Below are 72089 nucleotides of genomic sequence, written 5' to 3' on the forward strand. Positions count from 1 at the left end.
CGTGACCTTTGTTGGATAAGATAAATTAGTTATCTTATCTTATCTTTATCTTTAGGGTTGAGGTCAGCGTATCTTCAGCGGAACCGCCCTTATCTCTATAGGCTTTAGGCCGTCTTAGGATTTGGGTTGTGTTCCTCCATTTGGGCCCTTTATTGGGCTCTCTTTGTCGATTTGGCCGAGCTCTCTGAGAAGAGGTCGGATAGTCTGACCTGAAGAGGTCGGTCGCTTTATCTTCAATCATCCCAGGTCGGATAGCTCAACCCAGGGTATGAACAATACTTACACCGGATTCAATACAAGGAGAGAAAAAATAATCAAAGAGATTCTCAATGCCAAAATAATAAAACCCCCTGCCCGAGCATGAAGTTACTATGATCAACGATTTGTTGACAAAAGCAAGCACTGTGTCTTCCACCAGAAGTATGGACACACAACGGACGAATGCATAATTGCCAAGGACTTATTAGAGAGATTAGCCTGACAAGGTCTCCTGGAAAACTATGTCGAAGGACGAAGAAATAAGGAAAGCACTCGGGACTGGGAAGAGCGCCAACAAACCTCGGAAGAAAAAGATGACAACAGATGGTCCAACCTTAATCCACCAAAAGGAGTAATAAACTGCATATCCAGAGGATTTGCTGGGGGGAGGTGAGACAAACGTGGCACGAAAACGAAGTTACAGGGCAATGCTGGCAATTGAAGAAACAGTACCAAAAAGACAGGAGGATACAGTAGATCCCAAAATAACTTTCAGTCAAGCCGACCTATCTTCGTTAAGCCCAAATCTCGACGACCCAATAGTGATTTCCATCCAAACAAGAGAGTTGTTGGTAAGAAACATCGTCCTGGACCCAGGTAGTAGTGCTGATGTCCTATTTTATTCTACTTTCCAGAAAATGAAACTATCTGAAAAAGCTATGCAACCCTCATCCGGAGAACTGGTTGGTTTCTCCGGGGAAAGGGTCCCAATAAAAGGATACATATGGCTAAAAACGACAATGGAAAACACCACATTATCAAGGACCATGGATGTCCAATACCTTATAGTCGATTTCCCCAGTCCTTACAATATTATACTTGGAAGACCCGCTCTGAACACGTTCAGAGTAGTGGTATCTACTTTACATCTACGTGTTAAGTTTCAGGTACAGGATGGCAGGATAGCAACAATACACTCAGATTGCCAACAAGCTCGGCAGTGTTACAATGCAAGCCTAAAAAGGGCCAACACAAGGAGAAAACCTCAACAAGAAGTGAAGGCTATCCATAGCACAAATGAAGTACTGTCACTAGTAGAACTTGATCCTCGGGAAGATTCCCAAGAAAGACCTCAGCCAGCAGATGAACTCCAAAGAATTCCTCTGACCTCTAAAGTGGAACAGTTCACATATATTGGCCGAGCTCTGGAAGGAGAGGAGCAATCAAAACTAATAAAGGTACTACAAGACAATGCCGACTTGTTCACTTAGACCCCAACAGACATGCCAGGGATAGACCCGTGCGTCATTTGCCACAAACTCGCCATCGACAGAACAATCCGACTTGTGGCTCAGAAGAAATGAAACCTCGGAGCGGAAAAGGCGAAGGCAGCCCTGGAAAAGACCACGAATCTCCTTAATGCCGACTTCATTAAAGAAATCCGCTTCACCACATGGCTCTCAAATGTTGTAATGGTAAGAAAGAACTCAGGTAAATGGCGCATGTGCGTCGACTTTACAAATCTTAACATGGCGTGCCCAAAAGATGCTTACCCATTGCCTTGTATTGACAAACTAGTGGGCAAAGCTTCTGGGTTTAAAAGCTTAAGCTTCATGGATGCATACTCTGACCAGATTCTTATGCATCCAGAAGACCAAAGTAAAATAGCTTTCATAACAGAACATGGAAATTTTTGTTAAAAGGTAATGCCATTTGGCCTAAAGAATGCAGGTACAACATATCAAAGACTAATGGACAAGGTATTCCATCAGCAAATAGGTTGGAATATGGAGTTCTATGTAGATGACATGGTGGCCAAAACCTCATCAGAAGGATCGTACTTTGATGACCTAGAGGAAATATTCAAACAGATCCGAGCATATAACATGAGACTCAATCCAGAGAAATGCACCTTTGGGGTACATGGAGGAAAATTCCTCGGGTTTATGATGACTTTACGTGGGATTGAGGCGAACCCCAAAAAATGTGAGGCAATACTCAACATGGCAAGTCCGAAAAAAATCAAGGAAGTTCAACAATTAGCAGGAAGGGTGGCCACGCTGTCACGAATTCTGCTCGCAGTATCAAACCGATCGTACCACTTTTTCCAGACGATCTCCAAGAATAAGAAGTTCGAATGGACCAAAGAGTGTGAAACAGCATTTTTCGAGCTTAAAGCTATCCTATCCTTACCACCAGTATTACAAAGTCCAGAAATCGGTAAACCTTTGTATTTGTACTTATCTATTTCTAATCATTCTGTATGTTCAGTTCTAGTCATCGAGATAGGAAAGACACAAAAACCAGTATACTTCGTCGGTAGAGTCATGCAACCAACCAAAAAAAGGTATCCCAGAATAGAACAAGTGGCCCTAGCATTGGTAACAACAGCAAGGAGGTTGAGGTATTACTTCCAGAGCCACACAATAATTGTAAGGACTAACCAACCATTACGGTAGATACTGACAAAGCCAGAATTGGCAGGACGGCGGACCAAATGATCCATCGAACTTTTGAGTTTGGCATTCGGTTTCATTCAAGGCCAATGCTGAAATCACAAATCTTGGCAAACTTTGTTTCCGAACTTACAGCAGATGAGCAACATGACGAACAGGTTTGGAAGTTACAGGTGGATAGAGCATCAAATTGCGAGGGGAGTGGAGCCGGGATAGTACTAAAGGAAGGAGAAACAGTAATGGCAGAACAATTGCTTTAATTTCACTTCTCGGCAAGCAACAATCAAGCTGCATATGAGGCACTCATAGCAGGTCTAAAGCCTGCCCTCAGTTTCCATGTACACCGCGTAACAGTATACTGCGATTCCCTGTTGGTAGTTCAACAAATCAAAGGAGACTTCCAGGTAAAAGATCCTCTATTAGAGCGGTACTGCCTCATAGCAAAGGATCTTATTTCAAAGTTTGATGAATTCACTATATCACATGTGAATAAAGAAAAGAACGCTAGGGCAGATATATTGTCTAAGCTCGCCACTACTAGAGCAAACACACACACGTCAGCACTAGCACAACTTATACTAGAAAATCCTAGTATCGAATCACTTTGCATAATGAACATCACTCATACAAACAACTGGAGAATGCCTTTTCTTAAGTATATTCGTGCAGGGACCATTCCCAGAGACGAGACCAGTCCTCAAATCTTTAAACGAAAGGCAAGTTTTTACATAGCTATGGCTGGAAAGCTATACAGACATGGTTTCTCACAACCACTACTAAAATGCCTCGGCAAAGACGAAGCCAACAAAGTCATGACCGAGATCCACGAGGGCGTGTCTAGAAACCATATAGAAGGACGAGCACTGGCGGCCAAGATTGTCCGAACAGGATATTATTAGCCAATAATGAAAAGGAACTGCATAGAAAACGTAAAAACATGTGACAACTGCCAAAAGCACGCCGCTATCTCAATAAGGCCTGCCAAAGTGGTACACAGCATGGGGGTAAGCTAGGCTTTTTATAAATAGGGGCTCGATATCCTCAGCCCATTCCCAAAAGCACTAGGATAGGTAAAATTTCTTTTAGTATCAATAGATTATTTATCAAAATGGATAGAAGCACAACCATTAGCAAAAATAACAACCGAAAAGGTACAGTCTTTCATATGGAAAAATATCATATGTAGATTTAGAATACCTAAAGAAATAATATCAGATAATGGTAGGCAATTTACAGACAGAAATCTTGCATCATTCTTGAAAAACTTTAACATAGAACGTCACTTTAGCTCGGTCGAGCACCCACAGACAAATGGGCAGGCAGAAGCTGCTAACCGAGTAAACTTGCATGCAACGAAAAAGAAGCTCACTGATGTAAAAGGTGAATGGACAGACTTGATGCCAGAAATAATATGGATCTACAATATGACAATACAAACCACCACAGGCGAGACTCCATTCAAATTGGTCTACGGAACAGAGGCACTAATACCAATTGAGGTTCGCATTCCTATCTTACGAGCCGAGCTATACAATCAAAGCCACAATATTGACACAAGGAAAGTCGAACTAGACCTCATGGAGGAAGACAGGGAGATCGCGGCTATAAAACAAAGAGCAATGAAGCAACTTATTGAAAGACAATATAACAAAAAGGTGGTACCCAGAACATTCAATGAGGAGACCTCGTCCTCAGAAAAACAGAAGAGGCAAGACAACCTCCATCACATGGCAAGCTCGCAACAAAGTGGGAAGGGCTATTCTGGGTTGCAAAAGTACTCGGAATGGGGGCTTATCAATTACAAACACTAAAAGGTGAATCATTATCAGGAAACTGGAATATCTCTTCACTAAAGTTGTATAGATCGTAAATTTTTCAATCTACGGATGAAGGTACTCTTTTTCCCTTAGATTTTTTTTCCCAAATATGGGTTTTACCTAAGGAGGGTTTTAATGAGGCCGGACTCCCAATATGTCATTACCAATTATTACAAGCACAGAGTTCTTACTGACATATGAATAAACGATCTTTTATCCCTATTCTACTTTCAAATAAATGTGCAAATACAAATAAGCAGTAGTCAAACATGCATACTTCAAATTATCAAAATATCCAAGTATCAAAGTGACTTAAACACAGTCAGAACAAAAAGACAATAGCAATCCGATCTAGAATCAACAAACAAAAGTATCAACAAAAAACAAACAACCCATAAATATTTCAAGAGGGGGGAACATTCTCATCATGATCCTCCACAGTTCCATCTACAACAAACTTTTCGCCAATGACAATCTCGGTGGCATCAAGTTGACCGCAATCAAACTCGGGGGCCAGCACAGCAACCTGACTAACAACACGATCAAATCCGGAGGTAAACATCTCCATCCCCTCCTCTTCCAACTCATGAATCCTGGAAGTCAGCTGCCCTTTAATCTTAACATTTTCCTTCATCTCTGCCTGAAGAAGCCGAACTTGATCCTGAAGAAAGGTAATCTCCTCTTCAAAATTTTTCATTTTTTCCGTCACCTCTATAATGACAACGTCTTTCTCCTTCGATGACCGCTCCAACTCAGCAACTTTCTCCATGGCCACCTGCTGCTCGGCTCCGAGAAGTTCAGTCGTACGACCCACACACATCAAACGTGAAGCAAAAATCTGTTGTGAAATACAGACAATGAGATAAACCCAAAGCAACAAACAAGCAAAACATAGATACCAAAAAATCAAAATATTATATATATACAGCCGACCTGAATAAACTTGCTCATCCCCTCCATGCCTATTCGGCGGGTCATAAGCATATCGCCAGGGTATTAGGAGACCCTATCAGAAAGTTTGGCAAAGGGAAATTGATCGCTCCACAGTGAATGCAGACTCGTAGCAGGAATGAAACCATGGATCCTTTTTTGGCGATCAAAGGTGGATTTACTACTACCAACAACCTCCTTATCACCCTCTGATATAACTTCCAGAGACTTCTCGGTGTCATCCTTTTTTCTTTTGAATGATGATGCCGGCTGGGCAATAGAGTGAGCCACCCCCACTCTTTTTCCTTTTTCTTCTTAAGGAAAGATTGAAGCCGAGAAGGATCAAGGAGGGGCACTCGTCCACCTACAGGCACGACACAAAAGTCAGAAAAATACAAAACTCGTAAGGAATGATACAAATAAGTATTACCTATATAAGATTTCAAACCATCTCTGTCACCAGTATCATGAAAATGCAGAAGCTCTGAAATCAACAAAAACTCCCCATCAGCAAAGCTCTCTATTAAAAAATCTAAAAGACATTCCTCCTCTTTGCTATGCTCAGTAGCCTCAAGAATTTGAATCAGCTCGGAGCACCAGTAAAAGGAAAATTTTCTATAAGTTCGTCATCAAGATAAAAAGGGTACTCGGTCTCTACTGATTGCACCTTAACAAACAGAGACTTAAAGTTTTTAAAGGAAGATTTTTATAGAGGGAAAAGGGAACGTCCAGGAAAGCTACTCAGAAACACCTATAACCCTTTCCGCACCCCTTTGGATTGAAATAATGAGAAAAAGACAGATAAAGAATAGGGAAACAAAAGGAAATCTATAAGACACTGAAAAGCACGAAGAAACGCCCAAGTGTTAGGGTGTAACTACGAAGGTGCACAGTTGAGTTGAGAAAGAACGTCACACTCGAAACTAGAAAAAGGAAAACTCACACGCAGTTCAGTAAGACAAGGAGTGTGCATATAGAAATATTGCCAATCTCCTCTCCTCTCACAAACCCTATCCTCACCAGAACAATAAAGAAGCTCGACAGCCACACCCGAATAATCTTTGACAAGTTTCAAACCCTTAAGCTTATGCAAAGACTCGGCGTCCACATAAGACGAAGAATGAGTCCTCGCGTCATCATGCACTCAATGATATGAATTATCTTTTTTCACTTCAACCACTTTCTGTTTTTTTTTTCTCATTCTCTTTCACCATCGCAAAAACAGAAACACAAAAAAAAAACAAAGAAGAAGACACTAACCTTTGGAAGTCATACTGGAGTCAACTTGCGAAAGAAAATTGAACGTCAATTCCAAAACCCAACAATGTATTATTACAAGCCCACTAACATAGTGGGTAACACAACCAATAACCGCTCGAGCATCAAAAACCCAAATGGTGAGAGAAAGCATTAACGGTAACACGTTTCACAAAGTAAAAATGTCTTTAAAACTATTTTTTCGCTCTCTCTCTCTTATATTTTTATTATATATTTTACTTCACCATTTAAAAGTGACCCTTAGAATGCCCAAGCTTAAAAAAAAAAACAAATAAAGCGAATATATTAAAAGCTTGTCTTTTGCTTTTGTACAAAGCAAGACAAGCTTGGGGGATATGACGTGTACCCTATAAACTCGGAAATAAGATCAAAATCAAAACCAACCAAACAATTCGGAGATTATAGCAGAAGAGATCAATCACGCAACTTGGTTGCAGTTTCAAATTAGTCAAACCTTATCTACAGTCCGTTACCAATAATAACGGCACCCACAATATTACTAAAAGATCGGAACAAACAAAAGGAAACTAACACTACACTCATCTATGTAAACGAGTCAATAAGCTCGGAGAAAGCATGTCACACAATTCACTTTATTTCTTCTTCACATCACCTTTTTTAAATGTCTTATTCTAACTTGAGCGTTGGAGTGCCTTTTGTAGGTGCTCCCGCCGTGGAGTTTCATTTTGCCGAGGTGTTTCATCCTTCGCCCAGAACGACGTATAACTCTTTCCCAACACCAAATGTTAGCAGAAGGAGTCTTCATATCTCGGCAGCTCACAAAAAGAACAGAAAGTATTTGTTTTTCTTGGATTTTCGTTAAACTAAAAGAATCTCAATTTGGACAGCATATTATATATAAAGGAAAAAAACAGAATAAGAAAAAAATTGATCAATCATAGACAAATTAAAAGAGAACCAATTCAAATTAAAAGGAAAAAGAGAGGATATAATTTCATTAAAAGAATTTAGAAAAAATATATCAATTATCAATTTTATTATTAATTTATTATATTACTACTTGTTCTGTGTTGTTGGGAGCCTCCGAGTTATACTTCAAGGGGAATAGCTCGTCTTTAGCTACTCCTCCACTCTTGAAGGTGTTCCGACCTTTATTGTTGAACACTAGGTGAGTGTGGTTGACGAGCATTAAACATTAGTTTAAAAATTTTATAAGTTTAAAAACTCAAGATACGTCATAGTTTTAAATTGAAAATCAACGCCCTTCAAAGTTTAGCAAAAGTGTCACAAAATTTTAAATCAATAATCGGGAGTTTAATTCTGAATTATTCTTTCTAGAAATCATAATCGCATGCTCAATTATCGGTTATGAAAAAAAAAGAGATTTTTCTTGAAATAAACGAGAATTTAAATGACAAGAAATTAGAGAACAAACAATAATTAAATATTAAAAGAAATTAAACTAGAAGCAATTAAGACAATTAACTAAGAAAGAAAAAGAGAGTAAATTCAAGTGCTAAAACATCTTGACAAGGATTGAGGGTTAAAGATCACTATCCTTGTCAGTAACTACAACATGATAATTAGAAAGAGCAAACCCATTTCGTGAACCTCTACAAATAAAAAAAAGTCAATTAAGTTTAATTAATCCTAATCCACAAGTCCTAACTAACTAATTAAATTAGTAAAAATTAACGTTAGTGAAAACAAGATTAATTAATATATCTAAATTATCAATCAACTTAGACATTAGTAACTCAAGATCACCTAAATTTCCAACCCAAAGTCAAGAATGCAAAATCTACTCTATAACTAAGTCAAATATTTTATCAAATACTTGGAAGGTACATGAACAAAGCTTTATAAATCGCAAGAATAATAAAATCTACAACTACCCAATGAATGTAAAAAATTGACAATAACAATTCAAGTAAACAAGAATAAAGCATAAGACATTAAATTCATTAAAGAAAAATAAGGATTCAATAAGAGTTCATAAACCTAAAATAGTATAACAGAAGAAATAACACGAACTTCTAAAAAAATAGAGTAGTGAAACAAGAAATTATAAACTAAAACTACAATTAAAGAAAACTAAAACCTAAAGTTAGAAAGAAAATCCTAAGAAATCCTTGAATTCCAAAGAAAATTAGAGCTTTTCTATCTAGAATTCAAGGTTCTAAAAAACTTAAAAAAAGAAAATAAAGAGCGTATGACATTGTGTGTGTGTCCCCTCTTTATGAATAGCTTCTAATATGGCTTCTAGTGATTTAAAATGGGCCAAAAAGGCCCCCAAATCGTCAGTCACTGATAAACCCCAATTTTGTGGTTTATCTTGTGTTAAATTTAGTCGATTTTATCAACTTATCTCACATTTATTCACTAAAATAGCATAGTTTTGTTAATTCTCCCTAAATTGTGCTTAAGAGTAAAAACATACCTTTTAGGCCTTAAAATTGCTAATTTTAATTCTCTTTAATTCCATTCGATGCCTTGATATATTTATATAGTGATGTCAGGTTTAGAAGGAAAATATTGGATTGAAGAAATGAAGAAAAATCATGTAAAAGTAGAGAATTCATGAAGAAATGAAGTTTTGGAAATCTGCCATGCGAGGCGTATGCAGGAAATCGCAATATGACGTGTACACGTGACTCACGAGTACGCGTGACAAGCAACACGTCACCAATTTAAAGGCAACACGTTGGGGGCAATTTTTGGGGCTGCTGAAGCCCAATCCAATTCATTTTTGAAGCTATTAGAGGCCAAATTCAAGATGGATCATGGGGAGAGCAATTAGGATAGTTTAGAAACATGCTTTAGAATAGAATTCTAAGGAGAGAAGCTCTCTCTTCTCTCTAGAATTAGGTTAGATTTAGGTTAGAATTCTCTTAGATCTAGGTTTTAATTCTTGGTTTGCTTTAGTTCTCTTTACTTTTCCTTGTTCTATTGCTTTGATTCTCCTAGTTTTACTTGTTATTCCTTGTATTTGGTTGTCATTATGTTTATGTACTCTTGTTACTTTTGATATTTATTAATGCAATTTATATTTTCATGTTATTATTGCTTTCTTTAATTGTTATTGTTGATTTATTGCAATTGGTAGGTGTTAGATTTTATTATTATTCCAATTTTAATATACTTTTCTTTTATGCCTTCCAAGTGTTTGATAAAATTCTTTGTTGGATTTTAGAGTAGATTTTGGTACTCTTGGCTTGTGATTGAGGACTTAGGTCCCTTAAGATTATTGATGTCCAATTCCATTGGTGATTTAAGGTTGTTAATTGGTTCTAGGACCAATTATGTCTTCTTGACTTTTCTTCAATTGTTAGAGGATAACTAAGTGGAAAATTAACTCTTTGTAATTACCATGTTGTGGTCAATGATCCAAGATAGGATACCTTGACTCTTAATCCTTGCCTTGAGTAGCTTTTAGCATTTATAGTTTTTTTGTTGTTAGTTTTATTTTCTTGTTTATCAAACCCAAAAATCCCAAAATACCTCATAACCAATAATATGCACACTTCCCTGCAATTTCTTGAGAGACGACCCGAGGTTTAAATACACTCGGATTTTATTGGGTTTGCTTAAGTGACAAACAAATTAAACTTTGATTGAAGGTTAATTGTCGGTTTGGAACTGTTCATACCCTGGGTCGAGCTGACCGACCCGGGATGTTCGACAGACAAAGCGACCGACCTCTTCAGGTTAGGACAACCCGACCTCTTCCCAAAGAGCTCGGTCAAGTCCCCAGAAAGCCCAAAGAAGGGCACAAATAGAGGAACACGCCCCAAATCCTAAGGCAGCCCGAGCCTACAGAGAGAAGGGCGGTTCCCTTAAAGATAAAGATGACCTCACTCAAAGATAAGATAAAGATAACATAAGATAACTAACTTATCTTATCCACAGAAGGCCACATCTCACCATTATAAATACACTGGAGCACCCAGGTATAACTCATATTCTGATTATACTCAATACCTGCTTAATACCCTTGCTAACTTAAGCATCGGAGTCCCTTGCAAGTACCCCCTACCCTTCGGTGATAAAGGATCAGTAGAACTCTCAGTTCCACAAGTCGGACACGCCAGTTCTGGCCGCTATACACCTGCCGGACACGTCGGCTCCGACCAACATAGAAGATCTCGACCGAGATCGACCTACAGTTTTAGGTAACCCTCGGAACATTGGCGCCGTTGCCGGGGACCTGGAAGTCATCCCAACACCATGGCGGACAACCATGACAACGACCACGACTCAGGTTTGGAGGATAGAACACCGCACAAGAACACGGATCCTATACTTAAAGATACTCCGGAACCCAATGGAGACAAAAATTCATCAAATCCAGGGGTGATAGAAGCACTTCAAAATCCATTAAAGCAACTTGAGAAAGAAGCTCAACATCAACGCGAAAAAGAAGAGGATCTACATCGGGAGATAAGGCGGCGCCGAGAATTAGAAGATAAGCTTATGAAACTCGAAGCCGGTCTCAAAACTAAAGCTACACGACCCTCCACAGAGGATAGCTTTCAGAAAGATCAAGATCTATTCTCCAGGGAAATTATGAAGACCAAAATCCCAAAAGATTTCAAACTTCCGGATATGACCCTATATGACGGCACCTCGGACCCCAACCACCATCTCAGCAACTTCAGAAGTAGAATGTACCTCACTGACGCCTCAGATGCAGTTTGCTGCAAAGCCTTTCCAATAACTCTTACCAAGACAACCATTAGATGGTTCGACAACCTATCTCCAAAATCCATTTCGAGTTTCGACAACCTGGCCAAAAAGTTCCTGGCCCGATTTTTCATACAAAAGGACAAAGCCAAACACGCACCCAGCCTACTAGGGATCAAGCAAAGAGATCGGGAGAGTCTTCGTAACTACATGGAAAGATTCAACAAAACATGAATGGATATACAAAGTCTACCAACAGAAGCTGCCATCATGGGTCTCATAAATGGCCTACGAGAAGGACCATTTAGCCAATCTATATCCAAGAGGTACCCGACATCCCTAGACGAAGTACAAGAACGGGCACAGAAGTACATCAACATGGAGGAGAATTCTCGACTTGCGGAAGCCTCGAAGTTCGGCTCTGCCTACTGAGATAAAGATAAAGAATCCAGGAAAAAAGAAGATCGCTCCGGAGAGAAAATCAAAAAATATCATAACTACACCCCTCTTAGGGTATCCCTGGTAGATATTTACAAAGAAGTCTGCCATACGGAAAAAATACCCCCAGCTCGGCCACTTAAAGGCAAAAGGGGAGGAGGAAATCGAAACGAATACTGTGAGTATCATCAAGTCCGAGGACACTCTACTAACGAATGCTTTGACTTGAAAAATGTCATAGAGAAATTAGTCAGGGAAGGAAAATTAGATCGGTTCCTGGCCAACCGGGACGAAGAACCAAGAAAAAGAAGAAGGGATGAAGATGTCGGACGACCTGAACGATCACCCCGCACACCGGAAAGACATATCCACGTGATACACGGTGGATTTGCTGGAGGAGGAATCTCCAAATCATCTCGCAAGCGACACCTCAAAGAAGTATATCATGTCGAAGGCAAGAAAGAGGTGCCAGACATCCCAGCAATCACGTTTACCAAAGAAGATGCATCCAGAGTCATCTCAGGACACGACGACCCCATGGTTATCATAATCATATTGGCAAATGCCAACCTCCACCGTACATTAATTGACCAAGGAAGCTCCGCCGACATTCTCTTCAAAACTGCCTTCGACAAGCTCGGCTTAGAAGAAAAAGAGCTAAAAGCATACCCAAACAGCCTGTTCGGACTTGGGGACACCCCAGTACAGCCACTAGGATACGTTTCGTTACACAAAACCTTTGGAAAGGGGGAACCTATCCAGAACACTTAAGATAGACTATATCGTGGTCGACGTAAGCTCAGCCTACAATGCCTTAATAGGTCGGATGACGTTAAATCAACTCGGAGCAATAGTCTCAACTCCATATCTATGTATAAAATTCCCAACTACAGATGGGATAGCTACAATAAAAGCAGATCAAAAGATGGCGTGTCGCTGTTATAACGAAAGTCTAAATCTCCGAGGCGAAGGAGGAGAGTTCCACACAATCGAACTCGGCGGAGATCAGAGACGAGAAGAACTCCGCCCATGACCCGAAGGAGAAATAGAAAGAGTCCAAATCAAAGATACCTCGGACAAAACAATTAATATTGGCACGATCCTGAAAGGAGATGCAAGAGAATCGTTAATACGGTTTCTACGAGATAATGTTGATCTCTTCGCATGGAAAGCTGCCGACATGCCAGGCATAGATCCTGAACTAATGAGCCACAAGCTGGCAGTCTACCCGGGATCCTGGCCGATACAACAAAGATGAAAAAAACTCGGGCCAGACCGGTCTCAAGCTGTAGAAGAGCAAGTACAAGCACTACTAGAGGCGGAGTTCATAAGAGAAGTTAAATACCCACTATGGCTAGCAAACGTCGTCTTGGTGAAAAAGTCAAACGAGAAGTGATGAATGTGCACCGACTACACTGACCTCAACAAAGCCTGCCCAAAAGACCCTTATCCACTCCCAAGCATCGATGCTCTAGTCGATGCCTCATCAGGATATAAGTATCTCTCATTCATGGACGTATACTCAGGCTACAACCAGATTCCAATGTATCCACTGGATCAAGAAAAAACCTCGTTTCTCACACCAAAAGCAAATTATTGCTACATTGTAATGCCTTTCGGCCTTAAAAATGCAGGAGCCACTTATCAAAGGCTAATGAATAAAGTCTTTTCAGACCACATCGAAAAAATCATGGAGGTCTATGTAGACGACATGTTGATAAAGACACAAAGTGAAGAAACATTACTAACCGACTTGGTTCAAGTGTTCAACACCATACGGAAGCACGACATGCGACTCAACCCGGCTAAATGCACCTTCGTAGTAGAGGCAGGAAAATTCCTGGGCTTCATGCTCACACAAAGAGGAATCGAGACAAATCCAGATAAATGCCAGGCCATACTCAACATGAAAAGCCCGACCTGCATCAAAGAAGTCCAATAACTCAATGGGAGACTGGCAGCCCTATCCAGATTCCTAGCAGGGTCGGCAATAAGATCCCTTCCCTTCTACGCTACCTTAAGGAAGGGAAAAAACTTCGAGTGGACAACGGAATGTGAACAAGCCTTCCGAGACGTTAAAGAATTCCTGGGACAGCCCCCCATCCTATCTCGACCACGAGAGGGAGAACCACTCATACTATACCTGGCCGTAGGAAGTCGGGCAATAGCCTCAGCACTAATTAGAGAAGATGAAGGGGGACAACAACCCGTCTACTTCATTAGTAAAGCACTACAGGGGTCAGAGCTAAACTACCAGAAAATAGAGAAGTTTGCCTACGCTTTGATACTCACATCCCGACGACTTCGCCCATACTTCCAAGCGCACACCATCAGAGTTCGGACCAACCAGCCCATAAAAGGGATACTGCAGAAAACAGATCTAGCAGGAAGAATCCTAGAGTGGGCAATCGAGTTGTCCGAGTTCGACCTCTGGTGGATGAAATTGTGATCATCAATGTTGTACTCTTTGTTGTTGTATGGAATAATTATAATGGCTCTTTACTATGTATGGACACAACTCCGTTCAACTAACCAGCAAGTGTACTGGGTCATCCAAGTAATAAACCTTACGTGAGTAAGGGTCGATTCCACAGAGATTGTTGGTATGAAGCAAGCTATGGTCATCTTGTAAATCTCAGTCAGGCAGATTTAGATAAATTATGGAATTTGGAAAATCAAATAATAGTAAATAAACATAAAATAAAGATAAAGTTACTCATGTAATCCAATGATGGGGATTTCAGATAGGCGTATGGAGATGTTGTGCTCCTCCTGAATCTCTGCTTTCCTACTGCTTTTATCCAATTTTATCACTCCCTTCTATGGCAAGCTGTATGTAGGGCATCACCGTTGTCAATGGCTACATCCCATCCTCTCAGTGAAAAAGGTCCAAATGCTCTGTCACAGCACGGCTAATCATCTGTCGGTTATCAATCAGGTTGGAGTAGAATCCCTTGATTCTTTTGCGTCTGTCACTAACACCCAGCCTTCAGGAGTTTGAAGCTCGTCACAGTTATTCAATCCCAGAATCCTACTTGGAATACCATTGACAAGGTTTAGACTTTCCGGATTCTCATGAATGCCGCCATCAATTCTAGCTTATACCACGAAGATTCTGATTAAGGAATCCAAGAGATATGCGCCCGGTCTAAGGTAGAACGGAAGTGGTTGTCAATCACGCGCGTTCATAGGTGAGAATGATGATGAGTGTCACGGATCATCACATTCATCAAGTTGAAGTGCGACGAATATCTTAGAATAGGAATAATTCGAATTGGATAGAAAATAATAGTAATTGCATTGAAACTTGAGGTACAGCAGAGCTCCACACCCTTAATCTATGGTGTGTAGAAACTCCACCGTTGAAAATACATAAGTGAAAGGTTCAGGCATGGCCGAATGGCCAGCCCCCAAAACGTGATCAATAGTCTCCTAAGATGAAGAATAAAACAAAACTGAGACCAAAGATGTCTAATACAATAGTAAATTATCCTATTTATACTAGACTAGCTAATAGGGTTTACATGAGTGAGTAATTGATGCATAAATCCACTTCCAGGGCCCACTTGGTGTGTGTTTGGGCAGAGCTTGATCTATCCACGAGCTAAGACTTCTTTTGGAGTTGAACGCCAAGTTGTAACGTGTTTTGGGCGTTCAACTCCGGGTTGTGACGTGTTTCTGGCGTTTTACTCCAGACAGCAACATGGAACTGGCGTTGAGCGCCAGTTTACGTCGTCAATTCCCGAATAAAGTATGGACTATTATATATTTCTGGAAAGCTCTGGATGTCTACTTTCCAACGCCGTTGAGAGCGCGCCATTTGGAGTTCTGTAACTCCAGAAAATCTATTTCGAGTGCAGGGAGGTCAGATTCCAACAGCATCAGCAGTCCTTTGTCAGCCTCCTATCAGAGTTTTGCTCAAGTCCCTCAATTTCAGCCAGAAATTACCTGAAATCACAGAAAAATACACAAACTCATAGTAAAGTCCAGAAATGTGAATTTATCATAAAAACTAATGAAAACATCCCTAAAAGTAACTAGATCATACTAAAAACTACCTAAAAACAATGCCAAAAAGCGTATAAATTATCTGCTCATCACAACACCAAACTTAAATTGTTGCTTGTCCCCAAGCAACTGAAAATCAATTAGGATAAAAAGAAGAGAATATACTATAAATCCCAAAATATCAATGAATATTAATTCTAATTAGATGAGCGGGACTTGTAGCTTTTTGCTTCTGAACAGTTTTAGCATCTCACTTTTCCTTTGAAGTTTAGAATGATTGGCTTCTCTAGGAACTTAGAATTTCGGATAGTGTTATTGATTCTCCTAGTTAAGTATGTTGATTCTTGAACACAGCTACTTTTATGAGTCTTGGTCATGGCCCTAAGCATTTTGTTTTCCAGTATTACCACCGGATACATAAATGCCACAGACACATGACTGGGTGAACCTTTTCAGATTGTGACTCAGCTTTGCTAAAGTCCCCAGTTAGAGGTGTCCAGAGCTCTTAAGCACACTCTTTTTGCTTTTGGATCACGACTTTAACCACTCAGTCTCAAGCTTTTCACTTGGACCTTCATGACACAAGCACATGGTTAGGGACAGCTTGATTTAGCCGCTTAGGCCTGGATTTTATTTCCTTGGGCCCTCCTATCCATTGATGCTCAAAGCCTTGGATCCTTTTTACCCTTGCCTTTTGGTTTTAAGGGCTATTGGCTTTTTCTGCTTGCTTTTTCTTTTTCTTTCTATTTATTTTTTTCTTTTTTTTTGGAAGCTTTTGCTATTCACTACTTTTTCTTGCTTCAAGAATCAATTTCATGATTTTTCAGATTCTCAATAACATTTCTCTTTGTTCATCATTCTTTCAAGAGCCAACAATTTTAACATTCATAAACAACAAGATCAAAATTATGCACTGTTCAAGCATTCATTCAGAAAACAAAAAGTATTGTCACCACATCAATATAATTAAACTAAATTCAAGGATAAATTCGAAATTCATGTATTTCTTGTTCTTTTGAATTAAAAATATTTTTTATTTAAGAGAGGTGAAGGATTAATGGAATTATTCATAACTTTAAGACATAGTTACTAAACACTAATGATCATGAAGTAGAGACACAAAACATAGATAAACATATAATATAAAAATCGAATAGCAGAAAAGTAAGAACAAGGAATGAATCCACCTTAGTGGCGTCTTCTTCTTGAAGGACCAACAATGTCCTTGAGCTCTTCTATGTCCCTTCCTTGCCTTTGTTGCTCCTCCCTCATTGCTCTTTGATTTTTTCTTATTTCATGGAGAATGATGGAGTGCTCATGATGTTCCACCCTTAATTGTTCCACATTGTAGCTCAAATCTTCTAGGGAAGTGTTGAGTTGTTCCCAATAGTTGTTGGGAGGAAAGTGCATTCCTTGAGGCATCTCAGAGATTTCTTGATGATGAGCTTCCTCATGCATCTCTTGAGATCCGTGGAGGGTCTCTCTTGCTTGCTCCATCCTCTTCTTGGTGATGGGCTTATCTTCTTCAATGAGGGTGACTCCTTCTATGATAACTCCAGCTGAGTAACATAGATGGCAAATAAGATGAGGAAAAGCTAGCCTTGCCATGGTGGAGGGCTTTTCGGCTATTTTGTAGAATTCATGGGAGATGACTTCATGAACTTCTACTTCCTCTCCAATCATGATGCTATGAATCATGATGGCCCGATCCACAGTAACTCCAGATCGGTTGCTAGTGGGGATGATGGAGCGTTGAATGAACTCTAACCATCCTCTAGCCATAGGCTTGAGGTCCAGTCTTCTTAGTTGAACCGGCTTGCCTTTGGAGTCTATTTTCCATTGAGTTCCTTCCACACATATGTCCATAAGGACTTGGTCCAACCTTTGATTAAAGTTGACCCTTCTAGTGTAGGGGCGTTCATCTCCTTGCATCATGGGCAAGTGGAATGCCAACCTCACATTTTCCGGACTAAAATCTAAGTATTTCCCCCGAACCATTGTGAGATAATTCTTTGGACTCAGATTCACACCTTGATCATGGTTCCTAGTGATCCATGCATTGGCATAGAACTCTTGAACCATTAAAATTCTGACTTGTTGCATGGGGTTGGTTAGGACTTCCCAACCTCTTCTTCGGATTTCATGTCGGATCTCCGGATACTCATTTTTCTTGAGTTTGAAAGGGACCTCAGGGATCACCTTCTTCTTTCCCACAACATCATAGAAGTCGTCTTAATGGCTTTTGGAGATGAATCTTTCCATCTCCCATGACTCGGAGGTGGAAGCTTTTGTCTTCCCTTTTCCTTTTCTAGAGGATTCTCCGGCCTTAGGTGCCATTGATGGTAATGGAAAAAACAAAAAGATTATGCTTTGACCACACCAAACTTAAAATATTGCTCGCCCTCGAGCAAGAGAAGAAAGAAGAGAAGAAGAAGAAAAAGAAGAAAATATGGAGGAGAGTGAGGGACGGTGTTTCGGCCAAGGTATAGAAGAGGGGGTTTGTAGTGTGTGAAAATGAAGTAGAATGGAAGGGTATATATAGGGAGGGGAGTGGGTGTAGTTTCGGTTATTTATGGTGGGTTTGGGTGGGAAGGAGTTTTGAATTTTGAAGGTGAGTGGGGTTTATGGGGAAGAGTGGATGGATGTGAGTGGTGAAGGGGGTAATTGGGAAGAGAGATTAAAGTTGTTGGGAAGTGTGTTTATTGGAAAGAGAGAATGAATGTTGAGAAGAGGGGAGAATATGTTAGGTGGGGATCCTGTGGGGTCCACAGATCCTGAGATGATCCTGTGGGGTGGGTCTACATATTCTGAGGTGTCAAGGATTTACATCTCTACACCAATTAGGCATGTAAAATGCCTTTGCACACCATTCTGGCGTTTAAACGCTGAAGTGATGCATACTCTGGGCGTTCAACGCCCATATGTAGCATGTTTCTAGCGTTGAACGCCAGTTCCATGCTTGCTACTGGCGTTCAGCGCCATCTTTCCTCAAGGCACATTCTTGGCATTCAAACGCCAGGATGTTGCTTGTTTCTGGCGTTCAGCGCCAAAAACATGCTCTGTTCTGGCATTGAACGCCAGCCAGATGCACCTTACTAGCGTTAAACGCCAGTAAGTTCTTTCCTCCGGGGTGTGATTTTTCTTCTGCTGTTTTTGATTCTGTTTTTAATTTTAATAATTTTTTTCGTGACTTCTGGTGGACGAAATTGTGATCAATGTATTCTTTGAGTAGTACTTATATAGAAATTGAAATTGGCACGAGTGAAATCACAACTCCGTTCAACTAACCAGCAAGTGTACTGGGTCGTCCAAGTAATACCTTACGTGAGTAAGGGTCGAATCCACAGAGATTGTTGGTATGAAGCAAGCTATGGTCACCTTGCAAATCTCAGTTAGGCAGATTAAATCTGTTTATGGTGAGTTCGAATATTAATAATAAAATAAATAATAAAAAGGGATAGAATACTTATGCAGATTCATTGGTAGGAATTTCAGATAAGTGGAATGGAGGTGCTGTAGAGCTCACGGACGCCTGCTCTCCTATTCCTTCTACTCAATCCTTCTTACTCCTTTCCATGGCAAGCTTTGTATAGGGGTTCACTATCAGCTGTGGCTACTTTCATTCCTCTCGGGGAAATAACCTGTACGGCTGTCACTCGCACAGCTAACCAGTCTGGAGGCATCACCCATGGTTGATAGCTACATCCCATCCTCGCAGTGAAAGCTAATGCACGCACTCTGTCACAGTGCGGCCAATCACGGTTGGTTCCCGCTCCTACTGGAATAGAATCCCTCTTTTGCGTTTGTCACTAACGCCCAGCAGGTTAAAGTTTGAAGCACGTCACAGTCATTCATGAACGGAATCCTACTCGGAATACCACAGACAAGGTGAGACTTTCCGGATTCCCAGGATCCTACTCGGAACACCACAGACAAGGTTGGACTTTCCGGATCTAGATGAATGCCGCCATCTATCTAGCTTATACCACGAAGATTCTGTTGGGGAACCTAAGAGATATACATTCAAGCCTTGTTACACGCAGAACGGAAGTGGTTGTCAATCACGCGCGTTCATAAGTGAGAATGATGATGAGAGTTATTAGCTCATCACATTCATCATGTTCTTGAGTACGAATGAATATCTTGGAATAAGAATAAGATAGAGAATTGAATAAAAGAAAATAGAACTTCATTAATCTTTGAGGTACAGCAGAGCTCCACACCCTTAATCTATGGTGTGCAGAAACTCCACCGTTGAAAATACATAAGCAAGAGGTTCAGGCATGGCCGAATGGCCAGCCCCCTAAACGTGATCAATGATCTCCTAAGATGAAGAATAAAATAAAACTGAGATCAAAAGATGATTGATACATTAGTAGATCATCCTATTTATAATAAACTAGCTCCTAGGGTTTACATGAGTAAGTAATTGATGCATAAATCCACTTCCGGGCCCACTTGGTGTGTGCTTGGGCTGAGCTTGATTTATCCACGAGCAGAGGCTCCTCTTGGAGTTGAATTTCGAGTTATGATGTGCTTTGGGCGTTCAACTCCGGATTATGACGTTTTTCTGGCGTTTAACTCCAGAAAGGAGTGTGTACTTGGCGTTCAACGCCAGTTTGCGTCGTCATTCTTCGAATAAAGTATGGACTATTATATATTGCTGGAAAGCCCTGGATGTCTACTTTCCAACGCCGTTGAGAGCGCGCCATTTAGAGTTCTGTAGCTCCAGAAAATCCATTTCGAGTGCAGGGAGGTCAGAATCCAACAGCATCAGCAGTCCTTTTGTCAGCCTTTTTCAGAGTTTTGCTCAAATCCCTCAATTTCAGTCAGAATTTACCTGAAATCACAGAAAAACACACAAACTCATAGTAAAGTCCAGAAATGTGAATTTAACATAAAAACTAATGAAAACATCCCTAAAAGTAGCTCAAACTTACTAAAAACTATATAAAAACAATGCCAAAAAGCGTATAAATTATCCGCTCATCAACTTCACATGATCATGAACCTAATAAAACACAAAATAATAATAAAATAAAATTAAAATTAGATAAATAAAAATTGGGTTGCCTCCCAACAAGCGCTCTTTTAATGTCACTAGCTTGACAGTGGGCTCTCATGGAGCCACAAAGGTGATCAGGTCAATGTTGTATAGTCCCAACACCAAACTTAGAGTTTGGTTGTGGGGATTCAACACCAAACTTAGAGTTTGGTTGTGGCCTCCCAACACCAAACTTAGAGTTTGACTGTGGGGGCTCTGTTTGACACTGTACTGAGAGAAGCTTTTCATGCTTCCTCTCCATGGTTGCAGAGGGAGATCCTTGAGCTTTAAACACAAGGTAGTCCCAATTCAATTGAAGGACTAATTCTCCTTTGTTAACATCAATCACAGTTTCTGCTGTGGCTAGGAAGGGTCTTCCAAGGATGATGCATTCATCTTCTTCCTTCCTAGTGTCTAAGACTATGAAATCAGTAGGGATGTAAAGGCCTTCAACCTTTACTAATACGTTCTCTACTAATCCATAAGGTTGTCTTACTAACTTGTCTGCCAATTGTAATGAGAATAAGGCAGGTTGTACCTCAATGATCCCTAGTTTCTCCATTACAGAGAGTGGCATAAGATTTATGCCTGACCCCAGGTCACATAGAGCCTTGTTAAAGGTCATGGTGCCTATAGTACAGGGCATTAAGAATTTACTAGGATCTTGTCTCTTTTGAGGTAAGGTTTTTTGAATCCATGTATCTAGTTCACTAATGAGCAAGGGAGGTTCACCTTCCCAAGTCTCATTACCAAACAACTTGGCATTCAGCTTCATGATAGCTCCTAGATATTGAGCAACTTGCTCTCCAGTTACATCTTCATCCTCTTCTGAGGAAGAGTAGTCTTCAGAGCTCATGAATGGCAGAAGGAGATTTAGTGGAATCTCTATGGTCTCTATATGAGCCTCGGATTCCTTTAGGTCCTCAATAGGGAACTCCTTCTTGTTTGAGAGACGTCCCATGAGGTCTTTCTCACTAGGATTTTTGTCCTTCTCCTCCCTTGTGCATTTGGCCATGTTGATCACATCAATGGCCTTGCACTCTCCTTCTGGATTCTCTTCTATATTGCTTGGGAGAATACTGGGAGGAGTTTCAATGATTTTTTTACTCAGCTGGCCCACTTGTGCCTCCAAATTTCTGATGGAGGACCTTGTTTACCTCATGAAACTTAAGGTGGCCTTTGACAGATCAGAGACTATATTTGCTAAGTTAGAGGAGCTCTGTTCAGAATTCTCTGTCTGTTGCTGAGAAGACGATGGGAAAGGCTTGATATTACTAAGCCTATTTCTTCCACCATTATTAAAGCCTTGTTGAGGCTTTTGTTGATCCTTCCATGAGAAATTTGGATGATTTCTCCATGATGAATTATAGGTGTTTCCATAAGGTTCACCCATGTAATTTACCTCTGCCATTGCAGGGTTCTCAGGATCATAAGCTTCTTCAGAAGCTGCCTCTTTAGTACTGTTGGATGCATTCTGCCATCCATTCAGACTTTGAGAGATCATGTTGACTTGCTGAGTCAACACTTTGTTCTGAGCCAATATGGCATTCAGAGTATCAATTTCAAGAAATCCCTTCCTCTGAGGCGTCCCACTATTCACGGAATTCCTCTCAGAAGTGTACATGAATTGGTTATTTGTAACCATGTCAATAAGTTCTTGAGCCTCTTCAGGCGTTTTCTTTAGGTGAATAGATCCACCTGCAGAATGGTCCAATGACATCTTGGAAAATTCAGATAGACCATAATAGAATATATCTAATATGGTCCATTCTGAAAACATGTCAGAAGGACACTTTTTGATCATCTACTTGTATCTTTCCCAAGCTTCATAGAGGGATTCACCATCTTTTTGCTTGAAGGTATGAACATCCACTCTAAGCTTGCTCAGCTTTTGAGGAGGAAAGAATTTATCCAAGAAGGCCGTGACCAGCTTATCCCAGGAGTCCAGGCTATCTTTAGGTTGTGAGTCCAACCATGTTCTAGCTTTGTCTCTTATAGCAAAAGGGAAAAGCATGAGCCTGTAGACTTCAGGATCTACTCCATTTGTCTTAACAGTCTCACAAATCTACAAGAACTCAGTTAAAAGCTGGTAAGGAGCTTCAGATGGAAGTCCATAAAACTTGCAGTTCTGTTGCATTAAGGCAATTAGTTGAGGCTTAAGCTCAAAATTGTTGGCTCCAATGGCAGGAATGGAGATGCTTCTTCCATCAAATTTGGACGTTGGTTTTGTGAAGTCACCAAGCATCCTCCTTGCATTGTTGTTGTTGGGTTCGGCTGCCATCTCCTTCTCTTGTTCGAAAATTTCTGAAAGGTTACCTTTAGATTGTTGTAATTTAGCTTCTCTTAGTTTCCTCTTCAGAGTCCTTTCAGGTTCTGGATCAGCTTCAACAAGAGTGTCTTTTTCCTTGTTTCTGCTCATATAGGGAAGAAGAGAACAAGAAAAGAAAGAGGAATCCTCTATGTCACAGTAAAGAGGATCCTGGTTGTCAGTAGAAGAAGAAAGGGGAGAAGAGTGAAGAAGAATGGGTAAGGATAGAGGTAGTGATCTGAGATGAAGAGAGATGAAAAGAAGTGTTAGTAAATAAATAAACAGAGAAAGGGGAGATAGAGAATTTCGAAAATAATTTTGAAAAAGTGGTTAGTGATTTTCGAAAATTAAAGATAAGATATAATTAAAATTAAAATTTAAAACAATTAAAAAGAATTTTTGAAAAAGAGGGAGGTATTTTCGAAAATTAGAGAGGGAAAGGTAGTTAGGTGGTTTTGAAAAAGATAAAAAACAAACAAAAAGTCAAATAGTTAGTTTAAAAAGATATTAAAGTCAAATTTGAAAAAGATAAGAAGATAAGTTTAGATAAGATATTATGAAATCCAAATTTGAAAAAGATAAAATTTTGAAAGAGATATGATAAAGGATAAGATAAAAAGATATGATAAAAAGATGAACACCAAGAACACTTTGAAGATCATGATGAAGATCAAGAACATATTTTTGAAAAATTTTTTTGATGCAAAGAAGACATGCAAGACACCAAACTTAGAAATCTTTAATGCATGGACTCTAACAAACGAAAAATACATATGAAAAATAACAAACAACACAAAACAAGAAAACATCAAGATCAAATAAGAAGACTTGTCAAGAACAACTTGAAGATCATGAAGAACACTATGAATGCATGGAATTTTCGAAAAACTAATGCATAAATTTTAAAAACATGCAATTGACACCAAACTTAAAAATTGACTCAAGACTCAAACAATAAACACAAAATATTTTTGGTTTTTATGATTTTATGAATTTTTTTGTATATTTTTTTTCGAAAATTATATTTTAGGAAAACGACAATAAAGAAAAATTTTTGAAAGATTTTTGAAAACTTTTTTGAAAAGAAAATAAAAAGAAAATTACCTAATCTGAGCAACAAGATGAACCGTCAGTTGTCCATACTCGAACAATCCCCGACAACGGCGCCAAAAACATGGTGGACGAAATTGTGATCATCAATGTTGTACTCTTTGTTGTTGTATGGAATAATTATAATGGCTATTTTCTATGTGTGGACACAACTCCGTTCAACTAACCAGCAAGTGTACTAGGTCGTCCAAGTAATAAACCTTACGTGAGTAAGGGTCGATTCCACAGAGATTGTTGGTATGAAGCAAGTTATGGTCATCTTGTAAATCTCAGGCAGGCAGATTTAGATAAATTATGGAATTTGGAAAATCAAATAATAGTAAATAAACATAAAATAAAGATAAAGTTACTCATGTAATCCAATGATGGGGATTTCAGATAGGCGTATAGAGATGCTGTGCTCCTCCTGAATCTCTGCTTTCCTACTGCTTTTATCCAATTTTATCACTACCTTCCATGGCAAGCTGTATGTAGAGCATCACCGTTGTCAATGGCTACATCCCATCCTCTCAGTGAAAAAGGTCCAAATGCTCTGTCACAGCACGGCTAATCATCTGTCGGTTCTCAATCAGGTTGGAGAAGAATCCCTTTATTCTTTTGCGTCTGTCACTAACGCCCAGCCTTCAGGAGTTTGAAGCTCGTCACAGTCATTCAATCCCAGAATCCTTCTCGGAATACCATTGACAAGGTTTAGACTTTCCGTATTCTCATGAATGCCGCCATCAATTCTAGCTTATACCACGAAGATTCTGATTAAGGAATCCAAGAGATATGCGCCCGGTGGTTGTCAATCACGCGCGTTCATAGGTGAGAATGATGATGAGTGTCACGGATCATCACATTCATCAAGTTGAAGTGTGACAAATATCTTAGAATAGGAATAATTCGAATTCGATAGAAAATAATAGTAATTGCATTGAAACTTTGAGGTACAGCAGAGCTCCACACCCTTAATCTATGGTGTGTAGAAACTCCACTGTTGAAAATACATAAGTGAAAGGTTCAGGCATGGCCGAATGGCCAGCCCCCAAAACGTGATCAATAGTCTCCTAAGATGAAGAATAAAACAAAACTGAGACCAAAGATGTCTAATACAATAGTAAATTATCCTATTTATACTAGACTAGCTAATAGGGTTTACATGAGTGAGTAATTGATGCATAAAACTACTTCCAGGGCCCACTTGGTGTGTGTTTGGGCTAAGCTTGATCTATCCACGAGCTGAGGCTTCTTTTGGAGTTGAACGCTAAGTTGTAACGTGTTTTGGGCGTTCAACTCCGGGTCGTGACGTGTTTCTGGCGTTTTACTCCAGACAGCAACATGGAACTGGCGTTGAGCGCCAGTTTACGTCGTCAATTCCCGAATAAACTATGGATTATTATATATTGCTGGAAAGCTCTGGATGTCTACTTTCTAACGCCGTTTAGAGCGCGCCATTTGGAGCTCTGTAACTCCAGAAAATCCATTTCGAGTGCAGGGAGGTCAGATTCCAACAGCATCAGCAGTCCTTTGTCAGCCTCCTATCAGAGTTTTGCTCAAGTCCCTCAATTTCAGCCAGAAATTACATGAAATTATAGAAAAATACACAAACTCATAGTAAAGTCCAGAAATGTGAATTTATCATAAAAACTAATGAAAACATCCCTAAAAGTAACTAGATCATACTAAAAACTACCTAAAAACAATGTCAAAAAGCGTATAAATTATCCACTCATCAACCTCCAATACGAGGCACGGACAGCCATCAAATCACAATACCTAGCCGACTTCATTGCAGAATTTACAGACACCACAGAAATCCCCATAGAGTGGAACATATACGTGGACGGCTCCTCAAATAAAGCCGGAAGCGGTGCAGGTGTGATAATCGAAAGCAACCAAGGAACCCAACTTGAGCTTTCCCTGAAATTCGGATTTCCGGCCTCAAACAACCAGGCAGTATATGAAGCGTTATTAGCTGGTTTGAAGATGGCTAGGGAAGTTGGAGCTCAGAAACTCAACATCTACAATGACTCACAAGTCATTACCTCGCAAATAACGGGAAGCTACCAAGCCAAAGATCCTACCATGAAAAAATATTTGGATAAAACCAAAGAACAGCTCGGACAACTTGGAGAATATAGGATCTGCCATATACCCCGCAAGCAAAATGCCCGAGCTAACGCGCTCTCAAAGCTAGCCAGCACCAAACCAGGGGGCAACAATAGAAGCCTCATCCAGGAAATACTGCAGAACCCATCAATATCGGAAGAAGAAAAAATCCTAACCATAACAGGTTGGGATCAAGGATGGATGACCCCCATAATTAACTACCTCAAAACAGAAGCGCTTCCCGCAGATGAAAAGGAGGCAAAGAGGTTAAAAAGGGAGGCACAGTAATACACTATCATAAACAACATCCTATACAAAAGAGGGATCTCAACACCATTGTTAAAATGCGTCCTGACCTCCAATACAAAGGAAGTCTTGGAAGAAGTACACAGCGGCATTTGTGGCAATCATCTCGGAGCACAAGCTCTCACTAAGAAGGTACTCCGGGCAGGATTCTATTGGCTAACTCTATGAAAGAAAGCTACCAAATTTGTAAAGACATGTCCACCATGTCAGAAGCATGCCAACTTTCACATCGCCCCACCAGAAAAACTCATTAGCATGACCTCACCATGGCCATTTGCAAAATGGGGACTCGATCTTCTCGGACCCTTCCCACAGGGATCGGGACAAGTCAAATTCCTCATAGTAGGGGTAGACTACTTCACAAAATGGATCGAGGCAGAACCCCTAGCCAACGCCACTGCTCAAAGAAGTCAGAAATTCCTATATAGGAACATTATTACCAGGTTCGGGATTCCATACTCCATCACCACGGATAATAGCACCCAATTCACAGATGCAGGCTTCAGAAAACTAGTGGCCGACTTAAACATCAAACATAAGTTCACCTCCGTCGAACACCCCCAAGCCAATGGACAAGCTGAAGCAGCTAACAAAGTCATATTGGCCGGGCTAAAACGGAGACTACAAGAAGCAAAGGGAGCTTGGGCCGAGGAACTTCCACAAGTTCTATGGGCGTATCGAACAACTCCACATTCCACTACAAACGAATCCCTATTTCGACTAGCATACGGAGTGGAGGCAATGATTCTAATAGAAGTAGAAGAAGGATCTCCCCGAGTAGTCCACTATAATGAACAAACCAACTCTCAACTTCAAAGAGAAGAGCTCGACCTACTCCCAGAAATCCAAGAAAGAGCTCGGATCAGAGAAGAAGCACTAAAGCGGCGAATGGCTTCCAGATATAATCAAAGGGTAGTGCCAAGAGGTTTCACGGAGAATGATCTCATCTTAATCCAAAATGATATTGGAACAACTCGACCCGGGGAAGGAAAGCTGGCAGCCAACTGAAAAGGACCCTACCGAGTCACAGAGGTACTTGGGAAGGGCTACTACAGACTGTCCGAACTCGGGGGATGAGAACTCCCCAGATCATGGCACGCCTGTAACCTAAGAAGGTACTATAGTTAGATAAAGGTCTCATCACAAGATGCACTCTTTTTCCTGAAAAGATTTTTTAATGAGGCGTCAAGATTGAGATTTAATCCGACTTAAGGGTATGAAAAACTCCCGCCTGTATATATTTGCACTTTCTTTAAATAAAATACATTTCAGATATTCTACAAAGTTCTCAAAACGCATTAATCTGAAGCATTCATCGTCCGATTATAAAGCAACGGATCGAACAGAAGGTGAAGAACAGATTCACTATACGATCTGGATAGGAATAATCAACCGACAAAGGTGAAAACGTGATTCACCTAAAGGTCGATTAAACCAGGACAGAAACCACAATCTACAAATCGGCAAAAGATGAACACAGAATAATGCAAGAAGTTATCGAAAGTGATCCCAAAAAAGAACCTGACGAGGTCTTATGGATTGCTATATAATAACTTAAAAAAGAGACTGGCCGACATTAAAAAGTCAGACCAAGCCAGTCCAAGTTATCAGCAAATCCCTAGAAAGCGGTCTGGCCAACCCTATTAAAGAGGAATTGCTATAACTTAGAAGAGACCGACCTAACGAAGTCGGTTTCCTACAAAACAAGTTGTAAAAGTAATCCCTGAAAGAGACCTAACAAAGGTCCAAGAAAGAGGATTACAAAAACAACTTAGAAGAGATCGACCTAACGAAGTCGATTTTCTACAAAATAAGTTGTAAAAGTAATCCCTGAAAGAGACCTAACAAAGGTCCAAGAAAGAGGATTACAAAAACAACTTAGAAGAGATCGACCTAACGAAGTCGGTTTCCTACAAAACAAGTTGTAAAAGTAATCCCTGAAAGAGACCTAACAAAGGTCCAAGAAAGAGGATTACAAAAACAAGTTAGAAGAGATCGACCTAACAAAGTCGGTTTCCTACTAAACAAAGTTGTAAAAGTAATACCTGAAAGAGACCTAACAAAGGTCCAAAAAAGAGGATTACAAAAACAACTAGGAAAAGATCGACCTAACGAAGTCGGTCTCCTACAAAGATAAGTTATAAAAGTAATCCCTTAAAGAGACCTGGCAAAGGCCCAGAAAAGAGGATTACAAAAATAACTTAGAAGGGGACCAACATAAAGAAATCGGTTATAAGGCGCTAAAAATACAAAATAAAAGCGAGGAAACCGAAAAACAAGTTGGACCCCCCACAGGTCACGACCTCAAAAGGATCCTAGCTACAAACAAAAGTACGAAAGCAATCTAAAGAGGCCAAGCAGTAACATTCCAATAGATGCCCTGCTCAAGCACAATGAAAGCATAGTATGATAAAGCTTCAAAGAGGCCACCAACCTCAGAGAAACCATTTTGTTTTTAAAATAAAGTTGCTAAAAATAGCAACTAGAGTATCAACAGTCAATAAAACATCATTCACAAAAACAAGTTCAAAAGCCCACAAATCGGGCTATTTACACAAATATTCAGAAAAAGATCAGCTAAGATCGGGAGCCTTCCCGGCAGCATCAATACGGGGAGAAGGAGGGCGAGTCTGAAGGGGCACAGCATCTACAGTTCCATCATCCCGGTTTAGAATCTGGCAATCCGGATCAGACGTAACGGGAGGAACCGAGAAGGTCGACACCTTAAGAAAAGGCACTGGGGGAGGGTCAGCATCATCATCATCCTGGTCATCAGGGACAATTTTACCATCCCTCACAACATTGTCCAGGCTGACAAGAGTCAAGTCGGCATCAGGGGCAACAATTCGGAACTGCTCCATTAGGTTCTCAGAGGCAGCAGTTACGCTGCCCACAAGGTGACCCTGAAGCTCCCCATAATTAGCCCGAGCAGTTTCCAACTCATCCCGGAGGCGCATTAATTCCCTATAGGCTGAGACATAGCTATCCTTATGCTTCAGGGCCATGTCCTCATCCAGCTTCAAAGAAGCAGCCAGGGCAATAGAGCTGGCCTTCTCACCCTCCAGCTCCTTCTCCACCTTCGCCAACTTCACCTCCAACTCCTCCTTCAGACCCTTGATTCTATCAAATTCGGACTTGGCCTCCTCCATGAAGGATTTTGTAGCATGAATCGGAATCCCCTAAACTGTTCAGAAAATAGCTGCACCCATATGAGCCATCTTCACACTATTTTTTGTGATAAAATCCAAATGTTGAAGAAGAGACACGTCGCCCATGGAAAGCCCACCATAGGGGGCAATTTGCTGGTCAACAAACTCGATAGCATCAAAGTCCGGGGCATCCAGATTAAAAGGCTCGGATATTTTTTTGCTTCTTTAAGGGAGGGACAACAAAAGTAGCGGCAGAAGTCTGAGGAGGATCAACCTGATGAAACCGAGGAGTAGGAATTACTTTCCTCGGCCCAAGGGAACTCGGCACAGGAGGCTTCATGGGGACCTGTGAAGATCCCTTGCCGGCCACCTTAGCCGAGATGTTCAGAGCAGCAGTTGCCTTCTTTGCCCTTTTGAAGGCCTTCATGGAGTCGTTATTCTTTGACATCTCTGCAAATACAAAATTAGCCACAACAAAGAGTTACAAAAGAGGAAGAAAAAGGAAACAATAATAGAAACAAGTCAGACAAATAGACAAACAAATACCCAAAGCAGTCCGAACCAAGGATGGATCATTTAAAAATCTTTTTGTATCAAGATGGGGTGGTTTCCCCCAGAGATCCTCAAGAACAACTACAAAAGCGCGTTCGACATCATCAAGCATCTCCCAAGTGTAGCGAGACACTCTTACATCCTTCTGCAACTCTAGAGGGAAGGAGGGCTCATCATTTTCATCAAGAAAAAAGGGGCGGGCCCCCTCAACAGCTCGAACTTTAAAGAAGTAGTTCTTGAAGTCCTTAAAGGACTCATCATACATCGCAAACACTTTATGGCCCTGGGCGGACCGGAAAGAAACCCAAGAAGCTTTCTTTTTTGAAGAACCACCAGGCTTGGCAGAAACAAACAAGTAAAGAAAAAGAGTCTGGGAAGGTGTTATATCTAGTTCACGGCAGAGAAGTTGAAAAATTTTAATAAAACCCCAGGAATTGGGGTGAAGCTGGGATGGAGCAATATTACACGACAACAACAGGTCGGTCTCAAAAGCAGTCAAAGGAAAGGTAACATTCAACTGGCTGAAGAAGTATTCATAGGCATAGAAGAAGGGACGCTCCCTCTCAACAGAAGTCGGAAAACAAACTCTATCATCAGAATCAGGAGCAACAAGCTCGTAATCCTCCTCACGGGCATTGTTACCACAAACCCTATGGCACTTCCTCAGCTCTGTGCAAAACTCAGCATCCACAACAAAAACACACAACAAAACAAGGGAGTCCAGCCAATTGGACATCCCGCGGGAACTCTGGAAGACATCTCTACAATGTTATTGCGAGAAGACATGAGGCCAACTAATCCTACAAGTAAAAAAAAAAGAAGATGGGGTTACTAAAAACATCTCGGACAAGGGAGAAAACAACTCAATACAATACAGGCGAAACAAACAGAAAAGGAAAACCCCAAGACTCAAACCAAAAGCCCTGGGGCATCCTTTGGAGGCAATAATCAAGCAAGGTTTCTAGGAAAATCTACAGCTCCCACCCCAACATTTTTCAAAACAAGAAAAAGACTTGAAACAAGCAAGCATTTTCAGAAGCATAAGTCATCATAGTTTACCAAGCAAAAAGCATTCCCAAAATGTCAAAACGCGCCAAGTAGAAGTTGCTAAAGGTACGAACTTTCTCAAAATCAGAAACAAAAGCAATCAAGTAAAGCAAGGAACAGATGCAGATTCTCTATCAGAAGCAACAACAAAAACCTAGAAAGCCTCGATGGAAATGCCAAAAGAGCGCATGAAAGAAAGCCAAGGAAAACACATTTACAGCGACAAACAAACACAAGATCACGAAAAGGTTCAAACTTTCAAACATGCAAAATCAAAGCTTCACCAAAAAACTAAAAGTGAAGCCACGAAAGAAGCAAGAAAGTTAGTACCAACCTGAAAAAAGCAGCAAGCTTCGAGGAAGTTGAAGAAGGAAGGTGAAAATCTGGAATTGCTCTCTCAAAATTAAAAGAGAAGACACGAGCAAAAGCAACGTCGCTGGGCTGAAACGCGGAACTGCAAAACTCCAGGCAGAGGCTTCAGAAAAATTAAACAACGCCGCAACACGAAAAAAGTTGAAAGCGAGAGAAATGCGAAGAAGTTACGAAAAGGGCGAAGGAGAGAAACCGTTTCTGGGTTTTCAAAATCAAGATAAAAGAGCCAAAGGGAAACGGGGCAATTAATGTTAAAATTAATGTAGGCATTAAACCCTCGCACGTTTCCAAAGCGCCGATATAAAAGCGCGCGCTTTTAAGAAGAAAAACATTCTACATTCAAAAGCTTCTACAAAGGAATCGACAAAATACTTGAGTTTGGCTTCACTAAAGAAGGACCGAAGTCAAGGACTCGACCTCAAAAAGAAGACCGAGCTCAAGCAGGGGCACTGTTCATACCCTGGGTCGAGCTGACCGACCCGGGATGTTCGACAGACAAAGCGACCGACCTCTTCAGGTTAGGACAACCCAACCTCTTTCCAAAGAGCTCGGTCAAGTCCTCAGAAAGCCCAAAGAAGGGCCCAATTAGAGGAACACGCCCCAAATCCTAAGGCAGCCCAAGCCTACAGAGAGAAGGGGGGTTCCCTTAAAGATAAAGATGACCTCACTCAAAGATAAGATAAAGATAAGATAAGATAACTAACTTATCTTATCCACAGAAGGCCACATCTCACCATTATAAATACACTGGAGCACCTAGGTATAACTCATATTCTGATTCTACTCAATACCTTCTTAATACCCTTGCTAACTTAAGCATCGGAGTCCCTTGCAAATACCCCCCACCCTTCGGTGATAAAGGATCAGTAGCACTCTCAGTTCCACAAGTTGGACACGCCAGCTCCGGCCACTATACACCTGCCGGACACGTCGGCTCCGACCAACACAGAAGATCTCGACCGAGATCGACCTACAGTTTCAGGTAACCCTCGGAACAGGAACTATACTTGCAACGTGATTATTTTTGTGAAAATTCATAACCGACGATTTCTCTACATCAATCACGTGCTATTTTAAATGAGACACGCAACCAGACTTATGCATGAGCACAAGTGTGTGCGTGTGCATAGAACTGGATTTCTTCCTCCTTCATTTCTTCGTGAAATCTTCACTTCTTCATGCTTTTCTTCTATTTTTCTAAATCATCCTTGCCTTCTAAACTTTAAACTACTTGAACAAATATATCAAGGCATTGAACAGGATAAAAAAATAGAATTAATTTTACAATTTTAAAGCATAAAAAGTATGTTTCAATCAATCAAGTACAAGTAAGAGAAAATTCACAAAATCATGGATTTAAAATGAATAAGTGCAAGTTAAGTTGATAAATTCCACTCTTTTCAATCCAAAATATCATAAAATATGAGTTTATCAACTCTCCCACACTTAAACAAAAGCATGTTCTCATGCTACAGATCATCGAAGATGAAATTAAAGGATGACAACGTTCATTAAAAGCAAGCTACCAAACACACGTTAACTACTCTACCAAATTCTACCTATTTAGTCAAAATAAGGTAATTCCCAAGAGCATATATAAACATAGAGGTCCAAAAGTAATATAACAATCAATTCAACTGCAACGATCAATTTGAGTCCTAAAAAATTTTTTACAAACTTGCAAGCTAAGGTAAGGTTTTCATGAGAAAAAGAAACATAGAATTAAGTAATCAAATCCTCATCGGATGTGTTTACTCTCTTATCGCTATAATGTATAGGGTTGATTCACTCGATTCCATCCTCCTAACTTGCTTTCTAATACTTTTGCTTCTTCTAATAATCAACAAAGATTTAATGTTGCATACAAATATCATGAAAACTTTAAAGAGTTGTAATGGAGTTATGCTAAAGGTAAGAATGTATATGGTCAAGTGGACTAGAAATTTAAATCATTGATTAGTTTAAACCTCCACCTAACCTACAACAACCTACTTGATCCTACTTCATGAATCTAACTATCCATGATTCACTTTTCACACACACTATGCATTCTTTTTCAATTCACATTACATATACACTAACTTTTAGGAATGTCATTTGAAACAATATTTATTACTGTCTCATATATATATATATATATATATATATATATATATATATATATATATATTTCTATAGAATTTTTTTACACGAGTAAATGCACATACTTTTAACCATGTAATGCATACGTGTTTTCCAATTTTCAAAATTTTCAATAAACCTAAAACACAATTTTTTCTTTATCACAGTCTTTTTTTAATTCTCCTTTTCCATATTTACATGATGCACTCACTATTAGTCTAAACTAATCAAAGATCAAATTTGGAGAGTTTATGATTTTTTGCTTGAGACTCGTGTTCACTAAAATTAAGAAAAAAAGGGGATAAAAATGCTCAAATTTGGCTAACAATGATAGCTTAAGGGGTAAGGCTATTTGGGTAACTGAGCTAATTTGAAACAATGTCCTCAATCATATAAATACATGCAAACATGAAATATCAAACATCAAGAATCAAACAAGTCAAATATTACAATTATAGAGAGAATAACACACAAGAATAAAATAGTGGTTAAAGATATGTAACCACTCATTAAAGGCTCAGATCTCACTAGATTGTGTGTTCTAACTCTAATCTATGTTCCACAAATCCTTATTCAAGCAAGTTTCAATAAAAAGCTTTAATTCAAATTAATAGGGTGCACTAAAAATATTTTCTTTCTTGAAGACTTATTATTTTAACCAAGTTGCTTAATTTTTTTTAATTTGGATGAAGATGTAATTCTAAGTTTTTTTCTATATCAACTATGATTCTTAGTTCTCAACATGCATAAGGAAAAAATTCAGATTGAGGATAGAATCTATACTTGTTCCCCTACAAGTTGGGTTAGCACTTGGCTGTTGAAAGCTAAATTGAGGTCTAGTCAAATTCAGATTGGGTTTAGAATCTGGATTTATCTCAGATAGAATTGGATAGATCCTAGGAAAAGAATTGGTGTTTGTAATCTATTAAAGATAGTGAAATTCCATCACTATTGTGATGGAGACTAGATGTAGGCTATATTGCACCTAGTAGCTGAACCAGGATACATCCGGGTGCCATTTCTTCTTCCCTTCTACTTTTCTGTTTCTATTACTCAAGAGACAAAAATAAAAATGTCTCCCAGATGACCACCAGACAAAAGTGAAAATATCTCCTAAGTTTCTTCAAGAAAGAAAAAGTAATATTCAGCAGAAAAAAGTAGCTAAGATTCAACCCCCCTTCTCTTAGCCACTGATAACCATCAATTGGTATCAGAGCTTGGTCTCAAGGAGATCAAGCTTCACAGTTTGGAGGAAAGATCCTAATGGCAAGCAACATGGGTTCTAACGCAGTAGCTTACACTCTGACAGAAGGACAGTCTAACAACAGACCTCTATTTTACAATGGGAAAAACTACAACTATTAAAAAGAAAGAATGAAGATCTTTGTTCAGTCAGTGGATTACAACCTGTGGAAGATAATCATAAATGGTCCTCAAATCCCTACAAAAACTGGCGCTAATGGTGTTGTCACTCACAAGCTGAAACAGAATGGAATGAAGATGACAAGAAAAGGGTGGAGCTCAACACTAAAGCTGTCAACATGCTTAACTGTGCTATCGGCTTCGGGGAATACCTAAGGGTATCAAGATGCAAAACAGCAAAGGAAATCTGGGACAAGCTTCAAGTCACACATGAGGGCACCACACAAGTAAAAAAACCAGGATTGACATGCTGAGCAAATAATATGAGATGTTCTCTATGAAGAAAGGAGAATCAATTGATGACATGTTCGAGAGATTCTCTATCATCATTAATGGCTTGGATGCTCTGGGGATTACTCATTTCAAATAGGTGCAAGTGAGGAAAGCCTTGAGAAGCCTAACAAGAGAGTGAAAAATTAAGGTCACTGTTATCTCTAAAAGCAGTAACCTAAGTTAAATGACCTATGATGAGCTGAGAGAAAAGTTACTAGCATATAAAATCACTCATATAAAAAATGATACAAAAAGTAAAGGAGTGACCCTTAAATCTTGCACTGAATCGTTGGATGATGAATCCAGTGACTGTTTATCAGATAACAGGTTTGTATTTTTTGCTAAAAACCTTATAAGGATGATGAGACTCAAAGGAAGAAGTGGAGGAGGTAGCTCAAAGGAACCAAACAAGAAGGAACTTATGACTTCTTGGGAGGATCTCAAGATTGACTCAAACGAGGAAGAAAACTCCGAAGATGAAGCACAAATCTGTTTCATAGCTGATGAAGATCAACAAGAAGAGGTAAATTACTATGATTTATCTCCTGACGATTTGCATGCTACTATTGATGATCCCACTCACTGTTCTAAAAAATTGCTGAATAAATACAACAAATGCAAATCTGAAAATGAAGTTTTGAAAGCTGAAAATGTTTTTGAAAGAAAGGGTGAAGGAGACTGAATGTGCTTTTGATCTCATTAAAAAATAGATTTTTAAAATCTGAAATTAAAAAGTTCAAAGAAAAGTACATTATTGATCTCTCTCAAGAACCTGTTGCTGAAAATAAAAGATTAAATGAAATTATCAAAAGTTTGAATAATGATTTAGCAAAATTTGCACATAGCTCAAACAACTTGGACAAATTACTTATTAATCAAAGATCTTTGTTTGAAAAATCTACAGGTTTATGGTATGTAACAAAAAATGATGCAATTTTTGAAAAAATCACTTGCAAAATTCGCAGCATCAACTTCAAAAATGAAATCATCATTTGATAAATCTGGTCTTGAATATTCATCTTACATTGATGCTGATTTTGAAAAGCCATATTTTTTATAAAAATGCATCTTATTCAAAATATGAACCTACCTCAAATAACTCTGGTCTGGGTTACATCTCTAACAATGAGGCTGTTTTTAGAAAATCTCTCTTTAACAAAAGAGCCTCACGTCCTAGAAACCCATTTGGGTCAAGAAATTCTGGTTTAAGATTTTTTGCAAGAGGAGGTACTAATGTTAGAGATGGATCTTTCAAAAGAAATGCACCATTTTCAATTACTAGAAAATTCAAATCTTTTAATCACTATCAGCATCATACCTTTAATCGTTTTCAGCAACATGCTCACACAAATCACTGTTTTAATTGCAATAAACCTCGTCACTCTTCTTCCTAATGCTTTATTAACAAAAGAAGAGTAGGAAACAAAACATACAAGGTTGTTTGTGATTTTAATGCACTTGGACAATCAAGAAGGATTAACTTCAAAGGATCCAAATTAGTTTGGATACCTAAGGTCACTTAAAAGATTTGTGCAGTTTTGCTTAGCATCCAAGAAGAAGAAAGACATATGATACCTGAATAGGGGATGCTCTAGGCACATGACCAAAAATTTCACTTTCTTCATCAAGCTTGATAAATACAATGGAAGCTTTGTGACTTTCGGTGACAATGGTAAATGAAAAATTGTGGTCGTAGGTAAGGTTGGTAAGAATTTTTCAACTTTCATTATTGTTGTATTTTAAGTTGATGGGTTGAAACACAATCTTCTAGGTATTAGCCAATTGTGTGATTTATGTTGTTTGGTTATTTTCAAGAAATTGGAATGCTTGGTTGTATGTGAAAAATTTGGTAAAATTTTGTTTGAAGTTAAAAGATGCAAGAATGTGTATGGACTAACCTTAGAGGAACTAAAAGAACAAAATGTAGATTGTTTTACTTCTATGGAATCTGAGAAATGGTTATGGCATAAGAAACTAGGACATGCAAGCATGTTTCATGTTTCTAAACTTATGAAAAAGAATTTAGTTAGAGGTCTTCTTAAAATAAAATTTGACAAAGACATCACTTGTGATGCATGTCAATTGGGTAAACAAACTAAAAATTCTTTCAAACCCAAGGATGACATCTCAACCAAAAGAACATTGGAAATGCTACATATTGATCTTTTTAGTCCTACAAAGTCTTAAAGTCTTGATGTTAAACACTATAGCCTAGTGGTTTTTGATGACTATACTTAGTTTGGATGGATTCTTTTCTTGGCTCATAAAAATGATTCTTTCGTTGCTTTTTCAACTCTATGCTAAAAGATTTAAAATGAAAAAGATTTGAAAATTGTTTTCATAAAAAGTGATCATGAAAAAGAGTTTGAAAATCAAGATTTTGAAGAATTTTATGATGAATTTGATATTTTGCATAATTTTTCATGTCCTAGAATACCTTAACAAAACAGGATTGCTGAAAGGAGAAATAGAGTCCTTCAAGAAATGACTAGTGCTCTTTTTGTGAAAATAAAATTCCAAAATTCTTTTGGACTGAAGCTATATTTTGAACCAAATCATCATTTAAAAAAAAGGTTTTAAAGAAAATACCATATGAGCTTTGGAAAGGAGTACCACCCAATCTTAAGTACTTTCATACTTTTGGATGCAAATATTTTGTGTTAAACACTAAAGATAATCTTGAAAATTTTGATCCAAAATCTTATGAATGTGTCTTTGTTAGATATTCAACCACTAGTGAAGCTTATAGAGTTTATATCAAGGAATATAGAATAATTGAGAAGTCCATACATGTCATCTTTTGTGATTCTAACTCCATTTCAAGTGTTGTTGAGAAAATTGATGCAGGAGTATGAGATTACACAAAATTCATATATAACTCAAAGCAAAAAACAAATCTGAACTTACAATAGAAGATGCTACTCACGATTCTACAGACCAGAATCCAGGAGACGATTCTGTTTTGTCTCCTCTTAATACAGAGATTTGTGAAAGTCTCAATGGAACTGATCTTGTTCATACTCGACCTAAAATCACCTCACTAAAGCCAAGAGAATGGAAGTTCTTGATGAACTATCCATATGAATTCTGCATTGGAGATCCCTCTCATGGAATTACCATAAAATTCTCAAGTAGAAAGAGAGCTGAACCCCATAACCTCGCTCTTTCATCACAAGTGGAACCCCAAAATGTGAAGAAAATACTCGAAGATCCCCCTTGGATAAAGGCAATGGAGCAAGAGCTGGTCCAATTTGAGAAAAATAAGGTTTGGACTCTGGTGCCTTATCCGAATGGTAAGAAGATTTTGCTGAAGATCGTGTGAATAGAAGCAGCACTTCAGGGATTTATTACTTTCTTGGACAATTCTTGAATGTGTGGTCAAGCAAGAAGCAAGCTACTGTTGCTCTATCAACGGCTGAAGTCGAATGTATCTCAACTTCCTCATGTTCTCAATTGACTTGGTTTAAAACACAACTTGCACATTACAAATTGCAAGTCAATAGTTTTTCTATGTTTTGTGACAACTTGAGTGTAATAAATTTTTTAAAAAATTCTGTTTTACACTCAAGAACTAAGCACATTGAAGTAAGATTTCATTCCATAAAAGAACATGTGCAAAAGGGAATAATTGACATATAATTTGTGAAATCTGAAGATCAATTGGTTGATATTTTTCAAAACCTCTATGTGAAGATAGATTGTGTAAATTGAGAACTACTCTAGAGATTGTTGATTGCTGAGTTTTTGAATTAAATATGCTTAAAGATTTTTTTGGTTATTTTTGTATCTCAGGTTACATAGAGACAAAACTGGACAAATGATCACTCCCTCTAGGTTCCATGAAGTTCAGACTATGTGTTGTTAATTTTAAATGAATTTGAATCTGAACTAAATCCTTGGTGGTCAAATGTGTTTTCTTAAAATCACCACCAACCCCAAAAGAAAGTTGTTTTATTTTATGAAGTGGGTCTCATTGCTTGTTTTGATCACATACACCAAAAGGGGAGTATTTGCATTCATCTTTTTTTTAGTCAAATCAGTTTCAAATTTTTTTTAATTTTTATTTGATTTGTCATTTCAAAACTGCTTGTATTGTTTTTTTTTATTCAAAATTGCTTGAATCTCATTTTATTAAATTGGTTTGTGTCTTTAAAGGATTTTTGAACATTTAAAGCAGTTATTATGATAACTTCTCATCCTCTCCACTACTCCCATTTTTTTTTACATATAGAAAATTTTTAACTTGCATTTTTGAGTATTTTAGTGTCAATTTGAGTAATGAAACCCAAGACAGAATTTTATATCGTAAAGGTAGTGGTGATATAAAGAAATCTAAGAAAAAGGGCACAAAGGTAGCCAAGGACACAATTTTAAAAGAAGAGGAAGATCCTCTTACAACCGAGGATGAGGGATTTGACGTCTAGCCCTGTTTGATGTTGTTGTTTTCTTATAATATGTATTTTGATAATACCTTTTACAACTTCTGTTAACACTAACACTATTACCTGTTTTGCACTTGTGGTTTGGATATTGAACTATTTTGTTGTGCAGATTTACTATCCTTGATAACAACAGGGGGAGTAAGTAGTGTGTGAAAATAATTTAAAACAATTGAACTTATGATACTTGAGACTAGCTACAAATTTTTTTAGCTACTCCATGATTATGCATATTGCTCTGATTGTGAATATTGCTTATACTTATTATAGCTTTTGTTTTGTTTTGGTATCTGAGTTTTTGATTAAAGCTGCTCCATGATGTTGCTACTGAAAAACTATTTCTAAAACATTGGTTTATCATTAGTTTTTGTTCTATTTATAGATCTTAGTTGTGGAATTCTATTAGGTGACTGTAACTTAATATTTACACTTTTACCTGTTGTGTGTTGAACTATTTCTCCATGCAGGTGTTCCTCCTTGATGACAAAAGGGTGAGAAAGATAAAAATAAATTGAAACAATTTAAGTTTCAAGTGATTAGTTTAGCGCTCAGTTTGGGTAGTACTATGTTTTAAGCACTGCCCTGTTTTAATGCTCTATTTTAAGCACTTACTTAGTTTAAGCACTATCTTAGTCCTGATTGCTTTGCTAATATTTTTTGCTCCAAATGCCTTCTATTTTAGATCTAAATATGGAGCTAATTGGCTGAAATTTATTTGAATGATCTATTTTGAAATTTATGTTGTTCTTGGATCAGTTTTCCTTTTTGTGGCTTTATAAAAGTTTATCTTACTCTGATTAAAGGATCCTAATGTTTCTTGAAAACTTTCAACAGGATCAGTTACTACATGGAACACATTATTTCTGTGCATATAGATATTATTTCTGTGTGTTAATTAGGTTGATCAAAGCACACATTAAGAGGGAGCATAGTGAAAGGGGGAGCTGTCCCTGAAACACTCAAGGGAAAGTTTCTCTCCTAATTCTTTCAATTCATTTTAATAATGTTTGTCATCAAGGGGGAGATTGTTGAATTTGGAAACAAATATTAAAAATGATGATCAAACATTATTAAAATGTTAGTTAAATATTTATTAATACCAATTATTTGTTTGATGAATTTGGTTTAGTGTGCAGGTAAGCAAATTAATTGTGGCCCATTTAAAGCTAGTCCATCTTGAACTCTAAACAAGTTTAGTCTCATACCAAATGAATCTGAAACTGGTGGCTAAAGAAAGAAAAAACAAAAAGGGCCAAATAAATGGAATTAAGCCCAATCAGTCAAATAACCCAAGAACCAAGTATAATGGATTAAAGAAAGAAACCAAAGGCCACAAGCTCCATACGGTGATCATAAAAAGCATTCACTTTCTCTCATGCATTGGTAACTGAAACTTGGAATTCAATTTGATTTAATTTCATTGAAAGCTTCCACTGAAAGCTTTTCCTTTCTTCTTTCTCCTCTCTCTTGCTTCGGTCACAATCACTCATTCAAAGAAAAAGAAAGAAGAAAAAAATGGAGGGCACAGAAAAAAGGTCTATGAAGAAAGGCAAAAAGATTTTTTGCCAAATCAAAGCAAGGGTAAAAGCTTTGGTCAAGAAGAAAATCTATCTTGGTCAAAGCACAAAACAAAAGTTTATTTCCTGTTTAGTGCTTCAATAAGGAACGAAGAAGAAAGCTTCAAGTTCTCTTGCATGAAAGAAGTAACAATGGAGAACGTTAAGCCATCTTGGAGCCAAAGCAAGAACACACAGCTCAGATTCAAGATGAATAAAGAAAAAGGTTGAAAGAGAAGACTAAAGGTATGGTTGCATGTAACTGCTTCTACCCTCTCTCTCCTCTGTGAACGCCGCTGCTGCATCTGTGTATTGGGAAAAGAGAACCAACATGTGTTGAAGAAGGTTTCAAGCCCTAGAAGCTTCACTCCTCTATAATAGGGGTGAATGGCCAAAGATTGAAGCAAGGAGTGAGAGCACACATTTGGATTCCTATAGCTCTTTGAGCTGTTTATTCTTCTCCTTCATGACTATCATTGAATATTTCTTTCTCAGTTTATTCTGTCTGTATTTCATTGGTAAAAGGAAAAATGTGAGGTTTTGTAAGAAAAAGCTAATGAGTGAAAAGAGGTAGAGAGTTAAAGAAAAAGTCATAGTTATCTCAGAAATTTTTTGTATGTATTTATGTTTTGTTGTCATGATTCTGAGGGATTCTCTTGCAAGTTGGGTTAGCACTTTGCTGTTGAAAGCTAGGGTGAGTCCTAGTCAAGTTCAAGGTGGGATAGAATCTGGACTTGTTCCCTTGCAAGTTAGGTTAGCACTTGGCTGTTGAAAGCTAGATTGAGGTCTAATCAAATTCAGATTGGGTTTAGAATCTGGATTTGTCCTAGATAGGATTGGGTAGATCTTAGGAAAAAAATTGGTGTTTGTAATCTGTTAAAGATAGTGAATTCCGTCACTGTTGTGATGGAGACTGGATGTAGGCTACATTGCACCTAGTAGCTGAACCAGGATACATCTGGGTGCCATTTCTTCTTCCCTTCTACTTTTCTGTTTCTGTTACTCAAGAGACAAAAATGAAAATGTCTCTCAGATGACCACGAGACAAAAGTGAAAATATCTCCTAAGTTCCTTTGAGAAAGAAAAGGTAATATTCAGTAGAAAAAGTAACAAAGATTCAACCCCCTTCTCTTAGCCACTGATAACCATCAAGATGTTTTAAAGAGAACTTAAAAGTTAAAGTGAACAAAGAAGTCAAAAAAGGTAAAAAAACACTTGGGCGCTAAAAGAGTTGATGCAGTTGTGATGGATTGTGCAAAAGAGGAGTTTTAGAATGTGTTGTATTGTAATTAAAATTCAATTTTTTAAAGAAACCAACCTGCCATTTACACACAAATATCAAACAAGCAAAATCAATGCAACCAAGTAGCAATTGACAAGCCAAATTCAAGTCAATGCCCTACAACCAAATTTTCAGCAACTTGTCAACATGACAAGTAGTCTTTTAACATCAATTCACACAAATTCAGCATATTCAACACAAAATCAGCAGCAACATGCATTTATTCAGTCAATTTTCAATACTTGCAATAACATTACAGAGTTAAAAACCTATTCTAATCCTATCTTAACAACCTAAATCCACTAAAATTAAAAAATTGAAATCTAACTAAAATTAAACTAATAAAACAAACTAACCAAAATAGAATTTGAAGAAGAAAAAGAAACAAAGTTTAATGAAAACCTAGAATGCAGAACAAGGAGAGAACAGAGAAGAGGTGAAGGAGTTTCAGTGGCACTATGATGTTGTCAGAGCTAGAGATAGCGTAGGGTGGTCGCCAGAATGCTGGGAAACTCGCCTGAAATGAGGAAACAAGTTGAAGCTTTGGTTCTATTTCAGTGAAACAGAGGGCAAGCTAGAGGAAGTGATTGGTTGAGAGGGATGAAGGAGAGGAGGGCAGCAGCGGTGTTGGGTGCGCCGACCGTGAAAAGAGGAAAAGGAGAGGTAGTGGCAGACGCTGGGTTGCGAAGGAGAGAGAAGGAAAAAAAAGGGCTGGTGTCGGTGAGAAGAAGAAGAAGAATGAAGAAGGAGAAGAGATGGAAGAGAGGGTGGTGGACGACGATGGTGGAGTGGCCGGCGGTGGTGGGTGGATGGCGATGGTAGAAGGAGCTTGGTGATGATGGTGGCTATGAAGGGGAAAGGCTTGCGCGAGAGAGAAGGAAGGGAGGAAAAGGAGGAAAGAGAGGCTAGGGTTTCTTTCAAACCCACGCTAAAATGGAGTTCATGGGCACGCACAAACCAATGCCCACACACGAATTAGGGGCCACATTACTTGTGGTGCACGTGCATGTAGCGATGCGCACACACAAGATGCAATTTATTTAAACTTAAAACAAAACTTTTTAGCCTACATATTTACATTATAAAAATCAATTAACTCCGAATTAAAAGGATTTTTAACATCTAAAAACTATTTCAACTATTCAAACATGTAATTCATAATAAAAATCTATCAAATTATGCCAATAATAAAGAGAAATATGTACGAGAATAATAAAAGATACAAGTTTACGAATATTTTACCATGATGGGGTGTTTCCTTCCTAACACTTTTATTTATTGTCTTTAACTTAGATGGTTGGCAAAGCTCTTGTCATGGTGGCTTGTACTTGAATTCACATTGAATCCCCACCAATACTTAAACTTCAAAGGTTTTCTCAGATACCAACTCATGTGAATCAAATCATGAAGAGTTGTTAACCAAGCAACAAGTTCCTGAAATTGTTAATTGGTGTGGATTTTTATATCCACAAACTAACCGGCAAGTGCATCGGGTCGTACCAAGTAATACCTCAGGTGAATGAGGGTCGATCCCACGAAGATTGATGGGTTAAACAACAATGGTTGAATGACTCAATTAGTCAGGCAAGCAAAAAGTTGTGTTTTGTTATTTGTAAAATGCATTAAACAGTAAATTCATAGATTTGGAAAGCAAACAATAAAAGTGGTATGAAATATATGAGAGAAAATAGTTAAGGCTTTGGAGTTATTTATTTTTCCGGATTAAGTTTTCTTGCCAACTATTTTAATCATGTAAGATTCATTTCATGGCAAACTGAAATTGACTAAACCCTAATGTCTTAGTGATTTAGTCTCATTTAACCCAAATCAACCACCAATGTCTTGGTCACTTAATGTAGATTAGAGGGTTAAGTTCAATTATAGTTTATGAGCACAGAAAACCTAATTATCCAAAGCTAAGAGGATTATATGTCATGTATCCCGATTAGTTCAAGTAATTAGCAATTTAGGAGGAATTTACTTTCAAAATGTTATTCAGTGAGATAACTCTGTCGAGAATCACAAGAACACATATAGAATAAGGGTTATACTGTCATTCTACCTAGATTTATAAGATGAAGAACGAAAGCAATCTTTGAAACTGAATCAATACATTAATTAAATGCTAAATCCAGCTAAAGATGCACCTTTAGATAAGGTTTGTAAGACCCCAAATTTTCAAAAATTAAACAAATAACTGTTTATGAGTCACTATATTTGTTGAGATTTTGTTTTTAAGAAAATATTTTACTAAAAATAATTAAATAAAATTTTATGATTATTAAAATTTAATTTAATTATAATTTATTTTATTAATTTAAATTATTTATAAAAACTATTTTGATAGACAAAATTTAAATTAATTTTTATAATTATTATTATTATTATTATTATTTTATTATTATTGTTATTACTATTATTATTATTATTATTATTATTATTATTATTATTATTATTATTATGGCCGAAGCCTCTAAGGAACAAAAGAAAAGAAAATGAAACTTATTCATGCATATACATATATTTAAACATGCCACATTTCCTATATATATATATATACCTAATCATGACTATCACGAATGTGATTCTCTCTTCCTCTTGACCGAATCACTCTTGGAAAGAAAAAAAAAGAAAAGGGAAGAACCGAGAGAGAAAGGAAACGTGAGAAAGTATGGAACTTCCGAATTTCTGATTTCAATTTCTTGACATTCGTAATTCTAATAAAAAAATTTATTTCGTAAAAATGTTTGTATTTTTTTTTTATATGTTGGCTTTATTTTTATTCGGTGAAAGTTGACGGTAACGTAGTTCTTTTTTTTTTGAAGTTCGGTCAATTGAAGTTCTAAGAGGTATAAATAATTTTTGACGTTTTCTTCTTCAGCAATTCAGTCAAAAAGCTTTTTTAAAATTTTTGTTGTTTTGATTTTATACAGAGGTAAAGTTTTGATAATTTTAAAATAATTAAATGTGAATTTGATAAGTGAATGTTAATTTGATTAATTATTGTTTGAGTTTGAATGAGTTTAGGTTGAATTATTGTTGAATTATTATTATTTACTTGATATTTTGATTCGTTTATATATGAACAGCAACCTGGGATGTCTTTTATTATTTTGGGAATAAAAATAGATTTTCAAAAAGTTTTAAGAATTATATTAACTAATTTTAAATTATTAAAGAAATAAATATTTTGAGTTTTATCGAAAAAAATATTATCTTTGAATTTGATTTATCAAGAAAAAGAGTTTAATAAAAGAAAAATGGATTTGAATTATTTTTAAAGAGAGATTTTGATGTTTGGAAATTACCTGGGCACTACCCAAGGTGTAAGGATCCATTTTTTTTAAAATATAAATATAAATAAGTTATAATTTATTTTATAAATTAGAATTTTCTATTTTTAAAAATTATTTTATTATAAGTAATTGAATTAATTTTTATAACTGTTTAAATTCAATTAAATTTATATTCTTATATATATATTTTTTATAATGAAATATTTTTTATAATTAAAATTATAATTTTAGTAATTTATAAGTAAGAAAAATTATATATATATTTTAATTTTAGTAAATGATATTTTTAATTTAAAAATAAAATTTAGTTAATAATATTATTATCGAATTTAATATTCGCCGATATGAATAAATATCGGTACTTTTCAATAAATTTAACTTTACTAATATTTTACCATATATCTTTTATCGTTATATTACTAATTTTATTTATATTATTATTTATATTTTAATATATCTAGTTTTTATACTTAGCTTATTCGTATAAAATATTTATAACTTAAATTACTAACTCAGTAATTTATAATCCTGACACATGCCCCTTCTTATCATTGTAACACCTCATGTTTCACTTCATTTAATTCATTTGGAAGCCAAAGAAACCAAAGAAATTGGCCGAAGCCTTCAAGGAACAAAGAAAGGAATGAAAGAAATGAAACGTGGCTTAATTATATATGTATACATATATACTCATGACACATAATAATGCTTTAACCACCACAAAATTTTCATTCATTAACATCATCTTTAATAATCTTCCTTTTCTTTTCATTTCACCACCGAATTGAGTTTGAAAGAAAAGAAAGAGACCGAGAGTGCTCTTATAAGAACCGTGACCGTGAAGCTTTCGGCTTCGATTTCTTATGATCTATAATTTTAATAAAAAATTTAATCTAATAAAAATATTTATATTTTTTTATATATTAACATTATTTTTATTCGATAAAAATTGACGGTGATATAGCTTTTTTTCTTCTTGAGTTTGACCAATTAAAATTTTAAAAGGTATAGACGAATTCTAATATTTTCTTCTTTAGCCGTTCGGTCAAAAACTTTTTACAAAATTTTTGTTATTGTAATTTTGTACGGAAGTAGAATTTAATAACTTTGTAATAATTAAATGTGAATTTGATAAGTAAATATTGGTTTGATTGATTGTTGTTGAGTTTAATTGAACTTTATGTTAAATTTGGTTGAATTATTGTTATTTTTAAAATTATGGTTTGACCTCAGTGAATTTAACCTAGAACCAAACTGTTTTGAGTGATTTTTAGGATTGTTTTATGTAAAAATATTAAAAAATATTAATGAATTTTGATAACTGAGAGATTAAATGAAAAGTGGTGAAAAATCGGTAATAGTAAGATTTAAAAACGGACTTAAAACTTAAGCTGAAAACTTGAAGAACTTTAGAAATGGGTTCAATCTTTTGGTAAAGTTTTAATCAAGGAAATAAAATTTATATTTGAAATTAAAATATTAATTTAATAAAAATTTGAAGTTAGTTTTGAAGTTAGTTTTGTAATTATATGTGTTTTGGGATATTCTGGATAATGAATAAAGTACGGGAGTAAAATAGAGTATTTTATAAATGTTCAGGGTTATTTTTATAAATATTGAGATAAGTGAGGTTTTAAATATAGTTTTATTAAAATATTGGGTTAAAAATAATATTTAAAAGTTTGAAATTTAAAACATAGATAATAAGAGTTTAGAAATAAAATCTTTACGAAACTAAGTTTTTAAGAAAAGATATAAATATTATTTATTTACCATTTAAATTATTCTATTTATATTATTGTTAATATTTTATTATGAATATTAATTAGTAGAGATATTATTAATAATATTATAAGTCAGAGAAGAGCAAACAGAGTGATCTTAAAAGTTTTAGAGGACGCAGACTTAATTAAAGTACTTTATAATTTTTTTCCATTAGACATTTAAGGAAAGGCGAGGGAAGAATGTGAAGTTGAGTTATGATAAGGAATTAAAAGATTAAAGAAAAGAAAAAGAAAAAAAAGAAGAGGAAAGAAGAATATTAAAGAAACATTTGCCACAGGAGAGCAGAGAGTAAAAAATAAAAGAATCTAAAGAAATTCCTGCCATAGGAAGGCAGAGCACAGAAAAGAAAAGAAAGAAAGAACGAAAGAAAATGAGATAAGTAGAAATATTGTTTGGCACTGAGAGATATGGTGGTGAGTCCACTGAAATTTACTTTCCAGAGATACATCGGCCAAACCAAGGGATGGTCGCACCTGTAAGACAGAGGTTGCTTACAGAGGTTATCGATACATACATTGGCTAGAGAGCCTCACCTGTAAGACCGAGGTTGCTTACAGAGATTATGTTTGCATACATCAGCTCAAGAGAGTCACACATGTAAGACAGAGGTTGCCTACAGAGATTATGACACTGAAAGCCAAACTCAGACAAAGATTGCTGAGTTACATCAGGAGCGGGTCGAAACTGACAGATGAGCTCATTACTTTCACTAGGGATAGACATGCATCATACTTGTTTGCGCGTATTTGTTTGTGAGTGTATTTTCTGTGATTGTGGGTGTGCTAAATGACTGTTTAAATTATGTATTCTTTAATTGTTGAATTAGATGGTACCTTGTTGATTGTTATTGCTAACCAAGTATATATAAAATGAACTTAACTTCTAGCCCGATCCTACTAAGAACTCCCTAATTCTTACCCCCTATTTCCACCCCCCCTTTCAGCTACGGGTGCAAAGGTTTAAATGCAGAGCTACAGGAGCATAGAAGATTATGTTCACGAGTTGAGTCGTTAGAAATTATTTTTCCCTCGTTTATTCTTTTGGTTTTTAGAGGGGTAAGGTTTGTTTTTGAGAATCTTGAAATAAGTCTATGTATATAATACTCTATATATATATATATATATATATATATATATATATATATATATATATATATATATATATATCTTTGTGATTAAGTGATTAAAAGTAAAAAAATTTCATTTTTAAAGGTAAGTAGCGCTCGGACTTTTAGTACGATCATGAGGTGCTAAAAGTTAGGGTGTTACATTATGGTATCAGAGCAGTTCGTTCCTGTTAGAGCCTTGGGAATGGACTGACTATGCTTCACGAATACTCTGAGTATCTATCATGTAGTAGGACTTGTCCTAGTGACAAGAGTTTGAGTTTCACATGCATGACTGTCTATTGATTAATGCTGTTAGTCGACCATTACATTTCTCATGATATTAGGTCTGGCCAACTTAATACTGATGGCTTGTGTATACGAGAACACTAATGGATTATCATAGACGAAATAGAAGTAATAGGTTATGCGAATCACAGGATTTGGGAACGTTAGAAGTTAAATTTTAAGGATTCGTTTCGACATATACTCTTTATTCGTGCTGTGAGATTTGGTGTCATCTCTTCTTTCATTGTTTTTATTGGAATTCTTTGTTTCGGATTCCGTCCTTAAAATGTGATTTGAATGTTTCTTTACCTAATTATTGTAAAACCCGGTTAATTAACGGCTAATTAACCCATAAAATGAGAATTTATTCTAGAAAGCCTAAAATGTGATTTTTATGGCTAAATGTGATAGAGGAGACTGAGACGAGAATTTCGGTACCAATTTTATAGAATTCGGATCAAGATTGGACCAAACGGGCCAAACCGGGCCAACCGGACCCAAAGTGGGCCCTTGGCCCAACATAACTAAACCAAAACCTTAGTTTTCAGCACTCTCTCTCCTCACAACACACTCAAACACGCTGAAATGGTGGAGAGGAAGGGAAGAACACTCTCTCAACTTCTTTCTCTCACTTGATCTTCAAACCACCATAACTTTTGATCTAGAGCTCCGATTGCCGCTCCGTTTGCGGCCACGCGTTCACCGCGGAGAGCTCTACAAAACCCATACAATTAATTTTGAGGTAAGCCACGTGTTTCTGTTCGAAATTCCAGCCCTTAATTTCGAGTTTCATGGGTAAAATGTTGAGATTTTGGGTTCTTTGATGTTATAGGACCCAACTCTCTTGAAGGAGAAGGTTAATCTTGTCTCCTTGGACCTTGGGTGTGGTAAGATTCTCAACCCTAATGTGATTTGGTGATTTTATGATGTTTGGGTTTTGAGATGTTGTGTATGGGTATGATGGTTGTGGCTTAGGTTGTGTATGTGTGGATATTGGAGCTTGATTGGTGATATTGAAAAGCTTGGAAAGGGTTTGGTGGTGAAAAATCTGTTCTTGGAGGTGTTGAGGCCTTGAGAGCTTGTGGATAAGTGATTTGGAAGTGCTCCAGTGGAGCTTGGGAAATTCGGCTAAGGTATGGTTTCGGTTTCCCGTATCTAATATGTAATGTGGTAGGAAATACTTAGGCTAGAGGCCCTAAGATAGGCATTGAATTGTTGATGTTGTTGAATGATTGAGATATATGATGTGGTCATATATGTGATGATGATTATTGATGCCTTGGTGGTATGATGTATGAGAAGTATGCATGTTGTGATATATGCTTGATGATTGGTTATGGTTGAATTGTGGGTTGAACCATGTTAATGGTGAGTATGATGTTGATTGTGTACAATATTGATTTATTGGAATTGGTGTTGTTGAGAATTGGCATGAGGAATAGTATATGATATGTCAATGTGTTTGAGTTTGAGCCACTTGGGTGAAGTGGGGTAAAATGATGAGATAGTGATTTTGGTAAATTGTGGTAATGTGTCAATGTGTGAGTTGAGGAGGCTTGATGTTGAATTTGATACATTTGATTGATTTCAAAGAAAAGGGATGAAATTGGCATGTTTTGATTGATTTTGAAAAGAGTTGAAAATGGTTTGTTTTGAAAATGGCATATTGTGGTTTTGTATGAAAATATGGTTTTTGGGCATACTTTGACGGGACATAACTTGGACTACGGATCTCCGTTTTGTACCAAATCTGTTTAGAAATAAAATTGGATCCGGGATGTCCATGCCGTTCGAAGAACGGGTGAAAAACGATTTAAAATGAGGAAGTTATGTCCGTTGGAAGATTGGGGTTTAAATCTGTGAATTCTGCAGTTTTTAACTTAGAAAATTTTTAGCAGAATAACCCCTTGCGCATGGGCGCACCTGGCGCGTACGCGCCGATCTTCCAAAAAGCGCCATCCACGCGTGCGCGTGATGTGCGCGGGCGCGCCGATTGTGCTGCACCCAATGCCCAGCCATTTTACAGAGAGTTATGCCAGAATTGTGCCGGTGTTGTGCCTGGGGCACGAGAACACTCGCGCGTACGCGTGGTTGACGCGTGCGCGTCGATTGGCAAGTTTTGAATCCACGCGTTAGCGTGCATGACGCTTGCGCGTCGATAAGTTTTTGAGGCCATCCACGCGTGCGCGTGGAGTGCGCGTACGCGTGGCCCTGTTTTCATCCCAAAGTTGATTTTTGAGTTTTAAAAGCCAAATCTCATACTTCTAAGCCTCCGATCTCACCATTTATGTCTTAAATCATTATGACGTGCCTAGCTATTAGACAGGGGCTAGTGAATGAGGTAACTTGCGAGTGAAGCAAGGGAAAAATGAATGATCAATGAGGATCAAGATGATTATGTGAGATGCAGAGGATGGTGGTGGAAGTGCTTGTTATGCCATAGGCCGAAAGGCTGTAATTGTTAATGAAATGGCTGGTTATGGATTTAACCGTGAGCCGGAATAGCTGTGTATGCTATGAATATTGGCTGGTTTTGGATTTAACCGTGAGCCGGAATAGCTGTGTATGCTATGAATATTGGCTGGTTCTGGACTGAACCGTGAGCCGGAAGGCTGATATGGATGTTGATCCATGGATGAGAATTCATGCATGTTGATGCTGAATTATTGATAATTGTGAATTGCACTTCCACTATCAGAGATACGAGTTTCCCTGGGTAGTAGCAGTGGCTAGCCACCACGTGCTCCAGGTGGAGGCTCGAGACTCTGTTGACCCTATGTCGTAAGTGTGGCCGGGCACTGTGAAAGACCCGGATGAGCTCGCCCCCGAAATATTCACCAGTGAGGGTGATGGATATGGATCATGTTTATGATCAAATTTATAACGAGTATAACTCGAGTTGGGGATGCACGACAGAGGGACAGTCCAATGGTTAGCGACCAGGACTTGTCGGGTTGGCTCTATAACTGACAAGATGATATCATCGGCCACTAGGGACAGGCATTCATCATATGCATACTATGTGATTTGTTTGAGATTGCCTATTTGACTGCATATTACTTGCTAATTGTCTAAATGTCTTAACTGCTCCTATTTGTATATTCTTTGTCTGACATAACTGTGTTTGCTATAATATACTCCTGCTGGTGGTTGGGAGGTTTGAAGGAATTGGAAAGGGAAGTATTAGTTAGACTGAAGAATCTTTAGTCAGATGCCCTTATATGGTTTAGCTTGTTTATAAGCTTTGATATTTTCTGGGGGAAGTTCTAGGATTGCCTTTGGCTTTCCTCTATTATTATGTATTATATATGTGGAAGCTGTTACCATGCTGAGGACCTCTGGTTCTCACCCATGCGGATTTTGTGGTTTTCAGATGCAGGACGTGAGGTTTCCCGCTGAGGCATGCTGGAGACTTCTAGATTTGCGAAGATCCTTTGTTCTCGGGACTATGTTTTGGTTTATATGTTTTGCTTAGATACTTTTATCTCCATTAAATAATACAAACTGTGATGACTCCTCTTATGGGAGATTTTGGAGAATAGGTTTTATGTATTTGTGTCCCTTTGGGTTTCCTTTGGGGTTTTCCTTATTTTATCATATGTATATATTGTTATGCTCGGACCGGTTATCTTCGCAGCCGGATTTTGAGCCTTGATATCCCTGTTTTTGACACTCCTTTGTATATATATAAACTCGCGTTGGGTTATCCCTGTTCGTTCCGTTAACGATCGGAGTGTTGCGCTTTTGAGTTGCGGTTTTTGTTTACCCCTTTTTCTACAAAGGCTCCTAGTTATAATCAATCATTCATACTACTATACGTACTAAATTTTTATTTTAGAGGTCGTAATACCTTGCCATCTCTGAATTATGACTTAAGCATAAGACTCTGTATGGTAGGGTGTTACTTTATGGTATCAGAGCCTGGTTCGTTCCTGTAGAGCATGAGGGATGGACTGATTATGCTTCTGTGCATTCTCTGTGTGTGTGTTATGTGCTATTAGTATATCTGCTTGATATAATTGGCATAAACGTTCATGAGCATGCATTTGGGACTTTGAAGCACTGGACTTCCGATATTGAGACTGATCAACTTAATATCGATTGTTGGGTGTGCATAGGAACCAGATGGCGCCTCGTGGACGCGGTAGAGGTAGTGCGAGAGGTCGTATGAATGCTCGTGCACCAGAGAATAACTCTAATGACCCGGTGAACTTTATGGCTGCGTTGGAGAACATGGCTGCTGCTATGCAAGCCACTGCTGAGGCTCTTGGTCAACAGATGAACAACCATGGTAATGATGGAGGTGGAGTTCAAGGCCCGATGACACTAGCAAACTTTTTGAAGGTTAATCCGCCTAAGTTCAAGGGAACTTCTAGCCCGACTGAGGCTGATACATAGTTTCAGGCTATAGAGCGAGCACTGCAAGCACAAGTGGTACCTGAAGGGCAGCGTGTCGAGTTTGCTACCTATATGCTCACAGGTGAAGCGTCCCATTGGTGGCAAGGCATCCGACGTCTTCTGCAGCAGGGTGATGACTATATCACCTGGAATGTCTTTCAAGAAGAGTTCTATAAGAAGTACTTTCCGACTTCTGCTAGGACGGCTAAGGAACTTGAATTGTTACAGCTGAAGTAGGGTACTATGTCCATATCAGAGTATACTGACAAGTTTGAGGAGCTGTTCACGTTCTCTCGTATGTGCCAAGGGACTCCGGTGGAATATGAGGAATGGAAGTGTGTTAAGTATGAAGGAGGACTCCGGAGTGATATCTTCAGTTCAGTGGGACCAATGGAGATTTGGACTTTCTCCGAATTGGTGAACAAGTGTAGGGTTGCTGAAGAGTGTGTGAGAAGGGCAACCGCTGAGAAAGGGAGTCACAAAGGTTCATTTCCACAGAACCGAGGGAAGAGCTTTGCACCTAGAGGTCCGTCTTTCAAGAGGGGAGGCTCTTTCAGGAGGCCCAACAACAACAACTCCCAAGGAAAGAAGTTTGGGAAGCAGCCTCAGAATGATCAAGCTTGCACTAGGTGTGGGAATCACCATCCGGGAGCACCATGCAAGGCCGGATGGGGTTTGTGCTACAATTGTGGAAAAGCGGGGCATAAAGCCGCCAGTTGTCCCGAGAGGCAGAAACAAGGTGCTGGAAAGGCACAACAGACTGGTCGAGTGTTCACCACTTCAGCTGTAGGAGCTGAGGGATCCGAGACACTTATTCGAGGTAACTGTGAAATAGCTGGTCAAACTTTAAATGCTTTATTTGATTCGGGAGCATCACATTCATTCATTGCATTTGAGAAAGCCCACGAGTTAGGATTGAGGATTGTAACCTTAGGTTATGATCTAAGAGTGTACAATGCTACCCATGAAGCCACGGTAACTAGGCTAGGATGCCCGGAAGTTTCCTTTAGGTTCAAGCAGCGAGATTTTGTTCATAATTTAGTCTGCTTGCCGATGATCGGTCTTGATCTTATCTTGGGATTGGACTGGTTATCTAAGAACCATGTCCTGCTTGATTGTTCTACAAAGTCAGTGTACTTTATGCCGGAAGATACAGAAGGGCCGGTCGTAGTGAATAATTATTACTTGAATTCGATGATGGTGAACTGTTCCGGAACCGAATGTCAGGGTATCATGTTGTTAACCGCGGGCGTTTCGGGAGATGATCAAAGGTTGGAACAGATTCCGGTTGTGTGTGAGTTTCCGGAAGTGTTTCCCGATGATATTGATGAGTTTCCACCTAACCGAGAGGTTGAGTTTGCTATTGAGTTGGTGCCCGGGGCGGGACCAATCTCAAGTGCTCCTTATAGAATGTCACCGTTAGAGATGAACGAGCTAAAGTCTCAGTTAGAAGATTTGTTGGAAAAGAATTTTATACGGCCAAGTGTCTCTCCGTGGGGTGCTCCAGTGTTACTGGTGAAGAAGAAGGATGGGAGTATGCGGCTCTGTGTGGATTACAGGCAGCTGAACAAGGTTACAATAAAGAATAAGTACCCATTGCCGAGAATTGATGATCTCATGGATCAGTTACAAGGAGCTGGAGTTTTCTCCAAGATTGATTTACGATCCGGTTATCACCAGATAAGGGTGAGGGGTGAGGATATCCCTAAGACCGCTTTCAGGACTCGTTATGGTCATTACGAGTACACTGTGATGTCCTTTGGGTTGACGAACGCTCCTGCGGTATTCATGGATTACATGAATAGAGTTTTTCGTCCGTTTCTGGATAAATTCGTTGTTGTCTTCATCGATGACATACTGATTTATTCCAAGACCGAGGAAGAGCATGCGGAACACTTGAGGACCGTGTTGCAGATTCTAAAGGAGAAGAAACTCTATGCAAAACTGTCTAAGTGTGAGTTTTGGAAGAGTGAGGTGAAGTTTTTGGGTCACGTGGTGAGTAAGAAGGGAATAGCCGTAGACCCAACTAAGGTGGAGGCTGTGATGGATTGGAAACAACCAACCACCGTAACAGAGATAAGAAGTTTTCTGGGTTTAGTTGGCTATTACCGAAGGTTTATCAAGGGCTTTTCACAGATAGCTTTGCCAATGACAAAGTTAACCCGCAAAGACACTCCGTTTGTTTGGACTCCTGAATGCGAGGAGAGCTTTCAAACATTGAAGAAAAAGTTGACTACTGCACCTGTGTTAGTGTTACCCGAGCCGAATGAGCCATTTGAGGTGTATTGTGATGCCTCACTGAAGGGTCTAGGGTGCGTGCTGATGCAGCACCATAATGTGGTGGCGTATGCCTCACGACAGTTGAGACCTCATGAAGTTAGTTACCCTACGCACGACTTGGAACTCGCTGCGGTTGTGTTTGCCTTGAAGGTGTGGAGGCATTATCTCTATGGGGTTAAGTTCCAAGTTTTCTCTGATCACAAGAGCTTGAAGTACCTCTTTGATCAGAAAGAGCTTAATATGAGACAGAGAAGGTGGATGGAATTGTTGAAGGACTACGACTTTGAGTTGCATTACCATCCGGGAAAGGCGAACGTAGTGGCGGATGCGTTAAGTCAAAAGTCGTTATATGCGGCTTGGATGATGCTCCAAGAGGAGAAGTTAATCAAGGGATTCGAGAGTCTGAAAATCGGTGCTCAAGAAGTATCCGGAACCTTGTGTTTGAGCCGATTAGAAATCTCAAGTGACTTTAAGTCCGAACTCCTAAAGGCTCATCAAAATGATGAAGCGTTATGGAAGGTGTTACCGGCCATTGAGCAAGGAAAACAGTGGAGAGTGTCGGAAGAAAAAGATGGGTTATGGAGATTCAAGGGTAGAATCATTGTGCCGGATGTTGGCACTTTGAGGCAAGATATCTTAAAGGAGGCACACAAAAGCGGATTCTCCATTCACCCGGGAAGTACTAAGATGTACCTGATTTAAAGGCGATGTTTTGGTGGCCGGGTATGAAGAATGATGTGGCGGAATATGTATCAAAGTGCTTAACTTGTCAAAAGGTAAAGATTGAACATCAAAGACCTTCCGGGATGTTGCAACCTTTAGAGATTCCACAATGGAAGTGGGAAAGTATTGCAATGGACTTTGTGTTAGGATTGCCAAGGACTAGGGCTGGTTTTGATGCTATCTGGGTGATTGTGGACCGACTGACGAAGTCAGCTCACTTTTTGCCCATTCGGATGACTTACACCCTTGAGGAGCTAGCACGGTTATACATAAAGGAGATTGTGAGACTCCATGGTGTACCTGCTACTATAATCTCTGATAGAGATCCTCGTTTCACTTCAAGGTTTTGGGGTGCATTTCAGAAGGCTTTTGGGACCCGATTAAGCTTGAGTACGGCTTACCATCCTCAAACAGATGGTCAATCTGAGAGGACGATCCAAACACTAGAGGATATGTTGAGAGCTTGTGTTTTGGACCAACCGGCGAGTTGGGATCGGTATATGCCATTAGTGGAGTTTGCATACAATAATAGTTATCATGCGAGCATCGGAATGGCTCCGTATGAGGCCTTGTATGGGAGGAAATGCCAATCTCCGCTATGTTGGTATGAAGCTGGAGAGAAAAGCTTGTTGGGGCCAGAAATGATAGCTGAGACTACTGAACAAGTCAAGAAAATCCGAGATAGGATGCTTACGGCGCAGAGTCGTCAAAAGAGTTACGCCGATCAAAGGCGGAAGCCCTTAGAATTTGAGGAAGGAGACCATGTTTTCCTTAAGGTTACTCCGACTACGGGAGTAGGTAGGGCGATTAAAGCAAAGAAGTTGAATCCTCGATACATTGGTCCATTTCAGATCCTAGAGAGGATTGGACCGGTGGCGTATCGGATGGCTCTACCACCTCATCTTTCGAACCTGCACGACGTGTTTCACGTGTCGCAGCTTCAGAAGTACACCCCTGATGCTAGCCATGTGTTAGAACCTGAGTCGGTTCAGTTACAGGAAGATTTGACGCTTCCAGTGGCTCCAGTCAGAATTGATGATACTAGTATTAAACGGTTGCGTGGAAAAGATGTTTCATTAGTCAAAGTGGCATGGAGTCGAGGCGGTGTTGAGGAACACACTTGGGAACTCGAGTCGGAGATGCGAACGGATTATCCGCATTTGTTCTCAGGTAATTGGTGGACGAAATTGTGATCACTTGTTATTTGTTTATAAAGGATGTATACTCTTATGGCACTGTTTATTTTCTTCACAACTCCGTTCAACTAACCAGCAAGTGTACTGGGTCGTCCAAGTAATAACCTTACGTGAGTAAGGGTCGAATCCACAGAGATTGTTGGTATGAAGCAAGCTATGGTCACCTTGCAAATCTCAGTTAGGCAGATTAAATCTGTTTATGGTGAGTTCGAATATTAATAATAAAATAAATAATAAAAAGGGATAGAATACTTATGCAGATTCATTGGTAGGAATTTCAGATAAGTGGAATGGAGGTGCTGTAGAGCTCACGGACGCCTGCTCTCCTATTCCTTCTACTCAATCCTTCTTACTCCTTTCCATGGCAAGCTTTGTATAGGGGTTCACTATCAGCTGTGGCTACTTTCATTCCTCTCGGGGAAATAACCTGTACGGCTGTCACTCGCACAGCTAACCAGTCTGGAGGCATCACCCATGGTTGATAGCTACATCCCATCCTCGCAGTGAAAGCTAATGCACGCACTCTGTCACAGTGCGGCCAATCACCGGTTGGTTCCCGCTCCTACTGGAATAGAATCCCTCTTTTGCGTTTGTCACTAACGCCCAGCAGGTTAAAGTTTGAAGCACGTCACAGTCATTCATGAACGGAATCCTACTCGGAATACCACAGACAAGGTGAGACTTTCCGGATTCCCAGGATCCTACTCGGAACACCACAGACAAGGTTGGACTTTCCGGATCCAGACAAATGCCGCCATCTATCTAGCTTATACCACGAAGATTCTGTTGGGGAATCTAAGAGATACACATTCAAGCCTTGATGCATGTAGAACGTAAGTGGTTGTCAATCACGCGCGTTCATGAGTGAGAATAATAATGAGGGTTATCTAACTCATCATCATTCATCATGTTCTTGAGTACGAATGAATATCTTGGAATAAGAATAAGATAGAGAATTGAATAAAAGAAAATAGAACTTCATTAATCTTTGAGGTACAGCAGAGCTCCACACCCTTAATCTATGGTGTGCAGAAACTCCACCATTGAAAATACATAAGCAAGAGGTTCAGGCATGGCCGAATGGCCAGCCCCCTAAACGTGATCAATGATCTCCTAAGATGAAGAATAAAATAAAACTGAGATCAAAAGATGATTGATACATTAGTAGATCATCCTATTTATAATAAACTAGCTCCTAGGGTTTACATGAGTAAGTAATTGATGCATAAATCCACTTCCGGGGCCCACTTGGTGTGTGCTTGGGCTGAGCTTGATTTATCCACGAGCAGAGGCTCCTCTTGGAGTTGAATTTCGAGTTATGATGTGCTTTGGGCGTTCAACTCCGGATTATGACGTTTTTCTGGCGTTTAACTCTAGAAAGGAGTGTGTACTTGGCGTTCAACGCCAGTTTGCGTCGTCATTCTTCGAATAAAGTATGGACTATTATATATTGCTGGAAAGCCCTGGATGTCTACTTTCCAACGCCGTTGAGAGCGCGCCATTTAGAGTTCTGTAGCTCCAGAAAATCCATTTCGAGTGCAGGGAGGTCAGAATCCAACAGCATCAGCAGTCCTTTTGTCAGCCTTTTTCAGAGTTTTGCTCAAATCCCTCAATTTCAGTCAGAATTTACCTGAAATCACAGAAAAACACACAAACTCATAGTAAAGTCCAGAAATGTGAATTTAACATAAAAACTAATGAAAACATCCCTAAAAGTAGCTCAAACTTACTAAAAACTATATAAAAACAATGCCAAAAAGCGTATAAATTATCCGCTCATCACAACACCAAACTTAAATTGTTGCTTGTCCCCAAGCAACTGAAAATCAAATAGGATAAAAAGAAGAGAATATACTATAAAGTCCAAAATATCAATGAATATTAATTTAATTACATGAGCGGGACTTGTAGCTTTTTGCTTCTGAACAGTTTTGGCATCTCACTTTTTCCTTTGAAGTTCAGAGTGATTGGCATCTTTAGGAACTTAGAATTTCAGATAGTGTTATTGACTTTCCTAGTTAAGCATGTTGATTCTTGAACACAGCTACTTTTGAGTCTTGGCCGTGGCCCTAAGCACTTTGTCTTCCAGTATTACCACCGGATACATAAATGCCACAGACACATAACTGGGTGAACCTTTTCAGATTGTGACTCAGCTTTGCTAGAGTCCCCAGTTAGTGGTGTCCAGAGCTCTTAAGCACACTCTTTTGCCTTGGATCACGACTTTAACCACTCAGTCTCAAGCTTTTCACTTGGACCTTCATGACACAAGCACATGGTTAGGGACAGCTTGGTTTAGCCGCTTAGGCCTGGATTTAATTTCCTTGGGCCCTCCTATCCATTGATGCTCAAAGCCTTGGATCCTTTTTACCCTTGCCTTTTGGTTTTAAGGGCTATTGGCTTTTTCTATTGCTCCTTCTTTTTCTATATACTCTTTTTAGATCTCTTCTCTTTTTTTTTTTTTTTTTTTCTTCACTGCTTTTTCTTGCTTCAAGAATCAATTCCATGAATTTTTCAGATCATCAATAACATCTCTCTTTGTTCATCATTCTTTCAAGAACCAACAATTTTAACACTCATAAACAACAAGATCCAAAGACATATGCACTGTTCATTCATTCATTCAGAAAACAAAAGCATTGTCACCTCATCAAAATAATTAAACTAAATTCAATAATAATTTCGAAAATTATGTACTTCTTGTTCTTTTGAATTAAAACATTTTTCTTTAAGAGAGGTGAAGGACTAATGGATTTTATTCATAGCTTTAAGGCATGGTTACATACTAATGATCATGAAATAAAGACACAAAACATAGATAAACATAATAATTAAAAACCGAAAACAGAAAGAAATAAAGAACAAGGAATGAATCCACCTCTAGTGGCGTCTTCTTCTTGAAGGACCAATGATGTTCTTCAACTCTTCTATGTCCCTTCCTTGCCTTTGTTGCTCCTCCCTCATTGCTCTTTGATCTTCTCTTATTTCTTGAAGAGTGAGGGCGTGTTCATGGTGTTCCACCCTTAGTTGTTCCACATTATGGCTCAAATCTTCCAAGGAGGTGCTAAGTTGCTCCCAATAGTTGTTGGGAGGAAAGTGCATTCCATGAGGCATTTGTTGATGATGCACTTCCTCATGTTCTTCTTGAGGGCCGTGAGGAACTTCCCTTGTTTGCTCCATCCTTTTCTTGGTGATGGGCTTGTCTTCTTCTATGGAGGCATCTCCATCTATGATAACTCCGGCTGAATAACATAGATGGCATATGAGGTGAGGGAATGCTAGCCGTGCTATGTATGAAGGTTTGTCAGCTATTTTGTAGAGTTCATTGGCTATGACTTCATGAACCTCTACTTCTTCACCAATCATGATGCTATGAACCATGATGGCCCGATCCACAGTAACTTCAGATCGGTTGCTTGTGGGGATGATGGATCTTTGAATGAACTCCAACCATCCTCTAGCTACAGGCTTGAGGTCCAGTCTTCTTAGTTGGACTGGCTTGCCTTTGGAGTCAACTCTCCATTGGGCGCCTTTCACACAAATGTCCCTAAGGACTTGGTCCAACCTTTGATCAAAGTTGACCCTTCTAGTGTAGGGGTGTTCATCACCTTGCATCATAGGCAAATGAAACGCCAACCTCACATTTTCCGGACTGAAATCCAAGTATTTCCCCCTAACCATTGTGAGATAATTCTTTGGGCTTGGGTTCATACTTTGGTCATGGTTTCTAGTGATCCATGCATTGGCATAGAACTCTTGAACCATGAGAATTCCGACTTGTTGCATGGGGTTGGCTAAGACTTCCCAACCTCTTCTTTGAATTTCATGTCGGATCTCCGGATACTCATTTTTCTTGAGCTTGAAAGGGACCTCAGGGATCACTTTCTTCTTTGCCACAACATCATAGAAGTGGTCTTGATGGCTTTTGGAGATAAATCTCTCTTTCTCCCATGACTCGGAAGTGGAAGCTTTTGCTTTCCCTTTCCCTTTTCTTGAGGAAATTCCGGTCTTGGGTGCCATTGATGGTGAATGAAAATCAAAAAGCTTAGGCTTTTTACCACACCAAACTTAAAATTTGCTTGTCCCCAAGCAAAAAAAGAAAAGAAGAGTAGAAGAAGAAGAAGAAAATATGGTAGAGAGGGAGAAGAGAGGGTTCGGCTATGTGGGAGAATGTGGGGTTGTGTTGTGTGAAAATGGAAAAGAAAAGAAGGGTATTTATAGGGAGGGGGGAGGGTATAGGTTCGGCCATGTTGGGTGGGAAAGGGTGGGAAATTGAATTTGAAAGTAGTGGGGGTAGGTGGGGTGTATGGGGTAATTGGGAAGAGGAATTGAGGTGATAGGTGAAGGTTTTTGGGAAGTGTGACATTGAGAATGAGATTTGGATTAGAAGAATGTGATTAGGATTAAAAGAAATGTGGTAGGTGGGGATCCTGTGGGGTCCACAGATCCTAAGGTGAGGATCCTGTGGGGTCCACAGATCCTGAGGTGAAAACAAATACCATTCCTTCACCATATAGGCATGTAACATGCCTTGATGCATCATTCTGGCGTTCAAACGCCCATTGATGCTAGTTCTGGGCGTTAAACGCCCATGTTATGCATGATTCTGGCGTTGAACGCCAGTTTCATGCTTGTTTCTGGCGTTCAGCGCCAGATTGTCCTCTGTGTGCGCATCCTGGCGTTAAACGCCAGGTTGTTGCTTGTTTTGGGCGTTCAACGCCAGAATGGTGCTCTGTTCTGGCGTTGAACGCCGGCCAGATGCACCTTCTGGGCGTTGAACGCCAGCCCGTGCGTCCCCAGGGTGAAAAATTTTTTTTTTCTTCTGTTTTTGACTCTGTTTTTAATTTTTTTGTTTTTTTCGTGACTCCTCATGATCATGTACCTAATGAAACACAAAAATAACAAAGAAACAAAATAAAATAGAATTAGATAAATAAAATTGGGTTGCCTCCCAACAAGCGCTTCTTTAATGTCAATAGCTTGACAGTGGCTCTCATGGAGCCACATGGTGATCAGGTCAATTTAGTGTGTAGTGTTCCCAACACCAAACTTAGAGTTTGGATATGGGGTTTGAACACCAAACTTAGAGTTTGGTTGTGGCCTCACAACACCAAACTTAGAGTTTAACTGTGGAGGCTCTTCTTGACTCTGAACTGAGAGAAGCTCTTCATGCTTACTCTCTTTTGTCATAGAGGGATGGCCATGTGCTTGAAACACAAGGTAGTCCCCATTCAATTGAAGGACTAACTCACCTCTGTTGACATCTATCACAGCTCCTGCTGTGGCTAGGAAAGGTCTTCCTAGGATGATGCATTCATCATCTTCCTTCCTAGTATCTAGGATTATGAAATCAGTAGGGATGTAAAGGCCTTCAACCTTTACTAGCACGTCCTCTACTAATCCATAAGCTTGTCTTATGGACTTATCTGCCAATTGTAATGAGAACAAGGCAGGTTGTACCTCAATGATCCCCATCTTCTCCATTACAGAGAGTGGCATAAGATTTATCCCTGACCCCAGATCACATAGAGCTTTTTCAAAGCTCATGGTGCCAATGGTACAAGGTATTAAGAACTTGCCAGGATCTTGTTTCTTTTGAGGTAGAGTTTTCTGAATCCAAGTGTCTAGTTCACTAATGAGTAAGGGAGGTTTACTTTCCCAAGTCTCATTACCAAACAGTTTGGCATTCAGCTTCATGATAGCTCCTAAATATAGAGCAGCTTGCTCTCCAATCACATCTTTATCCTCTTCAGAGGATGAATATTCTTCAGAGCTCATGAATGGCAGAAGGAGATTTAATGGGATCTCTATGGTCTCTAGATGAGCCTCAGATTCCTCTGGATCCTTAATAGGAAACTCCTTCATGCTTGAAGGACGTCCCAGGAGGTCTTTCTCCTTAGGATTTTCGTCCTCCTCCTCCCTAGTGCATTCGGTCACTTTGATTAAATCAATGGCCTTGCACTCTCCTTTTGGATTCTCTTCTGTATTGCTTGGGAGAATACTGGGAGGAGTTTCAATAACTTTCTTACTCAGCTGGCCCACTTGTGCTTCCAGATTTCTAATGGAAGATCTGGTTTCATTCATGAAACTGAAGGTGGCCTTTGACAGATCAGAGACTATGTTGGCTAAATTAGAATTGTTTTGTTCAGAGTTCTCTGTCTGTTGCTGAGAAGATGATGGATATGGCTTACTATTATTCAGCCTTGCACGTCCACCATTGTTGAAACCTTGATGGGGTTTTTGTTGATCCTTCCAGGAGAAATTTGGATGATTTCTCCATGATGAGTTATAGGTGTTTCCATAAGGTTCACCTAAGTAATTAACTTCTGCCATGGCAGGGTTTTCAGGATCATAAGCTTCTTCAGAAGCTACCTCTCTAGTACTATTGGATGCATGTTGCAATCCATTCAGATTCTGAGAGATCATGTTGACCTGTTGAGTCAACATTTTGTTCTGAGCCAATATGGCATTCAGAGCATCAATTTCAAGAACTCCTTTCTTCTGAGGTACCCCATTGTTCACGGAATTCCTCTCAGAGGTGTACATGAACTGGTTGTTTGCAACCATGTCAATGAGTTCTTGAGCCTCTTCAGGCGTTTTCTTCAGGTGAATAGATCCACCTGCAGAGTGGTCCAATGACATTTTCGAAAATTCAGAGAGACCATAATAGAATATATCTAATATGGTCCATTCAGAAAACATGTCAGATGGACATCTCTTGGTCAGCTGCTTGTATCTTTCCCAAGCTTCATAGAGGGATTCACCATCTTTTTGTTTGAAGGTTTGAACATCCACTCTCAGCTTGCTCAGCTTTTGAGGAGGAAAGAACTTGTCTAAGAATGCAGTGACAAGCTTATCCCATGAGTCCAGGCTATCCTTGGGTTGTGAATCCAACCATACTCTAGCTCTGTCTCTTACAGCAAAAGGGAAAAGCAAGAGTCTGTAGACTTCAGGATTAACTCCATTTGTCTTTACAGTGTCACAGATCTGCAAGAACTCAGTTAAAAACTGATAGGGATCTTCAGATGGAAGCCCATAAAACTTGCAGTTTTGTTGCATTAAAGCAACTAGTTGAGGCTTAAGCTCAAAATCATTGGCTCCAATGGCAGGAATGGAGATGCTTCTTCCATCAAACTTGGATGTTGGCTTTGTGAAGTCACCAAGCATTCTCCTTGCATTATTATTATAATTTTCGGCCATCTCTTCCTCTTGTTCGAAATTTTCTAAAAGGTTGCTTCTGGATTGTTGTAATTTAGCTTCTTTTAATTTTCTCTTCAGAGTCCTTTCAGGTTCTGGATCAACTTCAACAAGAGTGCCTTTGTCCCTGTTCCTGCTCATATGAAAGAAAAGGGAACACAAAAAAAAGAAAGAAGGAATCCTCTATGTCACAGTATAGAGATTCCTTTATGTTAGTAGAAAAAGAAAGGGGTAGAAGAAGAGGAATGGATTCGGATTTTTGATGAAGAGGGGTGAAGAGAAGTGTTAGTAATTAAATAATTAAATAGAAGAGGAAGAGAGAAGAGAAATTTCGAAAATAATTTTGAAAAGGAGTTAGTGATTTTCGAAAATTAGAGATAAAATAAAATTAAAATTAAAATTTAAAACAATTAATTAATTAAAAAGAATTTTTGAAAAAGGGAAGAAATATTTTCGAAAATAGAGGAGGGAAAAGTAGTTAGGTAGTTTTGAAAAAGATAAGAAACAAACAACAAGTTAGTTAGTTGATTGAAAAAGATTTGAAATCAAAATTGAAAAAGATAAGAAGATAGTAAGTTAGATAAGATATTTTAAAATCAAATTTTGAAAAAGATAAAATTTTAAAAAGAATAAGATAAAGAGATAAGATAAAAGTTTTAAGAAAAAGATATTTTTGAAAAAGATTTAATTTTTAAAATTACTTAACTAACAAGAAACTACAAGATAAGATTCTAGAACTTAAAGATTGAACCTTTCTTAACAAGAAAGTAACAAACTTCAAATTTTTGAACCAATCACATTAATTGTTAGCTAATTTTCGAAAATTACATATAAAGATAAGAAAAAGATTTTGAAAATATTTTGAAAAATAATTTTTGAAATTTTCGAAATTTATAAAAAAATGAAAAAGATATGATTTTTGAAAAAGATTTTGAAAAGATAAGATTTTTAAAATTGAAATTTTGACTTGACTTGTAAGAAACAACTAATTTTGAAAATTTTTTTTTTGACCAAGTCAACCCAAAATTTCGAAATCTTGGAGGGAAATAAGGAAAAGATATTTTTGATTTTTTGAATTTTTAATTATGAAAGAGAAAAACAACAAAAATACTTTTATGCATGAAATTTTTAGATCAAAATAATGAATGCATGCAAGAATGCTATGAATGTCAAGATGAACACCAAGAACACTTTGAAGATCATGATGAACATCAAGAACATCATTTTGAAAAATTTTTGATGCAAAGAAAACATGCAAGACACCAAACTTAGAAATCTTTAATGCATGGAAAATATGAATGCAAAAATGCACATGAAAAACAAGAAAAGACACAAAACAAGAAATCATCAAGATCAAACAAGAAGACTTGTCAAGAACAACTTGAAGATCATGAAGAACACTATGAATGCATGGGATTTTCGAAAAAATGCAAGAAAAAAATTTTTAAAGCATGCAATTGACACCAAACTTAAAAATTGACTCAAGACTCAAACAAGAAACACAAAATATTTTTTATTTTTATGATTTTCTAATTTTTTTGGATTTTTATTAATTATTTTCGAAAATAAAGTTTTGAAAAACGAAAAATAAAAGAAAAATTTTTGAAAAAAGATTTTTGAAAAGAAAATTACCTAATCTGAGCAACAAGATGAACCGTCAGTTGTCCATACTCGAACAATCCCCGGCAACGGCGCCAAAAACTTGGTGGACGAAATTGTGATCACTTGTTATTTGTTTATAAAGGATGTATACTCTTATGGCACTGTTTATTTTCTTCACAACTCCATTCAACTAACCAGCAAGTGTACTGGGTCGTCCAAGTAATAACCTTACGTGAGTAAGGGTCGAATCCACAGAGATTGTTGGTATGAAGCAAGCTATGGTCACCTTGCAAATCTCAGTTAGGCAGATTAAATCTGTTTATGGTGAGTTCGAATATTAATAATAAAATAAATAATAAAAAGGGATAGAATACTTATGCAGATTCATTGGTAGGAATTTCAGATAAGTGGAATGGAGGTGCTGTAGAGCTCACGGACGCCTGCTCTCCTATTCCTTCTACTCAATCCTTCTTACTCCTTTCCATGGCAAGCTTTGTATAGGGGTTCACTATCAGCTGTGGCTACTTTCATTCCTCTCGGGGAAATAACCTGTACGGCTGTCACTCGCACAGCTAACCAGTCTGGAGGCATCACCCATGGTTGATAGCTACATCCCATCCTCGCAGTGAAAGCTAATGCACGCACTCTGTCACAGTGCGGCCAATCACCGGTTGGTTCCCGCTCCTACTGGAATAGAATCCCTCTTTTGCGTTTGTCACTAACGCCCAGCAGGTTAAAGTTTGAAGCACGTCACAGTCATTCATGAACGGAATCCTACTCGGAATACCACAGACAAGGTGAGACTTTCCGGATTCCCAGGATCCTACTCGGAACACCACAGACAAGGTTGGACTTTCCGGATCCAGACAAATGCCGCCATCTATCTAGCTTATACCACGAAGATTCTGTTGGGGAATCTAAGAGATACACATTCAAGCCTTGATGCATGTAGAACGTAAGTGGTTGTCAATCACGCGCGTTCATGAGTGAGAATAATAATGAGGGTTATCTAACTCATCATCATTCATCATGTTCTTGAGTACGAATGAATATCTTGGAATAAGAATAAGATAGAGAATTGAATAAAAGAAAATAGAACTTCATTAATCTTTGAGGTACAGCAGAGCTCCACACCCTTAATCTATGGTGTGCAGAAACTCCACCGTTGAAAATACATAAGCAAGAGGTTCAGGCATGGCCGAATGGCCAGCCCCCTAAACGTGATCAATGATCTCCTAAGATGAAGAATAAAATAAAACTGAGATCAAAAGATGATTGATACATTAGTAGATCATCCTATTTATAATAAACTAGCTCCTAGGGTTTACATGAGTAAGTAATTGATGCATAAATCCACTTCCGGGGGCCACTTGGTGTGTGCTTGGGCTGAGCTTGATTTATCCACGAGCAGAGGCTCCTCTTGGAGTTGAATTTCGAGTTATGATGTGCTTTGGGCGTTCAACTCCGGATTATGACGTTTTTCTGGCGTTTAACTCCAGAAAGGAGTGTGTACTTGGCGTTCAACGCCAGTTTGCGTCGTCATTCTTCGAATAAAGTATGGACTATTATATATTGCTGGAAAGCCCTGGATGTCTACTTTCCAACGCCGTTGAGAGCGCGCCATTTAGAGTTCTGTAGCTCCAAAAAATCCATTTCGAGTGCAGGGAGGTCAGAATCCAACAGCATCAGCAGTCCTTTTGTCAGCCTTTTTCAGAGTTTTGCTCAAATCCCTCAATTTCAGTCAGAATTTACCTGAAATCACAGAAAAACACACAAACTCATAGTAAAGTCCAGAAATGTGAATTTAACATAAAAACTAATGAAAACATCCCTAAAAGTAGCTCAAACTTACTAAAAACTATATAAAAACAATGCCAAAAAGCGTATAAATTATCCGCTCATCAGTAATTGCATTTGAATTTTGTGGGCAAAATTTCCAATTAGGTGGGTAGAATGTAAAACCCGGTTAATTAACGGCTAATTAACCCATAAAATGAGAATTTATTCTAGAAAGCCTAAAATGTGATTTTTATGGCTAAATGTGATAGAGGAGACTGAGACGAGAATTTCGGTACCAATTTTATAGAATTCGGATCAAGATTGGACCAAACGGGCCAAACCGGGCCAACCGGACCCAAAGTGGGCCCTTGGCCCAACATAACTAAACCAAAACCCTAGTTTTCAGCACTCTCTCTCCTCACAACACACTCAAACACGCTGAAATGGTGGAGAGGAAGGGAAGAACACTCTCTCAACTTCTTTCTCTCACTTGATCTTGAAACCACCATAACTTTTGATCTAGAGCTCCGATTGCCGCTCCGTTTGTGGCCACGCGTTCACCGTGGAGAGCTCTAAAAAACCCATACAATTAATTTTGAGGTAAGCCCCATGTTTCTGTTCGAAATTCCAGCCCTTAATTTCGAGTTTCATGGGTAAAATGTTGAGATTTTGGGTTCTTTGATGTTATAGGACCCAACTCTCTTGAAGGAGAAGGTTAATCTTGTCTCCTTGGACCTTGGGTGTGGTAAGATTCTCAACCCTAGTGTGATTTGGTGATTTTATGATGTTTGGGTTTTGAGATGTTGTGTATGGGTATGATGGTTGTGGCTTAGGTTGTGTATGTGTGGATATTGGAGCTTGATTGGTGATATTGAAAAGCTTGGAAAGGGTTTGGTGGTGAAAAATCTGTTCTTGGAGGTGTTGAGGCCTTGAGAGCTTGTGGATAAGTGATTTGGAAGTGCTCCAGTGGAGCTTGGGAAATTCGGCTAAGGTATGGTTTCGGTTTCCCGTATCTAATATGTAATGTGGTAGGAAATACTTAGGCTAGAGGCCCTAAGATAGGCATTGAATTGTTGATGTTGTTGAATGATTGAGATATATGATGTGGTCATATATGTGATGATGATTATTGATGCCTTGGTGGTATGATGTATGAGAAGTATGCATGTTGTGATATATGCTTGATGATTGGTTATGGTTGAATTGTGGGTTGAACCATGTTAATGGTGAGTATGATGTTGATTGTGTACAATATTAATTTATTAGAATTGGTGTTGTTGAGAATTGGCATGAGGAATAGTATATGATATGTCAATGTGTTTGAGTTTGAGCCACTTGGGTGAAGTGGGGTAAAATGATGAGATAGTGATTTTGGTAAATTGTGGTAATGTGTCAATGTGTGAGTTGAGGAGGCTTGATGTTGAATTTGATACATTTGATTGATTTCAAAGAAAAGGGATGAAATTGGCATGTTTTGATTGATTTTGAAAAGAGTTGAAAATGGTTTGTTTTGAAAATGGCATATTGTGGTTTTGTATGAAAATATAGTTTTTGGGCATACTTTGACGGGACATAACTTGGACTACGGATCTCCGTTTTGTACAAAATCTGTTTAGAAATAAAATTGGATCCGGGATGTCCATGCCGTTCGAAGAACGGGTGAAAAACGATTTAAAATGAGGAAGTTATGTCCGTTGGAAGATTGGGGTTTAAATCTGTGAATTCTGCAGTTTTTAACTTAGAAAATTTTTAGCAGAATAACCCCTTGCGCATGGGCGCACCTGGCGCGTACGCGCCGATCTTCCAGAAAGCGCCATCCATGCATGCGCGTGATGTGCGCGGGCGCGCCGATTGTGCTGCACCCAATGCCCAGCCATTTTACAGAGAGTTATGCCAGAATTGTGCCGGTGTTGTGCCTGGGGCACGAGAACACCCGCGCGTACGCGTGATTGACGCGTGCGCGTCGATTGGCAAGTTTTGAATCCACGCGTTAGCGTGCATGACGCTTGCGCGTCGATAAGTTTTTGAGGCCATCCACACGTGCGCGTGGAGTGCGCGTACGCGTGGCCCTATTTTCATCCCAAAGTTGATTTTTGAGTTTTAAAAGCCAAATCTCATACTTCTAAGCCTCCGATCTCACCATTTATGTCTTAAATCATTATGACGTGCCTAGCTATTAGACAGGGGCTAGTGAATGAGGTAACTTGCGAGTGAAGCAAGGGAAAAATGAATGATCAATGAGGATCAAGATGATTATGTGAGATGCGGAGGATGGTGGTGGAAGTGCTTGTTATGCCATAGGCCGAAAGGCTGTAATTGTTAATGAAATGGCTGGTTATGGATTTAACCGTGAGCCGGAATAGCTGTGTATGCTATGAATATTGGCTGGTTATGGATTTAACCGTGAGCCGGAATAGCTGTGTATGCTATGAATATTGGCTGGTTCTGGACTGAACCGTGAGCCGGAAGGCTGATATGGATGTTGATCCATGGATGAGAATTCATGCATGTTGATGCTGAATTATTGATAATTGTGAATTGCACTTCCACTATCAGAGATACGAGTTTCCCTGGGTAGTAGCAGTGGCTAGCCACCACGTGCTCTAGGTGGAGGCTCGAGACTCTGTTGACCCTATGTCGTAAGTGTGGCCGGGCACTGTGAAAGACCCGGATGAGCTCGCCCCCGAAATATTCACCAGTGAGGGTGATGGATATGGATCATGTTTATGATCAAGTTTATAACGAGTATAACTCGAGTTGGGGATGCACGACAGAGGGACAGTCCAATGGTTAGCGACCAGGACTTGTCGGGTTGGCTCTATAACCGACAAGATGATATCATCGGCCACTAGGGACAGGCATTCATCATATGCATACTATGTGAATTGTTTGAGATTGCCTATTTGACTGCATATTACTTGCTAATTGTCTAAATGTCTTAACTGCTCCTATTTGTATATTCTTTGTCTGACATAACTGTGTTTGCTATAATATACTCCTGCTGGTGGTTGGGAGGTTTGAAGGAATTGGAAAGGGAAGTATTAGTTAGATTGAAGAATCTTTAGTCAGATGCCCTTATATGGTTTAGCTTGTTTATAAGCTTTGATATTTTCTGGGGGAAGTTCTAGGATTGCCTTTGGCTTTCCTCTATTATTATGTATTATATATGTGGAAGCTGTTACCATGCTGAGGACCTCTGGTTCTCACCCATGCGGATTTTGTGGTTTTCAGATGCAGGACGTGAGGTTTCCCGCTGAGGCATGCTGGAGACTTCTAGATTTGCGAAGATCTTTTGTTCTCGGGACTATGTTTTGGTTTATATGTTTTTCTTAGATACTTTTATCTCCATTAAATAATACAAACTGTGATGACTCCTCTTATGGGAGATTTTGGAGAATAGGTTTTATGTATTTGTGTCCCTTTGGGTTTCCTTTGGGGTTTTCCTTATTTTATCATATGTATATATTGTTATGCTCGGACCGGTTATCTTCGCAGCCGGATTTTGAGCCTTGATATCCCTGTTTTTGACACTCCTTTGTATATATATAAACTCGCGTTGGGTTATCCCTATTCGTTCCGTTAACGATCGGAGTGTTGCG

The 72089-nt window shown here is 38.6% G+C and overlaps 1 non-coding gene across 1 annotated transcript; it reads left to right on the forward strand.

Moving 5' to 3' along the window:
- The first annotated feature begins 22591 nt into the window (after nt 1–22591).
- Nucleotides 22592–22695, forward strand: LOC130970939 (small nucleolar RNA R71). The gene has a single exon (XR_009082182.1). It is a non-coding gene; the product is annotated as a small nucleolar RNA R71 (small nucleolar RNA).
- The last annotated feature ends 49394 nt before the right edge of the window (nt 22696–72089 follow it).

This window comes from Arachis stenosperma, chromosome 3, assembly GCF_014773155.1.
Source record: "Arachis stenosperma cultivar V10309 chromosome 3, arast.V10309.gnm1.PFL2, whole genome shotgun sequence".
In the NCBI taxonomy this organism is placed as follows: domain Eukaryota; kingdom Viridiplantae; phylum Streptophyta; class Magnoliopsida; order Fabales; family Fabaceae; genus Arachis; species Arachis stenosperma.